This window comes from Bos indicus, chromosome 14 (assembly GCF_029378745.1).
Source record: "Bos indicus isolate NIAB-ARS_2022 breed Sahiwal x Tharparkar chromosome 14, NIAB-ARS_B.indTharparkar_mat_pri_1.0, whole genome shotgun sequence".
Lineage (NCBI taxonomy): Eukaryota > Metazoa > Chordata > Mammalia > Artiodactyla > Bovidae > Bos > Bos indicus.
The window spans coordinates 77,829,958-77,902,046 of NC_091773.1; the positions used below are offsets into that span (position 1 = coordinate 77,829,958).

The 72,089-nt window shown below is 40.1% G+C and overlaps 2 protein-coding genes across 2 annotated transcripts; both read right to left on the minus strand.

Annotated features, from left to right (window-relative positions):
* Nucleotides 1-8,691: 8,691 nt before the first annotated feature.
* SLC7A13 (solute carrier family 7 member 13) lies at nt 8,692-23,850 on the minus strand. The gene is made up of 4 exons (XM_070802182.1): nt 23,184-23,850; nt 16,048-16,179; nt 12,702-13,063; nt 8,692-8,967 (listed from the first exon to the last, which is right to left on the minus strand). Exons 1-4 carry the CDS (start codon nt 23,848-23,850, stop codon nt 8,692-8,694), a joined length of 1,437 nt encoding a protein of 478 aa, XP_070658283.1.
* A 2,734-nt stretch (nt 23,851-26,584) lies between these two features.
* Nucleotides 26,585-42,003, minus strand: LOC109568306 (solute carrier family 7 member 13-like). The gene is made up of 4 exons (XM_070802183.1): nt 41,319-42,003; nt 39,009-39,140; nt 31,043-31,404; nt 26,585-26,716 (listed from the first exon to the last, which is right to left on the minus strand). The coding sequence occupies exons 1-4, from the start codon at nt 42,001-42,003 to the stop codon at nt 26,585-26,587; spliced, it is 1,311 nt and encodes a 436-aa protein (XP_070658284.1).
* Between the last annotated feature and the right edge of the window lie 30,086 nt (nt 42,004-72,089).

Below are 72,089 nucleotides of genomic sequence, written 5' to 3' on the forward strand. Positions count from 1 at the left end.
TATCCTACATTAGTTGATTAAGAAGAAACCAGTAGGGCCTGTGAATAACACTCACTGCTGGTGTTTTATTTGCAGTAGTGATTGAGTGAAGGACTATAATCATATGCTCACTACTTGCTTTTGTTTTAATATTCAACTATAGTAGTGTTTAAAAGTTAAATGAAGAATAAACTCAAATATAAAAGCTCTGACTTTGCCCTGTATGTATGATGACTTCAGTGTGCAAGATAAGTTTAGTACTTGTAAAAATGACTTTAAAAAATTTCCCCTAGCATTTGTTAGGCCATACTTTGTAATTGATTTCAGCTATGTACATGGAATAGCTTAGATTGAAATGCCAGGTATATGTATTGACTTCAGTGTATGACCCTTAATTGTTAAGCTATGAAATTAAAACTGTGTTTAACTGGCAGTCAGACAAAGAAATTAATGTAGAGAAGTGTTGGTCTGTATGTAGTAAGTGGGATTCATTGTGATGCTTCTGCATTTATTCTATTGCCTCAACTGTACTTGAAGATGGCATGCTGTATAATTTAATTTAGCCTGTGGTATCAGTGATAGAAATGATACCTTTGTAAAAGAAGGGGTTTATCATAATATGCTGCTTATTGAGGGCTTGCACTTGTAGAATTGCATTCCCTTCTTTTGCTGTGCCATCTTTTTTTAATATAGCTATTGGTCCTGGTTACTTTTTTTGCCCCCCGCCCCCCCACCTTTGGACCACAGTAAGCCTTAGAGTAGTGACTTCTGGAGCAGGGAAACTTAGAGGTTAGAGTGATGAGACCTTTACATGGAGAAGCAATTTGCATGTATGAGATAGGAAGGTGTTTCTGTAGGTATGTTATAGGCTTACTTTAAACCATTTAACTTATGCTCCAGAGTAACTGTAATTTAATGTTGGTAGTATAACAGATTATGATGAATAGCTTTAATTGTATGTTTAAAGTCATATGTTCACAAGCTTAAATCTGGTATCAGAATTTAAGCAATTCTTGAAATGTATGAATGTCTCTTTAATATACTGATTACAAAGCAAAAAAAAAAAAAAAAAAAAAGAAGAAACCATAGTTATCTTAAGGAAGCCAAGGGTTGTTTAGTAGATTCAATATTTTTTTCATAATTAGAATCTTAGCTAGTGAAGAGTAGACAATGGTATAGATAACTAAACAGCATTTTCTAAACACCTATAGCAAATATCATGCTTAATATGAAACAATAGAAATATTTTCATTGAAGTCGTGAGCAAATTCAGGATTCCTGTTTTTCTTTTGAAATGAACTAGAACTTATGCTGTAAGAAAAAAATATGTTTTAAGAATTTAAAAATAAGAGATAAGCTTCTTTTATTTGCATAAGATATAATTTTCTTGAATTTTCTAAATCAACATAGCAACTAAAATTGTAAGCTGTAAAATAAGTAATAGGAAGTATGCAAAGTTTTGTGTAAGAAATTGAAGCTTAAAGAAAAGCTTCCCCCTGCTCCCTCAAAAAGTTTAATCAAGAGAAACCTTTAATTATTACTATAAAGGTGTCAATTTTCCCTAAATACACTTCAAATGAAATTCCATTATGAGAGTCCCAGCTGAATCTTTTATGGAATTTGACAAAATTATTCTAAAATGCATATGGTTTCAACTAAAGAGCCTCTTGATGAAAGTGGAAGAGGGGAGTGAAAAAAACTGGCTTAAAACTCAACATTCAGAAAACTAAGATCGTGGCATCTGGTCCCATCACTTCATGGAAAATAGATGGGGAAACAGTGGAAGCAGTGACAGACTATTTTTTTGGGCTCCAAAATCACTGAAGATGGTGACTGCAGCCATGAAATTAAAAGACACTTGCTCCTTAGAAGAAACACTATGACCAACCTAGCTGCTAAGCTGCTGCTGCTAAGTCACTTCAGTCATGTCCGACTCTGTGCGACCCCATAGATGGCAGCCCACCAGGCTCCCCCATCCCTGGGATTATCTAGGCAAGAACACTGGAGTGGGTTGCCATTTCCTTCTCCAATGCCTGAAAGTGAAAAGGGAAAGTGAAGTCGCTCAGTCGTGTCTGACTCTTCGAGACCCCATGGACTGCAGCCCACCAGACTCCTCCATCCATGGGATTTTCCAGACAAGAGTACTGGAGTGGGGTGCCATTGCCTTCTCCAAACCTAGACAGTATATTAAAAAGCAAAGACATTGCTGACAAAGGTCCGTCTAGTCAAAGTTATGGTTTTTCCAGTAGTCATGAGTTGGACTATGAAGACAGCTGAGCACCGAAGAATTGATGCTTTTGAATTGCAGCATTGGATAAGATTCTTGAGAGTCCCTGGGACTGCAAGGAGATCCAACCAGTCAATCCTGAAGGAAATCAGTCCTGAATGTTCATTGGAAGGACTGATGCTGAAGCTGAAACTCCAATACTTTGGCCACCTTATGAGAAGAACTGACTCATTTGAAACGACCCTGATGCTGGGAAGGATTGAAGGTGGGAGGAGAAGGGGACGACAGAGGATCAGATCGTTGGATGGCATCATCGACTTGATGGACATGAGTTTGAGTAAACTCCGGGAGTTGATGATGGACAGGGAAGCCTAGCATGCTGCAGTCCATGGGGTCACAAAGAGTTGGACACGACTGAGTGACTGAACTGAACTGAACTGACATGGTTTCAAAAATTAATTTTGAAGCTAAAAGAATTTTCATATTGAAAATGAGCAGGCAAAGAATCTGCTTGCAATACAGGAGAACAGGAGATGTGGGTTCGATCCCTGGGTCTGGAAGGTCCCCTGGAAAAGGAAATGGCAACCCACCCCAGTGTTCTTGCCTGGGAAGTCCCATGAGAGGAGCCTGGTGGGCTACAGTCCAAAGGATCTCAAAGAGTTGGACGGAATTGAACAACAAAACACACACACTTAACATTTTAATTCAAAAACGTTTAATGGTAATCTCTTCAAGTTATTAACAGTGACCATCAATGAGAAACCTTGCTCACATGAGGAAACAATAAAATAACTTTACAAAATTATTTTTTTTCCCATCTTCCATTGCTATACATTTCACTGCTTCCCTACCTGTGCTCCATGGACACCTAGAACCTGCCACAGACACTGGAGTACATAGGCAGATAGTAATAAGGTTTGAGCAGCCATTCTTAAGGGCTAAACAAAAGTTTGATCCTATGACCAAGGAAAGTAACAGAGGGTCCAAAAGATCTTTTGAGGGAATAATACTGTGTTCCCCTTCTAGGGCAAGCCATCCCCAGCTCTGCATGGCTGAGAGTGCAGATCAAAGTCACACTACACAAGCAGGGAGATAGCTACCTTCACTAAGTTTTTTTTTTTTTTTTTTTTTCCAATTTGGGAAACCTGGATTTAATGCAGTTTACTTCCCTGGTGACTCATATGGTAAAGCATCTATCTGCCTATAAGGTGGGAGACCCGGGTTCAATCCCTGGGTTGGGAAGATCTCCTGGAGAAGGAAATGGCAACTGAGCGACTTCACTTTCACTTTTCACCTATAACAAAAGGGTATTTTATGTTCCTATAGGAATAGAGGGCTCCCCAGGTGGTTCAGTGGGTAAAGAATCTGCCTGCAGTACAGGAGATTCGAGTTCAATCCTGTATTGGGAAGGTCCCCTGGAGGAGGGTCTGGCAACCCACTCCAGTATTCTTGCCTGAAGAATACCCATGGACAGAGGAGCCTGGTGGGCTACAATCTGAAGCATCGCAAAGAGACACGACTAAAGCGACTGAGCCCACACACAGGCGTAGGAATAGGAGACCTGTACACTAAAGAAAAAAATGGTTTTGCTTCCCTTCCTCTTCCACTTTCCTTTCTTTTTAAAAAATTTAAAAAAATTTTATTTATTTAATTTAAATTTTATTTATTTTTAATTAATTAATTTAACTTTGTGCTGGGTCTTTGTTGCTATTTGGGCTTTTCTCTCGTGGTGAGTGCTGGCTACTTTTTAGTTGTGGTGTGTGGACTTACCACTGCGCTGTGTGGACTCCTCCCCCTGAGGTGTGTGGGCTCCCCGCCACGGTGTGTAGACTTCTCCCCATGGTGTGTGCACGTCTCCCCATGGTGTGTGCACGTCTCCCCATGGTGTGTGGACGTCTCCCCGTGGTGGATGGACTGCTCCCCGAGGTGTGTGGAGTGTGGACTCCTCCCCCCCGTGTGTGGACTCCTTCCTGTGGTGTGTGGACTCCTCCCCCAGGTGTGTGGACTCCTCCCTGCGGTGTGTGGACTCCTCCCCCAGGTGTGTGGACTTCCCCCCCGTGGTGTGTGGACTCCTCCCCACGGTGTGTGGACTCCTCCCCCAGGTGTGTGGACTTCCCCCTGTGGTGTGTGGACTCCTCCCCACGGTGTGTGGACTTCCCCCTGTGGTGTGTGGACTCCTCCCCGTGGTGTGTGGACTCCTCCCTGTGGTGTGTGGACTCCTCCCTGCGGTGTGTGGACTCCTCACCGTGGTGTGTGGACTCCTCCCCGCGGTGTGTGGACTCCTCCCTGTGGTGTGTGGACTCCTCCCTGTGGTGTGTGGACTTCTCCCCGCGGTGTTTGGACTCCTTCCTGTGGTGTGTGGACTCCTCCCCACGGTGTGTGGACTCCTCCCCCAGGTGTGTGGACTTCCCCCTGTGGTGTTTGGACTCCTCCCCACGGTGTGTGGACTTCCCCCTGTGGTGTGTGGACTCCTCCCCGTGGTGTGTGGACTCCTCCCTGTGGTGTGTGGACTCCTCCCTGCGGTGTGTGGACTCCTCACCGTGGTGTGTGGACTCCTCCCCGCGGTGTGTGGACTCCTCCCTGTGGTGTGTGGACTCCTCCCCGCGGTGTGTGGACTCCTCCCTGTGGTGTGTGGACTCCTCCCCGCGGTGTGTGGACTCCTTCCTGTGGTGTGTGGACTCCTCCCCCAGGTGTGTGGACTTCCCCCTGTGGTGTGTGGACTCCTCCCTGTGGTGTGTGGACTCCTCCCCGCGGTGTGTGGACTCCTCCCCGCGGTGTGTGGACTCCTCCCCGTGGTGTGTGGACTCCTCCCCGCGGTGTGTGGACTCCTCCCCGCAGTGTGTGGACTCCTCCCCGCGGTGTGTGGAGTTCTGACTCTGGTGACTTCTCTTGTTGAGGTTTCGGGGCTCCAGAGCACAGGTTCTATCGTTGTGGCGCATGGGCTTCATTACTCCCACATGGCATGTGAGATCTTCCCAGATCAGGGATCAATCTTGTGTCTTCTGCTTTGGCAGGCGGATTCTTTACCACTGAGCCACGAGGGAAGCCCCATTTAAAAATTTTTAAATGGGAGTTAATTGCTTTACAATGCTGTGCTGATTTCTGCTGTGCAACAATGTGAATCAGCTACAAGTATACATATATCCCCTTTCTTTAAGTCTCCCTCCCATTCACACCTCCAACCCACCCCTCTATAACTTGGCATAGAGCATGGAGCTGAGTCAGAGAGGCATATGCATGTTTGGAAGGTACAAAGATTCCTGCTCCTGTTGTTGCACTCAACACTAGAATGCTTCCAAGGAGGAATCCTATTGCCTTCAGGAGTTGCATGCTTTTACCTTTTGCAACACCCTCCTTTTTTAAATCCTGAAAAATAATTTAAAATTTTTGTGTGAATTACTGTGCTTTTACATTTTCCTTTCATATTCCTGGAAGGCACCCCAAACAGCAACATTCCCTTAATTTCATCATCTCATCCTTCCGTAAGCATTTTATTACTAAACCTTACTTCATGGCAAATAATGGGAAAACAGTGACAACAGTGGCTGACTTTATTTTTCTGGGCTCCAAAATCACTGCAGATGGTGACTGAAGCCATGAAATTAAAAGACGCTTGCTCCTTGGAAGGAAAGTTATTACCAACCTAGATAGCATATTAAAAAGCAGAGACATTACCAACAAAGGTCCGTCTAGTCAAGGCTATGGTTTTTCCAGTGGTCATGTATGGACATGAGAGTTGGACTATAAAGAAAGCTGAGCACCGAAGAATTGATACTTTTGAACTGTGATGTTGGAGAAGACGCTTGAGAGTCCCCACTGCAAGGGGGTCTAACCAGTCCATCCTAAAGGAGATCAGTCCTGGGTGTTCATTGGAAGGACTGATGTTGAAGCTGAAACTCCAATACTTTGGCCACCTGATGCGAAGAGCTGACTCATTGGAAAAGACCCTGATGCTGGGAAAGATTGAGGGCAGGAGGAGAAGGGGATGACAGAGGATGAGATGGTTGGATGGCATCGCCGACTCGATGGACATGAGTTTGGGTGAACTCCGGGAATTGGTGATGGACAGGGAGGCCTGGCCTGCTGCGGTTCATGGGGTTGCAAATAGTCGGACACGACTGAGTGACTGAACTGAATGTCTGAGTTTGTTTAAAAAATGATTGACTTGCGAATTATTACAGGATGTGTGACCTCTTTGAAGGTCAGAGTTAAAATGTTTCTCATGTTAATTATTATTATTTTTTAAAAGACTTAGGCCACTGAAAAAGTTAGTCACGGCTAATTAAGAAAGGAAGTTTCAAAAGTTCTGAGTGGAGACGTCTGCTCCGGAGGTATAGCAATGATATTACTTAACTCTGAAATAGTCCTTTGTAGATGAGTATCTAGGGAAGAAGTTGTAGTTTAAAGGAAAGAATGTAAGCTTTGCGTTCAAGTCAGCAGAGGTTTGAATTCCACTCTGCCACTTACCTGCAGCATGGTTTTCAGCAATTTGTGTTTTTTTTTTAAGAATCCACATTTCATCATCCATGAAATGAGGATAACACTTTAATATTGTAGGATCAGCTCCACAGTATTGAATGAGATAATATATGTGACATACCCACTGATTTCCTCACATATTAGAGATAATTACTCAACAGTTAGGAATAATTAGCATATCTTTATTGGCCCTAAAGATATATGCAAACCAGTCTAGTATAAAATTTATGTAGGGCTACTACTCTTCCCCTAATACATATGTGTTAATTTAGCCAATGTGTATTTATTCATTAATTCAAACATTTATTCCTGCCCTTGTTCGGTGGCAGGATCAGCCATAGAGAAATAAAGGTGTGCTGGCGTTTGGTCCGTTTCACCCATGTTCTGTGAAGGAGCCAAAGAGCCAAAGGTGACCCCTGCGTGCTGGACTCCAGGTTGTTTGGTTCCTCACAGCAGGCTGAGACCCATGAGCCCCAAAGCCAGCAAGCACCAAACTTTAAAAACTTAACATTCTAATGCTTAACGCAAAGCCCAAGAAAGGACGTGTTTAACCATTTAGGACTTGTCTCCTTTGCATGCCCCTTGAAACTGCACAGCTCCTCTGTTAGCCACAAGTAAGATAAGTTCAGGGCAATAAAGACCCCCCATCACTGCTGCCCCTGGGGGCTCTTTGACCCAGAGACTGCCTGCTGTGCTGCTGAGTGATGCCTTCTAGACTGGCAAGCCCCCTGTTGGATTCTCCTTCCTCCCAGGAATTTTCTTGCTTTCCCGTCTGCCTGGATGGTGACTTGCTGTGGCCTCTGGAAAGTGTCTTGCAAAGCAGAGTATTGCCCCAGTAAGGCTTGTGTGTGCTAGCACAGGCTGCAGGCACTGGCAGGAGGACTCTACCACTTGCCATCCAGGACTCCCATTCTACAACTTAACAATGTTTAAAAATAGCTCAAAGACAATAAAAGGTGCAAGCAACTCAGAAAGGTGCACTTTACCGGATATCCAGTAATCCTCCCCTCATCCCAATTTCAAAGTCTTTGACAAGTTTTCATGTCACTGTCCCCATTTAAAAAAAATAATGTTTTATTTTTGTTTACACTAGAAATAGAATAAGATAAAGTCAATTCAGTATTATTGGACTTGAGAAGCTTTAGTGTTGTTATGGTCTTTTCTTCCCCTTTCAATGCCACTTAATACATTGATTTTAGGATCCCACAGAATTTGGGAAACATTTTGGCAAACTTCTCTTACTAGTTATGAACTTAATTGACACAGACATATTTTTGAGGGCCACGATTCAGCATTTCCTGCTTTACAAAGGCTAAACACAGAGGCCTAAATTTAAAATATTTTCCTTTAATTGGTATCACTGTGAAGAGTTTAGACCAGTGAGTAGGAAGCAATAATATTTATTAATATAAGTTTCAGATTTACAATATTTTCTGTTAGTTTTGCAGATACACCTTACATTCATTCAACAGATATTAACTGGCTGCTATATACTAAGCACTGTTCACCAACAAACTTCTCTTTCTGGCAATGATTCTTTGTTTTGTTTTTATTTTGCTTGCTTATTTATTTATTTTATTGATATATAATTGACACACAACACTTTATTAGTTTCAGGTATATAATATGATAATATTTCAGGCATACAGCATTATAATATTTTCTACACACGGAAATAGGCAGTAATTAAGTGATTAAGTCATAGTATGCCCCCTTTTAACTTTGTGTGTGTTTGTGTGTGCATGCATTCATTTAAAATTTCTGACCAGGAAAAAAGTGGTGAGAAACATATTGGACACTAGGGAACTAAAGCTTCAATTACAAGGAAAATCATTTGAACTGTAAAGAATCTGAGTATATAACTGAGTGGGAGGTAATCTGATATGTGTAGCTGGGAACTGGGCAGGAGGTAGAAGGCCTGTGTTTATGACTGCATAGTTTAAAACAGAGTTTACCTTTAAAAATGTATTCATTCACTAAAAATTTTACACTGCCAAATTTCTTATTTACAAAAAGATTTCTTTAAGATCACTTTTTTCTGTTGAAATGCCTTCATTGTGGTCTTCAGGTGGTGAAACATTAAACAGTAATTGTAAATAACAGGTGACTTTGACAAAACTCACAGAATGTTGATTAAGATGAACGTGAATCCAGTAACACAAGAGTCCACTGAATATAAAGATAAGCCCGTAGACATGCTCCATTTTAGGGGTTTTAATCAATGGCGTCAAAATCAGAAACAAAGATATAGCTATGGATCCAAATATAAATGGCAAAGGCACCTGGAAGTTAAAAAAAAAAAAAGATTAAGATTAGTGATGACATTGTCTAAAAGTTTCTAAGATTAGTGCTTTTTTTTAATTTTCAAGCATAGAAAAAATACATTTAAGCATCATCATCATAGATAAAAAGTATCAGTGTCATCCTAGTATTAGTCACTGAAGCACTTCTACTTTTGGGAATATGGAAACCCAGTCATGTCACAACTGTAATATTTGTTTATAATACTTATTTAATGGGGTATGTGCCAGTCTTTCTTAGCGGAGCATCAAGTAATAGAAATAGCAGGAACACTGGAATCAGAAAAGTCTGGTTAGAAATGTAACCTCTGGTATTTTAATTGCTCATTCTTTTGAGAAGTAGTCACTGAAATTCTAAACTGGCATGTGTTGTGCTATGGATTATTGTTATTGTTGTTTAGTTGCTAAGTTGTGTTTGACTTTTTATAACTTCATGGGGCTATAGCCTGCCAGGCGCCTCTGTCCTTTATGGCATATCTGACGCAAGAATACTGGAGTCGATTGCCATTTCCTTCTCCAGAGATATTTAAAACAGATAAAAAATATTCTTTTCCATGGAGTTCAGTGCCAGAATCTAGCAGTGTAACTGGTCTACCTACTTAATCTGATCTTCAGGCCCATTTGCAGAGAACAGCCAGCAGGTGGCTCCCCAAGTCTCTTTGGTGGTCTCCCCAAGGAGACCCCAAACACTGCATAGTGAAATCCTCAGGGCCCCATGCTCCCCCAACCCCTGAAAGAAGGACATGGTGGGTCAGCTGGTGCTAAGGGATAAATACGTTCAGGGGTTTTCAATCAAATATTTGTGAAATATGTGTGTTTTGTGTGGAGAAGGAAATGGCAACTCACTCCAGTAGTCTTGCCTCAAACATCCCATGGACAGAGGAGGCTGGTGGGATACAGTCCATGAGGTTGTAGAATCAGACACGACTGAGTGACTAAACACACACCATTTAAAGTCTGAGTTTCAAAAAAAAAAGGTTGCTCTTAGACCCATTTGCAAAATGAGTTTTTTCTGGTCTTCTAAAGTCTTTGTCAGAACTGCATACAGTGTACTTCAGTAGGATGTGCTCAACAAAATAGCATTTCTTAATTAACCTTATAAAATAATTTATATACACTTCTTACTCTTCTATGGGACTAAGAAGATTCTTAATTGAAAAGATTCATCTTTATTTTTCTGAACTGCCTAGTAAAGTAACTGAAACACAGCAGGTAGTCACTGCATATTTGTTGAATAAATGGATGACTGAAATCCAAGATATTGTTCACTCTTTTCCACATGAAGCATGGCCAAGAGGGATCCATTTTGGGGCAGAAGAAAGTCAAGATTGTCTAAACTAGTGTTTCTTAAAATAGGATCAGTCGACCTCTCTGCATAAGAATCCCCAAGGTAATTGATAAATACACAGATTCTTAAGGCCTGACTAAGATCTAGTAAATTAGAACCCCTGGGGTGAGTCTGGGAATTCGGATTTCAGTAAACATACTCAAGTGGTTTTACGGTCAGTGGCATGACTTAAGGGACTATCATTTTATTTTCCACACAATCTCTACAACCAGGAAGTATCTTAACTATATTGACCAATGGATTATAATTAGAACACAAGTAAAGAGTAAGACAGAGACTACTTGGGGACCTCCTTGGCAGTCCAGTGGTTAAGAATCCACTTTCCAATGCAGGGCATGTGGGTTTGGTTACTGGTCAGGGAATTAAGATCCCACATGCCAGGGGATGTAAGCCCGCATGTGGCAACTGGAGAAAGCCCATGCACGGCAATGAAGACCCAGCACAGTCAAGAAACAAAACAAAACAAAATATTACAAAGACTGTTTGGTGCCTTTTAGGATTTGCATTATAGCAAGGTATGGCTTATTTTATACCAAGGCAAAATAACTGAAAATAAGAAAGAGAAATGAGGGAAATAAATATGGGTAAAGAAGGAATTTGGCTCACGAAATGCATGCCATGTAGCCCCATAGAGATTCTGGAAGCAGGCCACCAAAAGGCATAGGCTAAACTGTTGTTTAGAAGAGGCCCAAGTGTTTCTGATGCTAAAATCAGAGAAAATTTCCTCAGTGGATCTTTTATAGAATAAAGATTTCATCACTATCTTTTCAGTAAATATAACAAAATTTTGGTTTCTGCAATTACAATGTGTGGTTTAAACCCCATCCCTGATCCTTTCCACTAGGGTAATTTTACCTGGTCTCTGAGTTCCATGATTTTCCTGAAGTTAAGTGGAGGAAAACTAAGAAAATCTATGCCAGTTGTTTGACCTGAATAGGTCATGTTCATGCCTCCTTCTAATACACTTCCTACACTATTGTCAGAATGGTCTTTTTTTTTTTTCAAATGAGAGTTTGATTTTGTTTCTCTTGCATATGGTTGCTTGCATGCATGCTCAGTCGCTCAGTCATGTCCAGCTCTTTGTGACCAGCCAGGCTTCTCTGTCCGTGGAATTCTCCAGCCAAGAATACTGGAGTGAGTAGCCATTCCTACTCTAGGGGAGCTCCCTGACCCAGGGGTCTAACCCGCGTCTGCTGCATTGGCGGGCGGGCTCTTTACCACTGTGCCAACTGGGAAGCACGTGGTTGCTTGGGCAGTTCACTACTCATCCAGGCATACCCCTCTGAGGGGGCAACAGGGAGCTGATTCTAGCTCACGCTCTGCTCACCAGGCTCTGTGTCTGGACACGCAGCTGTGTCTGCCTAGAAGCAGGGGTGCTTTATTACTTTTTGCACAAAGACACTTTAGGAACCTACAGTAGCCCTGCCGACATTACCTAGAGGATGGTGGTTCCATTTTGTTAGTTAAGTTCAGGTCCTAAATTTTTAGAATCAACTAAACTGAGGCTTAGATTATCATCTTCTTGGATAAAATGAGGACCTTTCAAGGACATACTCAAGAAGAGAATGCCACGTCATGGGTCGACAAGGGCTGACATTGGGTCATGGACTGAGGGGATGCTTTTGAACAGGGCCAGGATTCTTCCCCCAAAAGTGTTATTGCCTAACTCCAGAAAGATGATGAAAAGGATAACATTTATCTTCCTCATAGAGAATCAGTTTTGACATTATACTTTAAAAAAATCAAACCAATTGCACCCCATACGGCCAATTACACATTCAGTTCAGCTCAGTCCCTCAGTCGTGTCTGACTCTTTGTGACCCCATGAACCGCAGCACGCCAGGCCTCCCTGTCCATCACCAACTCCCGGAGTTTACTCAAACTCATGTCCATTGAGTTGGTGATGCCATCCAACCATCTTATCCTTTCTCGTCCCCTTCTCCTCCCGTCTTCAATTTTTCCCAGCATCAGGGTCTTTTCCAATGAGTCAGTTAATTATACATTAGTAAGCTGGGAAATGGAGGTTTGGTTCAGATGTTTCAAAGTTTGACTCATGATTGGTTAGAAGCATCCCATATAGAATAAAAAAAGGCTTCTCTGCTCCCTCAGATGGTAAAGAATCCACATGCACTGCTGGAGACCTGGGTTCAATTCCTTGGGTTACGAAGATCCCCTGGAGAAGGAAATGGCAACCCACTCCAGTATTCTTGCCTGGGAAATCCCACGGACAGAAGAGCCTGGCAGACTGCAGTCCATGTGGTTGCAAAGAGTCGGACAGGACTGAGTGACTAACACTTAACATAGAATAAAAATTATATTCTTAAAAAGAGAATAGAAGTTTAATATTACGTTTTTAGACTTGATTTACCTTGTAAGGTCTAGGTAGATTGGGTTCCTGGTACCTTAGTTTAAGTAAACCTATCATATGTAGCCCTCTTAAAAACCATAATGCTAATCCTGAATATCTTATTAAATTGATTAAATCTGAGGTTATAATAACAATGGAAGTTAAGATGATTAACTGGCTAACAGCCATGGTTGGACAGGAGTGCTTATTGAGCATTGAGAAGATGAAAGGCAGTTGTCCTTCTTGGCTTGCCCTGTAGATCATCCTTGATGCTGACAGCACTGTACAGCACATGGTGCTAAACACTGAAGTTGAAATTCCAAAAGAAATGACCCATTGCATAGAAGGGATTATTTTGTCCGTCCAGGTGAGAGCAACAGCATCTACAAAAATTTTAGAAAAATTTCAAAATAGTCAATTTTGACTTTGATTGAAATTATAGCAACAATTCTTCACTTCCTCCTGCATCCATGCCCTTTGTAATAAATCTTGTAGCTTATTCTAAGAAAGGGAGTCTCTTTACTTATTCTTGAATACAGTTTGACCCTGTGGTCTGTTTTGGCCAGTAGAATGCACATTGGAAGGGGTAGTTTGCCCCTGCATTTCAAACTTTCTAAGACTAGCTTGTGCATAAGATTTGGGAGGCACTTTTCAGGACTTTTCAGGGCTCAAAATGTGTTGAAGTGAAAGTAAAGTGAGTGTTAGTCGCTCAGTTGTGTCTGACTCTGTGACCCAATGGATGGTAGCTGGCCAGGCTCCTCTGTCCATGAGATTCTCTAGGCAAGAATACTGGAGTGGGTAGCCATTCCCTTCTCCAGGGGATCTTCCCAACCCAGGGATTGAATCCAGGTCTCCTACACTGCAGGCAGCTTCTTTACCATTTGAGACACCAGGGAAGCCCAAGTGTATTGAACTTAGAAACAGTCTTATCAGTGGGACATCAGGCAGGAGATAGGCATCTCAATCAGGCTGAAGGGGGTGAGATGACATTGTGGGGGAGGCAGAGAGTATCTGTTCTGGAAACAGTAAGCTGTTTAGAAAGGCTGTTGTGTGGCGAGGGTGTATGTCTGCACAGAGACAGGAGGTGAGGATGGAAAGTTAGGCTTAAGTTAGATCCTGGAGAACCTGCCACGGTCAGCTGAGGAGCTGACACTTGGTCTGAAGGAAGGTGATGATGGAGTGAGAGTGTGCTTAGGAGGAGATGTAAGAAAACAGATGGCGGAACACTTGGGCAGGGAGGTGACAGGATTATATTTGTGTTTTATAGAGCCCCACTCTTTGCGACCCCATGGACTGTAGCCCTCCAGGCTCCACTCTCCATGGGATTCTCCAGGCAAGAGTACCGGAGTGGGTAGCCATTCCCTTCTCTGGGGGATCTTCCCAACCCAGGATTGAACCCAGGTCTGCACTGCAAGCAGATTCTTCACTGTCTGAGCCACGAGGGAAGCCCCTCATAGAATTATTTCTTGAGATTGAGTGGAGGCTGGATAGAAGAAGAAAATTAGAGGTGAGGGTGGAAATTTGGAGGTTGTTGCTGTGAATGAAGTGAGGAAAATAGGGGCCTGGGAAGGAAGAGGAAAGAACACCCGAAGGGATATGAGTGAGGTGGGTCTTCACAGAACTGGCAGCCTGGCTTGGAAGTGGGGTGAAAGGCAAATTATAGCTCTCCCCTTCAGTTTAATAGTAAAAAAATTCTTCTTCAGCCTGTTACTGTATTTCTGTGAGACCAAATTGTGGCAAGGAGCACGTTTTTGTTTACTTTTAAAAATTTGTATTTCTCTTTTTCTTTTAGAATCAACGCACCATTTTTAGACTAGTCTCAAAGAAGATGCAGAAATACATCTTTTGGTGTTTTTGAGCCATGTAGAGCTTTTTGTTTGTTTGTTTGTTTGTTTTTTTAAAAATGAATTTCAAAGCTTCTGGTTTCGGAGAAGGCTTTGAGCGCAGATGACAGCAGACTGAGCCTTTGTGACCTCTGCCTCGAGGGCACACCCAGGGCAGGGGTTCAGGTCACCGGAGTGCCGTCGTCAGCCCTCCACGACCACACACACCACACGTGGTCATGAGCCCCTATGCCTGTCTGTATGTACAGCATTTTTGTAGTCTACGTTTTTTGTGGATGTGTTATTTGGCCTTTATCCAGAATACTTGAAGAGCTAGTCACTCTCAATGAGTGAATTTTCTAGATAACCAAACTTCTTTCAGGAGTAACTATTTTTTAAAAATTAAAAGTTGGGGGAATTTTTCCAATATATTTCAAACACTACTCTGCCTTTTTAAAGTAAAATGAACATAATTTAACATTTTTTGGGGAAAAAGACCCAATGTTGTCATTAAAAATCATCAGTTAATTCTGTGGAAATATAATTATCTAGTATTAGAAAAATGATTTTTTTCCGATCATAAGTATAAGATGCTAATTGTGGAAAATATGAACAGTATAAAAAAAGAAATAAAAATTTCTTATAATCTTACCATTCAGATGGCACCATTTACTATTAACTTTTTATTATATTTCCATTTAGTCATGTCTATATGTGTATGTTATAAAATAATATGTATTAATAAAATTTATCACCTGATGTATATTAATATGTATTCATACGATTGCTTGCTTTGCTTTGATTTCATTTGCTTATACTGACATACTTTAGTATGGTGATTGAGAACATAGGTTTTGGAGTTAACATGGATTTGAGTCTGTCTGTTTCAATTACGAGCTGGGCAGCTTTGAGCACCATACTTGGTAGAACTGGGAAGAATGTATTTTTTGAAGGTCCAATCTTATAAACTGCTGTCCAGATTTACAACCCATTGCTAGCAATAACCTGGACAAGAAGCAATCTTTTATCATGAGAAGAGTATGACTGAAACCTACTTTTGAATCTTATTAAGTTTGCTTATTGCTTAACTCCCAGGCACTGCAGTTTCCTCATCTGAAAAAAGAAGACGATACTGCTTCTTCCAAATGACTGTTCTGAGGGTAGTTATCTGGGTGCACCCTACAGAGTGCAGCGTCTCCGAACAGAGTGTTGCTTCTTTGCCCTCTCGCCTTGCCGGCTTCTGTTTCTCTTTCCCCTCTCTCCTCTGTGTCCCACTCCTCTTCTTCCACCTCCTTCTCCTCTTTCTCTTTCCAGTTCTTACTGTTTCACAGTTTTCTAGCCTTTGATTTTGGTCTTTTAGCATGTACTCATCTTTTATAGATTTTTAGATGATTATTTTTCCTTTCCTCATAAAAACCAAAGCAGGAACCCATTGCATTTGTACTCTTACGGGACTACTGAACAGATCAGTAGTATATGGGAGTCCTTGTTTATTCAGAATAGACAGTAGTGACTATTTCTTCTTTGTCTAGATACGTTCATACCTGCAGAGACGATTTCCTTGGGAGTCAAAACTGCCAGGTAGGATACGTTAGCCAGTAAGTAAACCACAGCCACCATGGGAATGCCAGTGATCAGAGATTTGGGGATGTTCTTACCAGGATTTTTTATCTCTCCTAAGAAACACAAATAAACTCATCAGAAAAGGACATATTGTGAGACTTTTGAAGACTTTGTGATAAAATGTATGAAAAAGTATTACTCATATATCTGTTGTTTCCTCATCTGCTTGACTGTTTGTACGTTGGTCCTGTGCAAGTTTTGCCTGAAAGCTTGGATTTCTCACCATCTTATACTGAAAATCCAATTACCCCAGTCATTTCACGATTATGGGTTTACAGTGATGGAAAAGACTATATAGTACAAGGTACTGTGTACAAAATGATGAGCTATTAGGATATGCTGTACAGCACACGGAATGTAGCCAATATTTTATAACTATAAATAGAGTATAACCTTTAAAACCCGTGAATCATTCTGTTGTACACCTGAAACTTCTACAATATTGTAAATCAACTATGCCTCAATAAAAGAGAGAAAGAAATGAAACAGAGGTGAGAGCAGAGCAGGGGAGAAAGTTTGCATTAAATGAGACGTGAGAAATGACATTTGGGGGAAGACCAAAGAGAAGGGAGGAAGGGAGATACTTGAAGATCTCAGTAGGGAGCCTTCTATGCAAAGGGAACAGTAGGTGCAGAAGGAAAACAACTCCCTCCCCCACCTCACCCCAGCAGCTTTTTGTGAGCACTTTTATGTCTCTGCCTGTCACAGAGGCTTCCACAGTGTGGTACTGAATACCCGCCATGGCGCTAAGGACATACTGGGCTGTGTCTGCATTTCAAACACAGAGGAAACTGCAGGGTCTCAGAGACGTTAGGAGTCTCACCCAAGGTCACACAGCAGCTAAGTGGTGAGGGAAGGATTTGAAATCATTTAGTTTGACACCAGACAGTAACCACAGCGCCCTTCAGCCTGGGTGTAGCTAGATCTCTTGGAACTTGGGGTGATGGGTTTCTTGGACAGAAGGTGCAGAGTCCATTTTGACACTTAATCCCAACTTCCTGGATAGAAGTCCTCAGTTGGGAAAATCTTTGAGCTTTGATACATAATAATGTTTTCAAACCAATAGCAGGGATGAGCTCAAATCACCTAAGGATGTCAGTTTTTGTCAATTGCAGGGGCCTTATCTCAGGGGAGGAGACACCACATCAACAGTGAATTCTGGAAATTGGCATATTATCTCAAAATTCCTAGACTTCATACTGTTTTTCTTAAAAAGGCAGTTGAGGAAAGTAGTTAAGAACGTAGGCTCTGGAGCTAGAGGGCTCGGGGCTTGAACCTGGCCCTAGCCCTCACTAGTCGTTGGATCTTGGGAAACAGGCTTTGCGGTTGGCAACAAAGATTGCCGGTTCAGAGATCTGTGCAAATAAAAAATGTACAGTTGTTAAAGACTGTTTAGTATGTAGCCTGTCTCTTCATCCCACCTGAGATATGTTCCCCCCTTTTTCAGAAGTAGTGGTTCTCTCGTCATCTCTTTCCTTCAAGCAAACGGACCTCTGAGGAATTTCCTTTCTCTCCCTTACTCTCCCAAGCAAGCTTTTCTTTACCTAGGCTTAAGTGTGAATGGAATTCATCTTATGGAATATGAATGAAATAATAAGAGGAAAACAATTCAGAGCCCATTAGGTAATCAAGAGATTGCTTGAATCGACTCAAGTGGTGAAGGAAATTTGTTGTAAGCCATGTAGAAGAGTCTGTCCACCCAAATTCAGATTGGGAAGAAATCAGGAAACGGTGATATGAAGTCAGTGTTAGGTGACTTGTGAGTTCTCGGGGTCCCCTACTACCATGGCAGTGGGGTGATGGAACCAGTCTGTGCACATGCGACCTGAGGTGCTCGGATCCCAGTTCTGTCTGGAGTCTGGGCAGTGTAAGTGACCGTGTGCACTGGCATCTCCCCCCGGCAGCTTCAGTCACCAGAGAGTGACCCTGAGCCCCGGTGTGAGCAATGACTCTGTAACAAGGCAGGCAGATGCTCCCCTCCTCCAGCTCTGGGGAACAACGGCTGCTGGCTCCCCAGAGCTGACCCCTTCTCCTGAGATTTGCCCTTGGCCTTGGGTGGCTCGGCAGGGATGCGGACGCTGGCTTGCTTAGAAAAACCTACAAGTTTACTTTCTCCCCTCAGAGGCAGCCCCCAGTCGCTGATTAACTGATAAAAGGAACAAAAGTCCATCCTTAAGGCCACTGCTTGGGAACGTTTTGTATTTTTCCTACGCTAGCAGTACTTTCTAATCAAAATATACTGAGAGCCATTTACGTACTTTAAAATTTCTAGTGGCTACATAAGAGAAAACCAGGTGAAATGGAATTAATAATATATATTTATCCCAAAATATTCAAAATGTCATCATTGCAGTATGTAACATTTGTAAAAAATTAATGAGCTCTGGACAATGGACGATGTTTTGTTCATTCAAGATTTTGATTTCTGGTGTGTATTTTACATCTGTGGAGCACGTCAGTTTGACTGACTACATTTCAGACGCTCACTGTCTCCATAAGGCTGGTGGCTACCAGGCTGCGCAGTGTGGCTCTGTAGGATCTGGCTGAGGCCAGGCTTCAGCTGAAACCACGTCTGCTCAGCAACTCTCCCTTCCCTGTCCTGCTTCCTTCATGCCTCACGGCTGTCTCTGGGAAACAGGTCCTCAACAAAGTGCTGCCACAAGGATCCCCATCTCAGGCTTTGCTTCGCATTAACCCAATATAAGATGGGAATGTTTCAAATTAAATACAATAATAATCAGCCCCTGACACCATTTATTTTCTGCTAAATTATACGAATTGTGCCAGTGTCTAATTTTTATGAGAATCTGGCATGTCAGATCATCTGAAAGAACAGCCTTGTTACTTAGATTTGAAACGTAAATGAATTTTCAGATGTGTGATTTAATGTTGCAAGTATAGGAGACATTAAGTTTATAAACCATATTTAAATGTTTAAGGAAATGAAATTCATCTTATATGAGGCAATATTTTAGCATTACGGAATATGATATTAGAAAGATTTTTCAAGTCAGACATTTAAAATGCTTAAAAATTAAATACATTTTAACACACAACTGAAAGATTTTAAAAGAATGAGGTTATATTCTTTAGTGAAATTTAATATGTTCAATATATTAGTCAACCACTTAATAAAGAACAAGAAAAAGTGAATTTTATGTAAAATATTTAGTTTTATATATGTATATCATTATTTATAAGTTAATGGTTTGTGAAAACTTATGATTTTGAATTTATACTGTAAGAAAATTGACTAATAATTTTAACTCCAACTTTGGGAAGTTCTAAAACTCACATTAACACCTAACATGGAATTTTTTTTTCTTTAAGAAGGAAAGAGTCAAAGATAAGAAAAATTTAACCTGTGCCAACGTAACAGGTCTTTCTTCTTCATCCTGCCGTTTCCCCACCATAGTTCAGATAAACAGCATCCTTTATAGAGTCCTTTGCGAATACCGTCTCTTGGTTCAGCCTGGCTGTTTTTCATATGGAAAATTCCTTGTCCTCCCAAACAGATCCCAACTTTGCTCAGATCCTTAGGACCTGGGAGTATTATCAAAGTTTAAGTATGTCCAGGGAAGTAGTAGACTCTTTAGGCTGTGTTTCCTGCCTTATTCCTGTCTTCAGCGTGAGCTGAGACCAGGACCTCTGGTTTCCAATCATAGGAGAGGGGGTCTGCCTGCTTAGACTTCCTGCTTGGTGTCCCATAAAGCAAAGGAAGATTAGGCCTCATGAGCCTTTTTTTTCTTCCATATGTGTACAACATCAGTTTCTGGAGGACTAGCATGGATTCTTGAGGGTGAATGAAGTCTGTCATTGACTTCCATCTTGCAGCAACTTAAGCAAGAGAATGGGTGCTTCAGGCTCACCAGTCCTCAAGAAGTCCCCCTTTCCCCCTGAAACTGACATACAGCACCCCACCCCTCACATCCACAGTTTCATGATCCGTGGTTTCATTTACATGCACTTAGCCATGATCTGAAAATATTAAATGGAACATTCCAGAAATAAACAATTCAGAAATTTTAAATCTCATGCCATTCTGAGTATAATGGTGAAATCGCATGTCATCCTGCTTGTCCTTCCCAGGATGAGAATCACCCCTTTTTCTAGGGTCCACGCTGTGTATGTGTTGACCTGATCCCTTTAGTATAGGAAAAAGCATAGTATATGTAGGATTCAGTATTATCCATGGTTTCAGGCAGCTACTGGGGATCTTAGAACAAATCCGCCATGCATAAGGGGAAATTACTGTATATTGCAACATGTTCAATGTCAGGAGGAGGGTTTCTAAGTATGTATGTGAATTCTGTCTCTGAAGAGTTCCTCTAATAGGCAGCCAATCAGGGTGTTGCTCTGGCCAAAAGTGAATTTGTTTGGGGCAACCTTGTGTGCAGCACTGGGGAACTAGACTTTTCAAGTCCACTTTCAGGGCTTTGGAAGAGGATTGGATGCAAATCTAAGCTCGTGGGGTCATTATTACTGCAGCTTTCTCTAAGGGTCAACTGAAACTGCAGCTATCTATTTCTCCTCCTAAATTCCGTTCACTAACAATGGGAATGCTGGACAGATAATGAAATCTGAGGCTCTCTTAAATTTCTCCCAATATTAATGTGTTTTATGTGATCCTGATTTTCTAAACAGCATACCATGGTTCCCTGCAAAAGGATCATTCCTTGCAAAAGTCACACAAGTCTTGTTACAGAAGCAGAGACCTTTTGTCCTTGCGTGGATAGAACTCAAGTCCAACAATTCTCTACATCACTAGAGACTTCTTTGAATATTGTCAGACCTGCTACTGAGATGGCTGCACTGATGGCTTTGAGACTTAATGAAAGTGAAAGTGAAAGTCACTCAGTTGTGTCCAACTCTGCAACCCCATGGACTATAGACTCCATGGAATTCTCCAGGCCAGAATACTGGAGTGGGTAGCCTTTTCCTCCTCCAGGGGATCTTCTCATCCCAGGGATCGAACCCAGGTCTCCTGCACTGCAGGCAGATTCTTTACCAGCTGAGCCACTGCTGCTGCTGCTGAGTCACTTCAGTCGTGTCCAACTCTGCGCCATCCCATGGACAGCAGCCCACCAGACTCCTCTGCCCACGGGATTCTTTATGCAAGAGTACTGGAGTGTGTTGCCATTTCCTTCTCCAAGCTGAGCCACAGGGAGACCTAATAAAATTCCTTATTTCAGAATTAAATATAAAAGGATGTCTAGTGATGCTTGGGATTCAGTGTTATTCCTTCAGGAGGCCCTGGGACAAGAATCTAGATGCAAGCTGTCTATTCTGTTTATACTTAGTCAGGAATACGACAGCTCAGAAACTCTGAGAACCAAACCCGAGGGAGTTAGTTCTTTATAGCCAGGATCACCCTATGTTAACACAGAAGAAGCCAGATCTCTAAATTTGGCAAGTTAATGAAGTGCTGGTTCTGATAGCCAGCCCCGTTCAATTAGCCCCACGCTCTGACCCTATTACTGCACTCTCGGCATTCAACCTTCGGCTCTGAGAGTCAGGCCTGACTGAGTGACTGAGCGCACACTACTACTCTGCAGATCTGGAAAACTTCACTGGACCTTTCAAACACAGCCATTGTCACCTGAAGTTGCTCACGTTTCTCTGACCAGCTCCAGTTATGAGATTCTTGTCCTTAATTCAAGGTTTCACTAGTTTGATGACAAATCAGACAGGGGAGCAGGAGGAGAATGAGATGAGTATTCCAAACAGAACTGAGTCTCAAGCTGCACTGTGCTGTGTCTTTAGGTAATGATCACTATCAGGAACACCTCTGCTTGCTCCCGTGCGATGCTTTTCTTTAGAAGGGGTGCTCCAACATCTGGGTATTTAATTTTGCAGAACCGACCACCCCTCCCCACTGACCAGGTGACCTCTGGAGAATGCAGTTGCACAAGCAGTGACCTCTGAAACTCTGCCTCCATGTATATCCAGGATTTCCACTTCGCACTCAGGTACCTTTTAATGGCCAAGCTAGCAGCAAGGTGATTATGTCATAATTTGTGCTAGATAAATTCAGGTCTCATCATTATTTGAAAAGCCTTGATATTTAAAAATCCATTAATTTTATAGTGAGAAATTTCAACATTACATCTGCCAATTAAGAAAATGTTAAAGTACTTAATCATATCAACTATTAAATTTTAGTAATCTATATGAGTGAGCAAAGCATCTCATTGACCAACATAAAAAACATAAAAAATAACATGAAAAATAACATAAAAGTTTCAGTAATTCAAAGATTTTGTTTGAAATTTTATACAACTTTGGTATTTAATATATCCTTAATATTTTATATTCCTAAATTTTATAACCAAAAAGTAATATAAAGAATTATTTTCTGTTTAGTTCTTTTGTTTACTCTAGAGAGCTGTGCAAGTATTACCAAAATCTTTTGGTGCCATGACATCAGAGGGAGCAGTGCCACCCTGCAGAAACAACAGCACATATAAACAGGGAAGCATTGATATTATGCCAGTCCTCGTAATTGTGAATAATGGGAAACATTTCAAGTATCCACTGTTGTGAAAGTGCAGCAAAGCCATTCTAAGGAATATTATGCAGCAGTTGAAAGAATGTGTAGGTGACTAAGAACTACTATGGAAAGTTCTCTAAGACATGCTGTGGAATCAAAATTAGGATGCAGCATTTCACCAGTGCAGTAGGGGATGTGTAAAATCTGATGGTTTCATTTAAAAAAAATTAACATTAACATATTTCTAATATAATTGATATTTAACTCAAAATGCCTTGAAAAATTGCTGGAATAAATTACAGTAGAATCTAAGAGTGATCTTTTCTCCAGCAAACTTTTCCCAAGTTTGTTTAAACGGGATGACCAGAAACGCACTAAATTCTAAGTATTTTACATAGATAATTATCTACCAAGGCTTAACGATGATTAAACTGTGCTACTTGCATGGAGTGCAGAGCAGAGTCAATTCACTTTCTCCCAAAGAAACAGATTGGATATTGTCTTTCTCCAGAGGGTTGCAGACAAAGCTTTATGCCTACAGCAGAAGTATTTCAGAAAGAGATTTACCTGCCATGCTGTTCAGGATTGACGTGCCAGAGTACGCAAACAATCCTTGTAGGAAGGCTTCTGCAATCTGTGAGACGTCAGGAAGCTCAGCGTCCAAAGCGTTCTCGAACCTGGCCACATTCTCCCTTTCCCCCATCCCTAACAGCACAATCCCAGTGAAGCAAATGAAGCAGAGGACAGTCATCTTCGCCAAAGTACTGACAGTTTGAAGCCAAGCCACCGTTTGCACCCCTTGAGCATTTAGGAGTCCCAAAGACCACAAAACAGCCAATGCTAGACACCTCTTTGGTAGCTCTGGAGCTGGGCACCCGGCGTAGAAAGGCTGAATTGTATAGGTAGATAATAACAAGCTTTCAGTAGCTAGCCTTAAGGGATGAGTAAATAGTTTGATCCAAAGATTGAGGAAAGCAACGGAGGATCCAAGAGATCTTTTGAGGAAATAATACTGTGCTCCACTTATAGGGAAGGTCGTCCCCAGCTCTGCGTGGCTGAGAGCGGAGATCAAAGTCAGCACCGCACAAGCTGCCCAGATACTCAGGGAGACAGCCACATTCAGTGAGGAATATTTTAATACCCCTTTTGGAGACACAAAGATTCCTGCCCCTATTGTGGCGCTTAAAATTAAAATGTTTCCTCGGAAGAATCCTATTGCCCTTAGGAGCTGCATGCTTTTGCCTTTCCCCTGTTTTCTTAATCCTGGAAGTGATTCTGAAATCTCGCGTGGATTGCTAACTCTTATACATTCCTCTCACGGTGCTTCTGCACCATGTTTTCGTGACTTACCCATGGCCCTTACATAAGCCTTTTATTACTGCGCTTAACTTGGTTTTAAAAATGATTAACTTGTGAAGAGTTCTAAAATCGTGTGGCCTCTCTGAAGGCCCAAGTTAAAATGTCCCACGTGTTAATTATTTAAAAATTCAGTTACGCCTGTTGAGGTTGCACGATACTCTGAATGTGATTACTGCCACTGAATTGCACACTTCAGAGTGGTCAAAATGGCACACGTTGTGTTCTCTGCATTTTGCCACAAGTTTTAAAGAGTCATAATTTTAAAAAAAACCATATAACTGTACACTCTAAATGGGTGAGTCATATGGTATATGAATTATATCTCTACCACAGGCATCCTTGAGGGAAGTTTTGCCCTGAATTGAACTTCTTGCAACTGGAGATAAGTGAGGTTTCTATCACTGGTTCCTGATGCAAGGATGTTCCTAAGCATGCAATAACTGGCTGTCTGGATTATCTATCGTGCAACTTGTAGTTTTGGAATTAGAGCTTCACATTAGAAAAGGAACTGAGGATGACCACTCCAAGTACATGGAACTAGCAAGTATTTAAGCTTAGGGAAAAGAATGTTGGCACTAGAGGTTTGAAGTATTTGGACTCTTGATATATTTTTGAATTAGATGTGGGGGTGTGAGAGATTGACAAGAATAAGATTCAGCAAACTATGTGGGCCTTGCAACTGGAAAAATGAAGATGACTTTACAGTTTTCTATTTGCATTTATGTAAATAGAATATAATTGCAAATGTAATTATAGATATTACAGTTACCTTCTATGTCTATAGAATGTATAGTTTTATATTTATATTTATGTAAATAGAATGGAATTACAAATGTAATTTCAAGTGTCATTACAAATATTACATTTACTTCTATATCTATAGAATGTATCTATTTGCCTTTTGATAAACTTCTTTTCACTATTAAATTCAGTGTGGCAGGAACAGTCTTTCTTCTGGCAGGAGCATAGTTTCTTCTTTAATATATGTTTGAGTTTATCTATGATAATCATCGGAGAAGGCAGTGGCACCCCACTCTAGTACTCTTGCCTGGAAAATCCCATGGACGGAGGAGCCTGGTAGGCTGCAGTCCATGAGGTCTCGAAGAGTCAGACACGACTGAGCGACTTCACTTCCACTTTTCACTTTCATGCACTGGAGAAGGAAATGGCAACCCACTCCAGTGTTCTTGCCTGGAGAATCCCAGGGACGGTGAGCCTGGTGGGTTGCCGTCTATGGGGTCGCACAGAGTTGGACACGACTGAAGCGACTTAGCAGCAGCAGCAGCAGCAGCAGCAGGAACTAGTTAAACTCTTCTTTGGTACCATCTCTATATAGTGTTCCAGCCTCAGTCAGGCTGAAATGTAGAGCTATAGTCATTAATGGAACACTTCTGAGGGGCTGCTGAGAACCCAAACTGAGACAGGCTATCAACGGAGATGCCCTCTACAGGGATGTGTACTGACAGCCCACTCACTTACTCACTCACTTGCCTGTGCATTCAGATATTTATTTTATAGGTTGTCTATTTTTATGCACACACTGCCTTAGGGAGAGACTATACAAATTTAAATAAATGAAATGTAATTTAAAAAAAATTAAATAGCTAAGGAATAATCCTTACCTTTGGGGAGCTCACTGTCTTTAGGGAAAAAGTAAGTAGACAATTAAAAAAGAGTGTGGACTCTGACATATTAATAATAAACTCAGAATCATTAATGCACAAAGAGGGACATCTACTACAGTCTTGGGAAATTGGGCCTCAGCATGCTTTATTGGAGAAGTAAGGTTTCTGTTACAAACAGCAAGAGCTAAAGTGTTAACGTTCTGGACACCAAGTATTTTGCGCTGGTTGTGTGTTACATGTGCGGCATGCGTACAAATACACATACGGAATAGTATATGTATTAGGAATATTCTAGTTGAAAGAGAAAGATGCTCTTAATGTCAATCATTTGCCAAATATGCATACTGTATTTATTCTTTTTTGGTCGCAGTTGCAGGTGGATTTTTCTGTACATTTCCTCCTGTTGAAATATATTCATCAGTGTCATCAGTAGGTGAAACATTTAGTAGTAACTGTAAAAAGCAGGTTATCTTGTTGAAATATGTAGACCCCAAATTAAAATGCACAAAAGGCAAATAAAACAGAAGTCCACTGAGGATAAAAAGAATAACGTAGATATGGTACATCTGAGGAGCCTTGATGATGGGCGTCAAAACCAAGAACAAAGACATGGCCATGGTTCCAAACACAAACGGCAAACGTGCCTGAGAACAAACATAGGCTTGTATTAGAGTGGCCTTGGAGTGGGATCGCAAAGGGTCGGACACGACTGAGCGACTGAGCTGAACTGGAAGTCACTACAAATAATAGCGTAAAATATTTTATATACAGACATTTGTTTAATATGGAGGAAGTTGGTTTCATTGATAAAAAAATATTTACCTACCAGGTCTTCCTTAGTTTTATATAAGAGAAAACAGTCTGCTGGGAATCTCCTCAGAGTGTGAAACAGCAGAAGTGAAAGCCTTTTCCTAATAATGTCAACACTTTGCTCTCCCTTTGATCTTTTTCATAAGTCCATGCCACTTGTCCATTCAGCTCTCTTTATCTCTTTTGGCTGTGTGGGTCTTCCTCGCTGCGTGCAAGGTTTTTCTGGTTCTGGCGAATAGGGTCTGCTCTCTCGTTGCAGTGTGTGGGCTTCTTATTGTGGAGACTTCTCTGCTTGCAGGGCACTGGCTCTAAGACACACAGGTTTCAGGCAGTTTGGCACACAGGCTCAGTGGCACAGCTCGTGGGCTCCAGCACACAGGCTTAGTGGCCTTGTGGCATATAGAATCTTCCTGGACCAGGTATCAAACCTGTGTCCTCTGCATTGGCAGACAGATTCTTAACTACTGGACCACCAGGGAAGTCCCACTCAGGTCTCTTGAATAACGACCCTCGGAAACATTCCATACTACTACCATAGAGCATTTTTTTCATCATAAATTTTTTCTTTTTCTTTTCAAGCAATATCAAAATTAATATTTTTGTACCTCAATTTAATATTATTCATAATGATGTAATACACAACCTATATATAACATAATACCCACTCGAGTGTTCTTGCCTGGAGAATCCCAGGGACGGGGGAGCCTGGTGGGCTGCCGTCTATGGGGTTGCACAGAGTCGGACATGACTGAAGCGACTTAGCAGCAGCAGCAGCATATAACCTAATATGACAGACATTATTTTTTGGGGCTCCAAAATCACTGCAGATGGTGACTTCAGCCACGAAATTAAAAGACGCTTGCTCCCTAGAAGGAAAGTTATGACCAACCTAGATCAGATCAGACCAGATCAGTCGCTCAGTCGTGTCCGACTCTTTGTGACCCCATGAATTGCAGCATGCCAGGCCTCCCTGTCCATCACCAACTCCCGGAGTTCACTCAGACTCACGTCCACCGAGTCAGTGATGCCATCCAGCCATCTCATCCTCTGTCGTCCCCTTCTCCTCCTGCCCCCAATCCCCCCCCAGCATCAGAGTCTTTTCCAATGAATCAACTCTTCGCATGAGGTGGCCAAAGTACTGGAGTTTCAGCTTTAGCAGCATTCCTTCCAAAGAAATCCCAGGGCTGATCTCCTTCAGCATGGACTGGTTGGATCTCCTTGCAGTCCAAGGGACTCTCAAGAGTCTTCTCCAACACCACAGTTCAAAAGCATCAATTCTTCAGCGCTCAGCCTTCTTCACAGTCCAACTCTCACATCCATACATGACCACAGGAAAAACCATAGCCTTGACTAGACAAACCTTTGTTGGCAAAGTAATGTCTCTGCTTTTGAATATGCTATCTAGGTTGATCATAACTTTCCTTCCAAGGAGTAAGCGTCTTTTAATTTCATGGCTGCAGTCACCATCTGTAGTGATTTTGGAGCCCAGAAAAATAAAGACAGCATATTAAAAAGTAGAGACATCACTTTGCCAACAAAGGTCCGTCTAGTCAAAGCAATGGTTTTTCCAGTAGTCATGTATGGATGTGAGAGTTGGACTATAAAGAAAACTGAGCACCGAAGAACTGATGCTTTTAAACTGTGGTGTTGGAGAAGACTCTTGAGAGTTCCTTGGACTGCAAGGAGATCCAACCAGTCCATCCTAAAGGAAATCATTCTGAATATTCATTGGAAGGACTGATGCTGAAGCTGAAACTCCAATACTTTGGTCACCTGATGAGAAGAACTGACTCACTGGAAAAGACCCTGATGCTGGGAAAGATCAGAAGGAGAAGGGGATGACAGAGGATAAGATGGTTGGAATGCATCACCAACTCAATGAGTTTGAGTAACTCATGACATGAGTTTGAGTAAACTCCGGGAGTTGGTGATGGACAGGGAGACCTGGCGGGCTGCAGTCCATGGGGTTGCAAAGAGCTGGACAAGACTGAGCTACTGAACTGAACTGAACCTATATATAATTCCTTTGGGGAACGTTTTATCGTAAAAGGACCACAGGGTTGGATTCATTTTCTCTGATCTTCACTTTTCCCTTAATATCGATCTTAGCAATGTATATTTTTCAGATTTTTTGTGTATCTTAATTTAGATAATTAAAGAATACACAAACATGGAAATTTATATATAATTAAAGAGTAGTAATTGCAAAAGTAAAATGCTTAGTTAAATGCTGTTGATCCTTGCCTATAACTGTATTTTGTGTAACTCCTCTCTCTCCTATTAGACCAAGAAGTTATTGATGCATTATTAATGGGCATTTTATCCGTCTATCTTTAAAGTGTTTAGACTAGTGTTTTTTACATAGTAGTTCCTTAGTAGTTGCTTCAGTAGTTATTGGATCATTAAGTGACTCAGATGCAAGATTATCATTATCTTTCCTTTTTTTCAATTTTGAAATGTGGATTTCTGGTCCTCATCCTAAGCATTAGAATCCACAGGGGTGATGTCTAGGAAACTGAGTTTATACAGAAACTCGAAAGGAATTCTTTTTTTCACAGTAGACTTTAAAAATCTTAGTTATTAAACTCTGTTGGTTTTCCTTTTTCACCTTCTAGTCGACCCTGCACCTTTGTGTACTGCTGAGGTATTTCTGTGGGTATTCTGGTGCATCCTTTTACCTTATACAAGGTCCGTAATAAAAGAGGCCCCTTGATTTATTTAGAATATTATGCACTGATAAAACAATGATCATTTGAAACATACCCCCCTTAAAAATGACTTATAGGCCTAACAATAAAAGGTGATATAGCAAGTTATGCATGCTGTAAGCCTTTTAACTGACTAAGTGACTAACCACTAACTTAGCTTCTAGCAGCCTACATGAAAAGGGAAGCATGATCTTACAGTCTAAGTACTGAAGCTAAGCAGGACCCTGTGGAACTCCTTGGTACAAAAGCCTTTCTGTGTCCCCCATTTCTTATTTGTAGGAAACAGGCTTCATTTGGTCTCCAATACCTTCCCTGAGTTCCAAAGCACAGTTCAAACAGTCAGTTCAAACACTGGAGTGGGTTGCCATTTCCTTCTCCAATGCATGGAAGTGAAAAGTGAAAGCGAAGTCGCTCAGTTGTGTCCTACTCTTCATGACCCCATGGACTGTAGCCTACAGGCTCCTCCAGCCATGGGATTTTCCAGGCAAGAGTACTGGAGTGGGGTGCCATTGCCTTCTCCAAGGGATATGCCTAGCAATATCTTTGAACTCTTCTGCAGAACTAAGAGTCGGACACGATTGAGCGACTTCAGTTTCACTTTTCACTCCCATGCATTGGAGAAGGAAATGGCAACCCACTCCAGTGTTCTTGCCTGGAGAATCCCAGGGACGGGGGAGCCTGGTGGGCTGCCATCTATGGGATCGCACAGAGTCGGACATGAGTGAAGCGACTTAGCAGCAGCAGCAGCAGCGGAACTAAAACCACCACCAGATGGAAGACTTTTAACTGCTTGATGAAGCATTCTTCATTCCAGAGAGAGAGTGCCTCAGAGAGAAAGTCATCACGAAACCCCCAGATGTCAGAGGATATTTGGACTGAAGGAAGGCAGGCCCTGCAGGCCCCCTGACCCTTATCAGCAACCCTGTCCCTCCACTATAAGATTCCTCACAGCTCTCTTGACTTCAGGTTGGGGCACAGTCTTGAGGGCATTAGCCCACTGTGGCCCCCGTTGCCTGGCAAAGCAATATAGCTGTTCTTTTCTACTTCATCCAAACTCTGTCTCCAAGATTCTGTTTGATACCAGTGTGTACAGGCTGATTTTTGGTATCAGGATCTGTAAAGAAAATTAAATACTCTGCCTAGAAACACAAGTATTTTTGATATAAATATTAGAACTAATTTTCTTTGGTGGGTCTAACACAGTAGCATAATGTAAAAATAAACCATTTAATCTCTTTGCAGTAAGTATAGGAATGAGTTGCTGGAGGTTGTTTGGTTAAACAGAATATTGGGTACATCCACAATATTGATGGATGGGTTATAGTAGACAATTAGAAGAAAAAAATTTTCCATAAGCTTATATGAAACATTTCAAATGCAGTTAAGGTAGACAGAGGTTTTGGTGGTTTGAGGAATTAACAGAGTACTTATACCTCAGTCAATCTTTCATAGATACTCTGTCTCTGAGGTGAGATTTTAAAAGATGAATGAGTTTGCAACTATACTACATCACAAATACCTAGAGTGTAGCTCTTCCGTATTGGCCATTAAAGCTGGAGACTTATACATTGATAGACATTTAAATTGATAAGCCTGAAAAGCCCTAGGCAAGCCTACAAGGTAATCTAAGGTAGTACCATTTAGAGGACACTCAAATAATCATTGGCCCTGGACGCTGGTCAGTCTCATACACCGAGACTGAGTACAGACTCATTATGCATCCCACATATGGTCCCTCTTGACTCAAGTTCACTAGTTGTAATATAATAGAATATCCTAAATATAAAATCTATTCTCAAATGTTCCTAAAATGGGGTCACAGTGGGTTAAAAAGATTTTTTACGTAGATATAAGAAAAAAGTATTAAAAGTACAAAATGCTCTTTAAAAAGATATAGGATTTTTTTTTTCTTGGTTTGACTTACCTTGTAAGGTCTGGATAGGTTGGGCTCCTGGAATCTCAGTTTAAGCAAGCCCATCATCATTAGCCCAAGTTGAATCCAGTCTGTGAATCCCACATAATTTATTAAAAGGATTAAGTCTGAGGGAATAATTAAGATGGAGGCAAAGATGAGCATCTGAATCACAGCTGCAACTGGACAAGAGTGAATATTCAAAGTTGAGAGGATCAAAGGTAGCTGACCCTCCTGGCTTGCCATACACCATAACCTTGATGTTGAAAATACAGTACAGTTGAGGGAGCTAACTATTGCGGAAGAAACACCAAGGGAAATGGCCCATTGCAAGGAAGGGATTACTCTATCCATCCAAGTGACTGCAACAGCATCTGTAAAAGAGTAGAGAAGCCATTAATTACGCAACTGATGTAATATGTATACTGCATGGTATTTTTAATTAGCTTAGAAAGTATTAAATTATAATTGTAGCAAAGACAAAGGACTGGTGTAAGTAGCAGGTTGAACTGACAAAGTTTTCTAAGAATCACAAATGAGTCTTGGATTTTGTCAAATGCATTTTACGACTCTCTTAATATAATCTGATTTTTGTCTGTTATATTAATATAGTAAAATATTAATTGCTTTTGGGATGCTGAACCAACCAATGATAAAGCTCACTTGTTCATCATGTATGCTCCTTTTTATGTGTTGCTGGACTCAGTTTACCAGTGTTTTTGAGAACTGTGTTACACTGTAGTTCACGGAACAATACATGTTGTATGCAACATGTGTATGTAATTTCTTTCTTTGTGTAAAGAATTTTTCTGGCTTTGGTACCATAGAAATACTGGCTTCATAAAATAAGTTTGGATGTGTCCCCTCTTCCAATTTCTGGAAGAGTTTGTTTAGGAGTGGTATTATTTCTTTCTTAAATGTTTGATGCAATTCATCAGTGAAGCTACTAGGGCCTGGGATTTGACTTGTGGGAAGATTTTAGATTTTTAACTCATTTTTTTTTAAATATAGATTTATTCAGATATTTTTATGTCTTCTGGAGGCAGTTCTGTTAACTCAAGAGTAATAAAAAGTACTCGGTGGCACACAGCACTCTCTTTTCCATGGGCTCTCCCCTTCTCCTCAGCCTCTGGTTGAGGAGAAAGATGACTAGGGGTTGACTGAGGTCTCCCTACCCCGAAGGCTATACCCATCCAAGTAGGCTGGGGAACTTCATGACGGTTCTTAGATATGGGTTCCCAAGTCATCAACAAGCCCGGGACTGTGGAATGAAAGGTCGATTCAGCTAAGGGGATCTGGGTTGAACTCACAGTGCAGAAGGGAAGCCCTCTACCCACAAAAGTTCCTTTGTGAACAAAGCCCTTTGGGTCCACTCAAAGTGTTATAGTTTCATGGCTTCCACTGTTGGCTATTTGTTGGTATTGATATTTTAGGTAGAGGTGTGTGTAGAGAGTATAATGGGACACGTGAGTTCCTTCGAAACCCCTTTCCTTTCTCCCTCCTTGTGCCGTTCAGAAAATAATGTTGAATCTCAGTGGGAGAAAGAGCACAGACCTGATGGAAAACTTTAAGGCAGTGATGGTGGTGGTAAAAGATGCAATATCTCAATCTAACTATGATGTGACCAGAGACAAAAGCCACTGGGAGCTGGAGGTTTACAGGGGATTGTTACTAAGTGACCATGTGTCCTCTAGCCCCAGCTGTGGTTGTTCCAGACACTGGGACTGTAATGGAGACACTGTATACATTGATGCCAGTTGATATCCTGTCTCAAACATTGCCAGCACCTCTTTTCTGTTCACTTGCCCCTGAAGACCAAGACTAATTCACATTCATGTGGCAAGGCCTTCAATAGGCTTTCACAGTACCCCACTAGGATTCCTAAACTCCCCTGCTCTTTGCCCCCAGCTGGACTTCAGGATTTTTCAAGAGTGTCTCTGCCATCCAAGATCCAAAATTTATACTATATTGTTCATGATCAGTTAGTTGACAAGTTAAAAGCCTCAGTCTAGAAACATCTGAATTTGTATTATTACACTTTACCAACAGGCTGATCAACCCCGATAAAATTTAGGGTACTGCTTGCCAAGTAAGTTTTCTTGGAAACATGTGGCTAAATTTGCAACACGTAGTCCCTCTGGTAGTAAAAAAAAAACTGTCTATGGACCCCTACTACTAAAAGAAGACTCAGCACCGTATGAATTCTTCGTGTGTTATAGTTAGCATGTGTCTCACTTGGGATTCTACTTAGTCTTCCATATCAGCTAATTCACAGATCAATGTCCTTTAACTGGAGGATCAGATCAGTGGACTGTACTGAAAGCTGTCCAGCGAGCACACTTTCTACCAGTGGGGATCCACAACCATAATTACTGCTTTGACTTAGAAGTTTCTGTGACTGATGATGGTCTTCTGCATTGCAGGCAGATTCTTTACCGTCTGAGCCACGAGGGAAGCCCCTTTTCTATTGCATTTCCTGGCAAAGAGAGGTACCTTATAGCTGGAGGTGGCCTCCTTGATAACAACTATCAGTTAAATTCCTCTTGAAAAAATAATACTAGCTTAGCAAGTAGCACTGGGATATTGTAAAACTGAACACCTGACTTATGGAGGCCTTATGACTTTCCAGCCTGATAATCTCATTTTGGGATGAATCAAATTGAATTCAACTATTGAAAAGGTATGAAGAGCCCCCAAAATCTTATCAGGTGGAAATGGTGTATTCAAGAACACAGCTAGCCTGGCCCAGTGGCTTCTTGGTTTTGCATGAACAAGTGCAAATTACATCCCAGTTTGCTGACTGAAGCAGGGTTGCTGGTTCAGCAGGGCCCTCTGTTCACAAGGGTCCCTGTAAATATCTGGCCATGGGCCACTGACGGTTTAGCTAAGCTGAAGCCCTGTGGTGCCCGCCAGGCTGCTACAGCTGTGAGCCTCAGCACCAGCTATGCAGAATGGAAAATAGACAGGATATTCTACTCAGGAACTGGAGATCAAAATCAGATTATTCAGTCAGCAGCCTTGATTGCTTTCTGTAGTTTATGGCCCCGGAGAGGGGTGTCTTTAGTCTGCCAGCCTGTGGTTTTCCAAGTGACAGACCAAACACCCAGGCCATCAACAATAGTTCATGTCATTAGAAATACAAGCGTGGTTCATCAAGAGGGGAATTGGCCAGAGCTATGAGAATGGGCTTAAGTTCTGTCCATGGAGCCCATTCTCTGATGAGAATAATTAGAATAAAACTGTTGATCGATACTGAACTATTCAGATTGCCGTGACAATGTCTGAATCCATCATCTTTCTAGACATGGAAACACACTGACTATCATATACTGGACAGAAGAAAAAGGACTCCATATTTTTGCTACAGAGGCTAACACGAAATGTTACACTGTGACTTCTGCCAAGATTTGACCATTCGTTCACAGTGAAGGAGGCCACTTGCACAAGATATTGTCCCTGCTCACTTCTGGCAAATTGACTACATTGACTTTTGACCCTCTCTTGGGACGACAGCTAATAGTTGTTGGAACTTTTCCAGGTTGCAGCATTGCTGTTCCAATTTGGTCAGCCCTCTGCGGCCACACCACTGTGGCCCTTGAAACTCATCTGTGTTATGTGTTTGGCCATTCACAATGTGACAGCTGTACATCACAAAAGCACATCAATGTGCTGAAGGCAAAGGTATTCAGTGTATCTTTCATACACACCATTTGAATGCGTCTGATTCTGTTTAATGTTGGATGGCTTCCTCAAAAATCAACCCAGAAATATTTCTGACTCTACCTCTCTCACATCCTTCTGGTCCACACACCTTGGTCAGGTAGTTTGGTCACTGAATAAACCCTAGGGAGTGATCTTCCCTGGTGGCTCAGACAGTAAAGAATCTACCTGCGATGCAAGAGACCCGGGTTCCATCCCTGAGTTGGGAAGATCCCTGGAGAAGGAAATGGCAACCCACTCCAGTATTCTTGCCTGGTGAATCCTGTGGACAGAGGAGCCTGGTGGGCTACAGTTTGTGGGGTCGCAAAGAGTCGGACATGACCAAGTGACTAACACTTTCGCTCTCAGAGAGTGATCACCTACTCTTGGCTGCTTCCTGAGTGATGGTCAGGGAGAATAGCATAGGTAGTTATATATTCCTATTTTGAAAACTCAGGAGGCTTTCCTGATTATTGCTGGATTTTATGCTTCTTCTTTTCCTCACACAGCAACCCCAACCTACCTGGTTGGTTTAGCCTCTGGGCAGCAATATGACCATAAAGAAGCCAAGAGGATTCAAAATCCATTTGGTTCACACGCCTGGGTTCTGTTTTTGGACTGGTGTGGTCATAGATTATAAAGATAATAACCACTTGACTGAGTTCACTCTGTGCTAAGTGCTCTTACAGTGGGAATTGTGGCTTTCTAGAAGGGAATATTTAGACTGAAAAATATGGGGATGGAAGGACAACAGTGATCTTCTGTCTTTTAGAGCCATTCCTGGGACCTGTCTTCTGAAGGAAGACTTATAAAAGATTTGGATTCCCTAAGCTTGAGGATCTTCTCCTGTTATGTGGAGATATCACTTGGCCTTCCTTGCTTTGTCTTTTGGGAATCACGGTTTGGGGAACAGCATAAATGACATTCTAGCTACTGCTATTATATGAAAAATAAATTGCCTTTGTCTCCATCGCCAGCATCCATGAAACTGTGCCCAACTACCTTATGAGGGGGTTAAATCTCAAGCTTTTCATAGTTGTTGAGAGTCTTGTGATTTCTTCCTTGACCCATTGGTTATTTAGAAGTCTGTTGTTTAATTTTCAAATATGTGAGGTTTCTCAAGTTACATTCTGTTTTTGGTTTCTATTGTGCATCTATTGCTGTTGAAGGAAGTGTTTTGTATAATAGAAATATTAAATTTTTTGAGACTTGTTTTATATCCTGAAATTATGTCTATCCTAGGGAAAGTCCCATAGTGCTTGAATAAATATATATTCTGCTTCTGTTTGGTGGAGCATTCTATAAATGTCAATTAGATCAGTTTGATTGATAGTGGTGTGCAGATCTTCTATATCCTTATTGATTTTCTATCTAGTTATTGAGTGATATACTGACATCTGCAACTATAGTTGCTGAATTGTCTATTTCTCCTTTTAGTTACATTAGTATGGCTTCATGTATTCTGGGGCTGTGTTTTTAGAGGTGTATGCATTTATAATTGTTATATCTTCTTCATGCATTGATCATTTTATTAATATCATTACAAAATACCTTTCTTTGTCTCTAGTAATCTTTTAGTCTTTAAGTTATTTTGTCTTAATAATATTACTATTCTAGTTTTCTTACAGTTAATGTTTGCATGATAAACTTTTCCATTCTTTTACTTTGTACTTGATTGTGTTTTGAATCTAAAGTGTGTCTCATATAGACAGCATATAGTTGGATTGATAATTTTATTCAGTATGACAACCTCTGCCTTTTATTGTTGTGTTTGTATATTCTCATTTAACATTACTGATATTGTCATATTTACTATGTCACTTTGCTATTTGTTTTTTATGTCTTATGTATTTTTGTTCTTTTGTTCTTCTATTTTATTGTTTATTTTTATTTTATTTATTATTATATTTTATCATTTATTTCTTGTTTATTTTATCTATTTATTGTTAAGTAGATTTTTTTTTTTTTCTATACCATATGGCCTTTGGGATCTTAGTCCCTTAACCAGGAATCTAACCTGGGTCCTGGCAGGGAAAGTGCCTAACCACTGGACTGCTAGGGAATTCCCTAAAGAGATATTCTTAATGTGCCATTTAATTCCTCTGTTGATTTGTTCAGTTATTTTCTTAGTAGTTGTTCTGGTAATTACAGAATCCACCTTTAATCCAAATCAATTTCCAGTTACTTTCAGTTAAAATATGACAACTTTGCTACTATGGCTCATTTCCTTCTCTTTTCTTTGTGCTATTACTGTCATATATGTTATATTTATATGTTTAATAAACCCTACATTTAAGTTTCAGAGTTATTATCTAAAATAATCTAAGATATTTTTAAAGAATTCAAAAAATGTGTGTATACACCTATGGAGTCTTTTATATTTATCCATATATTTAATATTTCTGGTTCTTTTTCTTCCTTCCCTTTGATCCAAGTTACTTTCTTTCAGTCTGAAGAATTTCCTTCAGTAAGTCTTCTAGCAATGAATTCTTTCAGTTTTTGTTAGAGTACCTTCACATACATTTTCACATTCATTATTACTACTAATATGTGAAATGAATCAATAATATACACTCATTTTACTTTTTACATTTTTTAAAAATTGCAGTATTAGTTGACTCGGAATATTGTGTTACTTTTTTGATGTACAGCAAAGCAATTCAATTATATATATATATATTTTCCAGATTCTTTTCCATTATAGGTTATTATAAGATATTGAATATTGTTCCCTAAGCTATATAGTAAATCCTTGTTGTTTATCTATTTTATGTGTAGTGGTATTTGTTAACACCATACTCCTAATTTATTCCTTCCCCCTTTCTCCTTTGGTAACCATAATTTTGTTTTCTATGCCCATGAGTTTGTTATCTGTTTTGTAAAATAAATTCATTTGTGTGGTTTTTTAGATTCCACAAATAAGTGATATCATATAATATTTGTCTTTCTGTGTCTGACTAACGTTACTCAGTATGATAATCTCACATCCATTCATGTTACTGCAAATGGCAATATTTCATTCTACTTTATGGCTGTGAGTGTCTATCTGGGGCTTCTCAGGTGGCACAGTGGTAAAAAATCTGCCTGCCAGTGCAGGAGACACAGGAGACACGAGTTAGATCCCTGGATTGAGAAGATCCCCTGGTGTAAAAAATGGCTGTATCCTTGCCTAGAAAATTCCATGGACAGAGGAACCTGGGGGGCTACAGTCCATGGATTCACAGAGTCAGACTTGACTGAGCACACACACACAGTATTTATCTATCTATTTACTGCATCTTCTCTATCCATTCATCTGTTGATGGACACCTAGGTTGCATGCATGATACTCTAAGTAGTGTCATTTTGGAGTTGAGATAATTGGGGAGCATCAAGCTTGGATGTAGGATAAACCTTATTTTTCTTTTCAATGAAAGCCTATTACTGATTTTCTTTTATTTTTCTGATAACTGAAAGTGTGAAGTTTAACAAATATTTATTTCATTAATATATTTATATAGATATTTAAGTTCAATTGAAAATTGAGCTTCTTTCAATTTGTCTATTTTTAGAGCAAAAAATCAGTTTCTGCACTATAAGTAATTTTTTAAAATCTGAAAAAAATCTGAATAGTTTTTATGATAAACTGAAATTCTGTCTCTTATATATATATATATATGGAGAAGGCAGTGGCAACCCACTCCAGTACTCTTGCCTGGAAAATCCCATGGACAGAGGAGCCTGGTGGGCTGCCGTCTATGGGGTCGCACAGAGTCGGACACGACTGAAGCACCTTAGCAGCAGCATATATATATATATATATATATATGGAAGGATTCATGTCCACTTCACTAATAGGAAAATTTAGGTACTCAAGCTCTGTATAGATTTGGGGGATATGTCTGAAGACAAAGTGTATGAGTTATATTTCCTGGAGGCAAATGCTGACCCAGAGCACCCACCTGCTCCTTATGAAGTATATCTCAAGAGGCTTTGATAAGTAGTCTCATATTTTGTATTCTACTCTGTCCATTGTGTTCTGCCTTTTTTTCCTTTTATATTTCTTAGTGTTTTCCATATTTTTGGCTGCTAGACCTTACCCTTTACTATATGCTCTAAAGAAATTGCTTGACCTTTTGAACGTCTACCTTTAAATAAATAGGTAAGTAAATAACCCAGACGTGAACCAGATTAGCCTAATTCTCTTGAAATGTGCAAAAAGACCCACTGTATACTCAAAACTCCCTTTATTCAGGACAATGAAACAGAGTGTCTTCCTTCTGGCTCCGTGCAACCATACCTGAGGACATGATTTCCTTTGGGGTCAGGACGGCTAGGTAGGAAACATTAACCAGTAAGTAGATCAGGGCCACGAGGGTAAGTGCAGTGACCACACATTTGGGGATATTCTCACTAGGGCTTTTCAACTCTCCTGCAAAAAAAAAAAGTGCCACTCAGAAAAAATGACTAATCAGATCATCTTTGGAAGTAGCTTCATTATAACATACAATAACTAAAAGAAACAGACATGACTACACACAGCAAGAGTTGAATGCTTACTTACCAAGTTTAGACAAAGTATTAACTTTAGCAGCAATGGAATTTTGCTGAACTCTGGGTTTTACTCTTGTATCTTTGATGTGCCCAACATAAGCTTTTTGGATAAGAGAACAACTCAGAAAACCTGGATTCTAGGCCAGGAGGACTGGAGCAAATATTCCCTTACCATATGGCCAACACTATAGAAGTACACGTTTGTGTTAATGAAGTGTTGGAATAGCTCCTCTGTTAATCTGGTCACCACAGTCTAGGACATTAGGGTAGATTCTCCTGCTCTTTTCACTCCTTGGGTTAAGTTTCTAGACTAGCTAAATCTTAGATTAAACTTGACTGTATATTGCCAACACCAGTTTGACACAGATGTTTAACTACTTGGAAAATTTTTAACTTACAGTATGCAACTCCCTCAAAATAATTCACATGTATTAAAAAGAAAAATTTAAAGAACATAAAGATTTAGAGAAAAAAAGCTCAGGTACATATTTATCTAAACCTTGAGATGGAGAAAGACTTTTCAAGTATGGAGATAATGAAAAGTTAAAAGATAGTTTAATACTTGTAGGTATTAAACTTCTAGTGTTTAAGACTGAAATTTTTAAAACTTATGAACAAAATGAAAAAAAAAAAAAAGCCAAACAACAGGGACTTCACTGGTGGTCCAATGGTTAAGAATCCACCCGGAAATGCAGGAGACAGGGGTTTGATCCTTGCCAGGGAGCTAAGATCCCACATGCTGCAGGGCAACTAGTCCACACGCTTTAGCTACTGAGCCCGCATGCCCAGCTAGAGCGCCCATACACCACAAAAGACCCTGCAGGCCGCAACTAACACTTGACAGACAGGTTAATGATAGCAAACTAAGAAAGCCATTTACCTGTCTTACAAGGAGGAAATTGGTCATTAACATTTGCAAAACTCTGCCCTCTCACTGGAGAAGGCAATCGCACCCCACTCCAGTACTCTTGCCTGGAAAATCCCACGGATAGAGGAGCCTGGTAGGCTGCAGTCCATGGGGTCGCTGGGAGTCGAACACGACTGAGCGACTTCACTTTCACTTTTCACTTTCATGCATTGGAGAAGGAAGTGGCACCCCACTCCAGTGTTCTTGCCTGGAGAATCCCAGGGATGGGGGAGCCTGGTGGGCTGCCAACTATGGGGTCCCACAGAGTCGGACACGATTGAAGCGACTTAGCAGCAGCAGCAGCCCTCTCACTAGACATTGAAGAAAAAATGAGTTCTGAAGTTTTATTTTCACAACTTTAAGTGACTAAAGAATGAAAAAGGTTTGATGACTTCAGGTGCCATCATTTTAATTCACACTAATAGACATTTGTAAAGCTTTTCTGGGCTGCAATTTGACAATATTTCTTAAGACATTTCTAAATATTTATATGGTTCACTTAGTAATTTTACTAAGATTTTTCAAGACTTTTTTCCTAACAAAACAATGAGAGATCCACAAAGGTTTATATAAAAGGATGCTGATTGGAACAATAACTATACAATTTCAAAGTGAAAAACTAGAAAAAATTCTGGTATCCAACAATGGGAGATGCTTGAAAAATGGTCAAATTGCATATGATAAAATGTTGTGTATTCATTTAAAAGCATTTATATTTAATAATATTTATGAATTCTCACTATGTGCTTTAAGTAGAACAAATGATGGGTATATGTACAAGTGTGACCTGTATGTGTGTACATACGAGATAATTGGTAATCTTCATTTTAGTTTATATTTTCTAAATTTTAATTTTTCTCTGATGAGCTTCTGCTATTAAAATATTTGTTCAGTAAAAAAAGTTGTTGTTGAGTCCTTAAGCTGTATTAGTTCTACACTTACTTGTTTTAATTTGTAAACACCCAGAAAATATTTTGCTTTCCAAAGCTAGAAAACCACATTTGTAGAGAGTTTAGTGCATTTCCACCCACCTGATAGAAGAGAGACACACATTATAGAGAAATAATGTGTTTCTTAGAATTAAGCTGATTAACCCTTGTATGTTTATAGCCTGGTGGAGCTCTTTATAATTTAAAAAAGTAATTTTACCTGCTATTCGGACAAGGACTCCCCAACCAGAATATGCAAACAATCCTTGTAAGAAGGCTTCTGCAATCTGTGAAGCATCCGGAACGTCAGCATCGAAAGCTTTCTCAAACCTGGCCAGGTTCTCTCTTCTTCCTCTCACCAACAGCACGATTCCAGTTACAGAGACGAAGCCGAGAACTGTCATTTTGACAGCCGTACTGACAGTCTGAAACCACGTCACCTCCTTCACTCCCCGAGCATTCAGGATTCCCAAGCACCACAAGATAGCCAATGCCAAACATTTCTTTGGCATCTCAGGAACAAAACACCCAGGATAGAAAGGCTGCGTAATGTAGCCCTCCAGCATCAAGCTGCGGGCAGCAATTCCTGCGGGAGTACTGAATAGATTGATCCAGAGGTAGGAGAAAGCAACAAAGGGCCCAAGAGACCTTTTGAGGAAATAATACTGTGCTCCGCTTCTAGGGAAGGTGGTCCCCAGCTCCGCGTGACTCAGGGCAGCCAGCATAGACACCACGGCACAAGCAGCCCAAATGCTTAGGGACACCCCCACGTTGAGTGAAGAGTATTTTAACACCCCTTTAGGAGTGATAAATATTCCCGCACCTATGATGATACTGAATAAAAAAATTGTCCCATGGAAATATCCTATTACCCGCCGTAGCTGAGTGCTTTCTCCCACCTTCATTTTCTCAAGTCTGACACTTAATGTCCAAAGCTAACATAAATTCACTGTTTCCTCTGTGACACTTGTGATCTTACAGTTAAATGCTTTGGTTCCCTCCTCTTCTCTTCCTCAAATAGACTTCCTCACAGCCCTTAGCATAATAGTAAAAAAAAAAAAGTTAACTTGTAAAGTTAATTAAACTAAAGTTTATGAGATCTTAAAATTAGGGTTAAAACGTTTTACTGTTAAACATTTAAAAAGTTAAACACAATTGAACAAGTTAGACACAGCTAATTGGGAATAAGAGATAAAAACTTCCCAGTCAGGTTTTTTCTATGGATATGTAACCACATTCATTTTGATCCTTAAACAAGTAATTCTTTAAAACTTTGTACTGTAAGGAAGATTGCAAAGAATGACAAAAATACAAGGTCTGAATCATAAGTTTGCCCCTTGTTAGCAGATCTTGGTTTGAATCACACACACACACCTGCCACTTACTAGAAAATCCACATCACTTGTTTTTTTTTGAAAAATGAGACTGATAATCCTTATCTTATTTTTTCTTTAATAGAATTAAATAGGGTAATTTACTTATGAAGCAAATTCTAGCACAGAGCTCCTAGTACTATACCTAACATAGTTTGCATGTGTGCGCACGTGCGTATCACCCTTGGACTGCTGCCCACAAGCTCCTCCATCCACGGGATTGTCCAGGAAAGAGTACTGGAGTGGGTTGCCATTTCCTCCTTCAGGGGATCTTCCTGACCCAGGGATCGAACCCACATCTTCTGCATCTCCTCCATGGGCAGGCTTATTTTTTTTTACCACTGAGCCAGCTGGGAAGCCCCACCTAACATAATTTAGGGATCCATAAAGTTAGTTTTATCATTTGGTTATTTTCAGTTCAGTTCAGTTCAGTTCAGTCCCTCAGTCATTTCCAACCAACTCTTTGTGACCCCATGGACAGCAGCACGCCAGGCGTCCCTGTCCATCACCAACTCCCAGAGTTTACCCAAACTCACATCCGTTGAGTCAGTGATGCCATCCAACCATCTCATCCTCTGTCGTCCCCTTCTCTTCCTGCCCTCAATCTTTCCCAGCATCAGGGTCTTTTCAAATGAGTCAGCTCTTTGCATCAGGTGGCCAAAGTATTGGAGTTTCAGCTTAAATATCCTTCCTTCCAAATAATATTCAAGACTGATTTTCCTTAGGATGGACTGGCTGGATCTCCTTGCAGTCCAAGGGACTCTCAAGAGTCTTCTCCAACACCACAGTTCAAAAGCATCCATTCTTCAATGCTCAGCTTTCTTTATAGACTCTCACATCCATACATAACCACTGGAATAACCATAGCCTTGACTAGACGGACCTTTGTTGGCAAAGTAATGCCTCTGCTTTTTAATATGCTATCTAGGTTGGTCATGACTTTCCTTCCAAGGAGTAAAGTGACTTGTAATTTCATGGCGGCAGTCACCATCTGCAGTGATTTCGGAGCCCCCCAAAATAAAGTCTGTCACTGTTTCCACTGTCTCCCCATCTATTTGCCATGAAATGATGGGACCAGATGCCATGATCTTAGTTTTCTGAATGTTGAGCTTTAAGCCAAAATTTTTCACTCTCCTCCTTCACTTTCATCAAGAGGCTCTTTAGTTCTTCTTCACTTTTTGCATAAGGGTGGTGTCATCTGCATATCTGAGGTTATTGATATTTCTCCCGGCAATCTTGATTCCAGCTTGTGTTTCATCTAGCCCAACTTTCTCATGATGTACTCTGTATATAAGTTAGATAAGCAGGGTGACCATATACAGCCTTGACGAACTCCTTTTCCTATTTGGAACCAGTCTGTTGTTCCACGTCCAGTTCTAACTGTTGCTTCCTGACCTGCATACAGATTTCTCAAGAGGCAGATCAGGTGGTCTGGTATTCCCATCTCCCTAAGAATTTTCCAGAGTTTATTGTGATCCACACAGTCAAAGGCTTTGGCATAGTCAATAAAACAGAAATAGATGGTTTTCTGGAACTCTCCTGGTTTTTCAATGATCTAGTGGATGTTAGCAATTTGATCTCTGGTTCCTCTGCCTTTTCTAAAACTAGCTTGAACATCAGGAAGTTCACGGTTCACGTATTGCTGAAGCCTGGCTTGGAGAATTTTGAGCATTCTTTTACTAGCGTGTGAGATGAGTGCAGTTGTGTGGTAGTTTGAGCATTTTTTGGCATTGCCTTTCTTTGGGATTGGAATGAAAACTGACCTTTTCCAGTCCTTTGACAACTGCTGTGTTTTCCAAATTTGCTGGCATATTGAGTGCAGCACTTTCACAGCATCATCTTTTAGGATTTGAAATAGCTCAGCTGGAATTCCATTACTTCCACTAGCTTTGTTCATAGTGAACAAGGTCCACTTGACTTCACATTCCACGATGTCTGGCTCTAGGTGAGTGATCACACCATCGTGATTATCTGGGTCGTGAAGATCTTTTTTTGTACAGTTCTTCTGTGTATTCTTGCCACCTCTTCTTAATATCTTCTGCTTCTGTTAGGTCCATACCATTTCTGTCCTTTATCGACCCCGTCTTTGCATGAAATGTTCCCTTGGTATTTCTAATTTTCTTGAAGAGATCTCTAGTCTTTCCCATTCTGTTGTTTTCCTCTATTTCTTTGCATTGATCACTGAGGAAGGCTTTCTTATCTCTCCTTGCTATTCTTTGGAACTCTGCATTCAGATGCTTATATCTTTCCTTTTCTCCTTTGCTTTTCGTTTCTCTTCTTTTCACAGCTATTTGTAAGGCCTCCCCAGACAGCCATTTTGCTTTTTTGCATTTCTTTTCCATGGGGATGGTCTTGATCCCTGTCTCCTGTACAATGTCATGAACCTCCGTCCATAGTTCATCAGGCACTCTATCAGATCTAGTCCCTTAAATATGTTTCTCACTTCCATGTATAATTATAAGGGATTTGATTTAGGTCATAGCTGAATGGACTAGTGGTTTTCCCCACTTTCTTCAAGGTAAGACTGAATTTGGAAATAAGGAGTTCATGATCTGAGCCACAGTCAGCTCCCACTCTTGCTTTTGCTGACTGTATAGAGTTTCTCCATCTTTAGCTGCAAACAATATAATCAATCTGATTTTGGTGTTGACCATCTAGGGATGTCCATGTGTAGAGTCTTCTCTTGTGTTGTTGGAAGAGGGTGTTTGCTATAACCAGAGCACTCTCTTGACAAAACTCTATTAGCCTTTGTCCTGCTTCATTCTGTACTCCAAGGTCAAATTTGCCTGTTACTCCAGGTGTTTCTTGACTTCCTACTTTTGCATTCCAGTCCCCTATGATGAAAAGGACATCTTTTTTGGGTGCTAGTTCTAAAAGGTCTTGTAGGTCTTCATAGAACCCTTCAGCTTCAGCTTCTTCAGTTTTAGTAGTCAGGGCATACATAGACTTGGATTATGGTGATATTGAATGGTTTGCCTTGGAAATGAACAGAGATCATTCTGTCATTTTTGAGATTGCATCCAAGTACTGCATTTCAGATTCTTTCATTGACTATGATGGCTATTCCATTTCTTCTAAGGGATTCTTACCCACAGTAGTGGATATAATGGCCGTCTAAGTTAAATTCTCCCATTCCAGTCCACTTTAGTTCGCTGATTCCTAAAATGTCGACATTCACTCTTGCCATCTCCGGTTTGACCACTTCCAACTTGCCTTGATTCATGGACCTAACATTTCAGGTTCCTATGCAATATTGCTCTTTGCAGCATCAGACTTTGTGTCCATCACCAGTCACATCCACAACTGGGTGTTGTTTTTATTTTGGCTACACCTCTTCATTCTTTCTGGAGTTATTTCTCCACTGATATCCAGAAGCATATTGGGCACCCACTGACCTGGGGAGTTCATTTTTCAGTGTGCTATCTTTTTGCCTTTTCATATGGCATTCTCAAGGGAAGAATGCTGAAGTGGTTTGCCATTCCCTTCTCCAGTGGACCACGTTTTGTCAGAACTCTCCACCATGATCCGTCCGTCTTGGTGGCCCTACACAGCATGGCTCATAGTTTCATTGAGTTAGACAAGGCTGTGCTCCCTGTGAATGGAATGGTTAGTTTCCTGTAATGATGGTTTTCAGTCTATCTGCAAGAGTCTAATGGAGAAAAATTAGAGGATTATGGAAGCTTCCTGATGGGAGAGACTGAAGGGGAAACTGGGTCTTGTTCTGATGGGCGGGGCCATGCTCAGTAAATCTTTAATCCAATTTTCTGTTGATGGATGGGGCTGTGTTCCCTCCCTGCTATTTACCTGGGGCCAAACTATGGTGGTGGTAATGAAGATAATGGTGAGCTCCTTCAAAAGATCCCATGAATGTACTGCTATTCTCAGTGCCCCCAACCCTGCAGCAGGCCACCACCGACCCACGCCTCTGCTGGAGACCCCTGGACACTCACAGCAAGTCCGGGACAGTCTCCTGTGGGGTCACTACTTCTTTCTCCAGGTTCTGGTGCACAAAGTTCTGTTGTGCCCTCCAAGAGTCTATTTCCCAGTCCTGTGTAAGTTCTGTCAGCCTCTATGGTGGGGTTAGTAGCGACCTCCTCCAAGAGGGCTTATGCCACACCCAGGTCTGCTGCACCCAGAGCCCCTGTCCCTGCAGCAGTCCACCGCCAACCCGCACCTCCTCAGGAGACACTCAGATACAGTTCTGGCTCAGTCTCTGTGGGGTCCATGGGTCCTAGTGAGCACAAGGTATGTTTGAGCCCTCTGAGTGTCTCTGGTGGGAATGAGGTTTGATTCTAAATGCGATCTTGCCCCTCCTACCATCTTGCCAAGGCTTCTCCTTTGCCCTTGGACGTGGGGTAGCTCCTCACAGCCACTCCAGTGCCTACCATCTTACTGGGGTTTCTCTGACCTTGGACGTGGGGCATCTCTCATGGCTGCTCGCTGCTCCAGCACCATGTAGCCACCAAAATAATTGGTTATTTTAATTATCACTATCTGCATTATATACAGAGTTCTTCAGCTTCTTTAAGGTCTTTTATTTTTAATTTTACTTTTTATTATTTTTATGTAAGGTCTTAAAAAATTTTTTGTAGTTACTTGCAAATTAGACTTCACTTTTGACAAACAGCTCACTTTGTACACATATTTAGGGTTTTACATTTTCCTGGTCAACACTGTAATGGGGGCATGATTACTCTTTTAGCATTATTAATTTTTCTATGTTTTCAGCTAGTCTGACTTAGGGCACACTCTACTGAGCATCTGCTTTTTGCCCGGTCCTGCATGAATCAGTGCATGTACAGGAGTGACTGAGACATGGTCTGGATCCTGTTCACCAGTTTACTCTGGCACCTGGCCCAGCTCAGGTTACATGGTATGTCTCAGTAAATCTCTTTTGACAATTCTTATCCTCCAGAAGCTACTGTTTAGAGAAGATGTGTATAAATTCAGTTCAGTTCAGTTCAGTTGCTCAGTCGTGTCCGACTCTTTGCGACCCCATAAAATGCCCCTCCTACCATCTTACCAAGGCTTTTCCTTTGCCCTTGGATGTGGGGTAGCTCCTCAAAGCTGCTCCAGTGCCTACTATCTTACTGGGGTCGCTCTGACCTTGGATGTGGGGCACGCCAGGCCTCCCTGTCCATCACCAACTCCCGGAGTTCACTCAAACTCACGTCCATCGAGTCGGTGATGCAGACTTTTTAATACTGTTTATGAGCTTCAGTGTGATAATATTAATAGCTAACATTTGTCTGGCACCTGCTGTGTGTCCAGAACTTATATTAAAAACTTATATTAATTCTTTAAGTCAAATCGACAACCTGTGATATAGTACAGATAGATAAGGAAATTAAGGAATAATAAGTAATTTGCCAAGATTACCTAACTATTCACTTTAATTAATTAATTTAATGTACTTTACACGTTTTAAATATATATTTATGATTTTACTGAAAAAGAAATCCATAAAGCCACAAGGAACCAAGAAACAACTTGCAGTATCGAGTCAGACTCACAGCTCTGAGCACACTATCAGCCTCCCTCTCCTTCTCTCACAAGTGGCACAATTACAATGGCTTGTCAGCGTAGGTTATTGCAACTGGATAAATAGACTTTAATTCAAGTCTTGGCTGTAGAACAGTATTCTGAAGCTCACTAGGCATATTATGACATCCTGTCCTATCACTTCATGGTAAATAGATGGGGAAAAAGTGGAAACAGTGACAGATTTTACTTTCTCAGGTTTTAAATTCACTGCAGATGGTGACTGCAGCCAGAGAATTAAAAGATGCTTGATATGAGAGGGTTGGACCATAAGAAGGCTGAGCATCGAAGAATTGATGCTTTTGAATTGTAGTGCTGGAGAAGATTCTTGAGACTCCCTTGGACAGCAAGGAGATCAAACCAGTCAATCCTAAAGAAAATCAACTCTGAATATTCATTGGAAGGACTAATACTGAAGCTGAAGTGCCAATACTTTGGCCCACTGATGTGAAGAGCTGACTCATGGGAAAAGATCTGATGCTGGAAAAGACTGAAGGCAGGAGGAGAAGGGGGCCACAAAGGATGAGATGGTTGGATGGAATCATTGACTCAATGGACATGAGTTTAAGCAAACTCCAGGAGATAGTGAAGGGCAGGGAAGCCTGGCGTGCTGCAGTCCACGAGGTTGCAAAGGGTTGGACGTGACTTGGTGACTGAACAGCAAAAGACATATTTCTACAGTTACAAGCAAAACTCATTGGGAATAGTCTATAATTTTTGTAGCTTAAAAACAGTCACAGACCAATGGAACAGAATAGAGAAATAAATGCATGCGTCTATAGTCAACTAGTATTTGACACAGAAGTCAAGAATACTCAGTGAGGTAGGGATAGTCTCTTCAATCAATGGTGTTGGAAAAATAGGATATTTACATGCAAAATTAGATACCTATCTTATACCGTGAGGCATGCATGCTCACAATAATTAAACTCAAAACGAGATCAAAGATCAAAACATAACAGTTTGTAGTGTTAAACTCCTGAAAGAAAAGAGAAAATAAGATGCTCAAATTGGTCTTATCAAAGATTTTTTTGGATATCACACCAAAAGTGTGAGCAACAAATGCAAAAATAAACAAGTAGGACTACATCAAACGAAAAAGATTCTGCACAGCAAGAGAAGCAGCAAGCAAAATGAAACAGCATGGGATATCTGCAAACCATTTATCTGATAAGGGTTCATATCTAATATATAAGGAACTCATTTATATAGCTCAATAGCAAAAAAAGAGTCTAATTAAAAGCTGGCAGAGGACTTAAAAGTAGCTAACAGGTACATGAAAAGATGCTGATTGCTTTTTTTTGTAGCTGTTTACTTGTAACTCTCAGAGAAGGCGATGGCACCCCACTCTAGCACTCTTGCCTGGAAAATCCCATGGATGGAGGAGCCTGGTGGGCTGCAGTCCATAGGTCGGTAAGAGTCGGACACGACTGAGCGACTTCCCTTTCACTTTTCACTTTCCTGCATCAGAGAAGGAAATGGCAACCCACTCCAGCGTTCTTGCCTGGAGAATCCCAGGGATGGGGGAGCCTGGTGGGAGGCTGTCTATGGGGTCGCACAGAGTCAGACACGACTGAGGCGACTTAGCAGCAGCAGCAGCAGCACTTGTAACTCTGGGCTTCCCAGGCGGCACAGTGGTAATAAATCCACTTATCAATGCAGGTGATGCGGGAGATGTGAATTTGATCCCTGGATTAGGAAGATCTCCTGGAGGAGGAAATGGTAACCTGCTCCAGTATTTTTGCCTGAAAAGTCCCATGGGCAGAGGAGCCTGGTGGGTTGTGGTCCACCGGGTGTGCAAAGAGTTGGACACGACTGAGCACACACACACGCACTTGTAACTCTCCCCTTGTCTCTGTGCTTTTAATTCCTAAGATAGTTATTTGATTTTGGTGTTTATGTTTGACTGTGCTTGTGAATAACTTTTACAAACATCCTGATTGCACTAGCTTTTCCGTGTTAACAATAAACCAGGTTTTTGGAATATTTGTCATATTGAAAACACAGGATCTTTGTTCTGGCTGACTGTGTAACCTTAGAAATTTCCTTTGATTTCAATGGATTTGTTTCTGTCATTTATAAGTTAATGAAGCAGGACTTCATCTATAACTCTCAAACTGAAATACTCATTGCTCAAATAACTATGTGACAGAGAGTAGATGAAGCCATGGGACCAATGTCATTCAAATTCCACAAAGTACATTTTTTTCAGAAAATTTTTGAAGCATTTATTTAAGCATTCTAAATTTATTTTGCAACACTTACTTCAAGCATGCATATATTATGGTGCAGAAAGTGAAATTAACATGATTTTGAAGATAAAAATATCTTCAAAAGTATCATAGTCATCCCACTGAGATGGAATGGACCCCATACTCTGCCATCCAAAATTTGGTTCAGATATCAAAACCTATGATATTTCTTCTTTTTAACTGACACGTAATTGAAACATAACAGATGTTAGTTTTAGGTGTACAGCAGTATTGTGGTGAAATGATCACCACAGTCAGTTTGGTTCACATCCATCGCCACATACAGTTACAAATTTTTCTTGTGACAAGAACTTTTTAGGACCTGTTCTCTTAGCAACGTTCAAATAGGCTGTCCCCATGGCTTACTTAGAGGTGGAAGCTTGTAATGCATTTTGACCACCTTCATCTATTTCACCCAGCTCCCGTCAGTCTGTTCTCTGGCAAACACCAATCTGTCCTCTATACTTAAGAGTCTTTCTATTTGTTTAAGTGACATCATACGGTATTTGTCTTTCTCTGTCTGATTTATTTCACTTAGCGTAATGTCCTCAAGGTCCATCCATATCATGGCAACTGGCAAGATTTCTTGCTTTTTCATGGGTGAATGATGTCTTAATATATAAATTTAATCTCCATATATGGTGAGTAGGACACGACTGAGAGACTTTCAAAAAAAAAAAATATGTGGGTTTACTTCTGAGCACTTGACTCTGTTCCATTGATCTGTCTGTCTGTTTTTATGCCAATACCTTATTGGTCATTATAGTAATAACTTTGTAATATAGTTTGAAATTAGGAACCATGATGCCTCCAGCTTTGTTCTTCTTTTTGTCAAGATTGCCTTGGCTCCTTGGGGTCTTCTGTGGTTCCATGCAAATTTTAGACTTGTTTGTAAATTATATGGACATTTTAACAATATTGATTTTTCCAGGCCATGAGTATGGAATCTCTTTCCATCAATCTGTTGTCTGGCAAACCCCTATCTGTCCTCTGCATTTATGAGTTTGTTTCTTTGCTTCCAGCTTTCCACTTAACTTATGCCTTTTTCAGTTGTCTTCGCCAGTGTCTTCAGGAGACTGTCGCTGAGAGTGCTCACAAGTCTTCTCCAGACTCCTTTCTTCCTGCACCTGAGCACATGAGCCCTTAAAGAAATGAAGTGGACACTGCTATTCCCATATACACTGAAATCACGTACTGAAGCTTCAGAAAATCAAAACTTCTCAGGACTGCAAAACCACCAAACAAAATCCCTTCTGAGGAAATCCACCGTGGAACATAAGGGGTGGAAAGGCCAGGTTATACGCTCTTCTGGCTCTGACGTTCTGCAGGCACCTCATGCTGCTGAGACAGCAGGCGGGTCGGAAGGTAGAGAGCAGAGCCCTGTGCTCCACTTCCAGAAGGCTGTCCTGTCTCCGCATGACTAAGAGCAGACGCGCCTGACCACACAGCCCGAACAGCTGCGACGATTCTCTCCCTGAGGGAGAAGTATTTCAGTGCCTCTGGGAGACAGAAAGGTTCCCACATCTGAAATCCTTGATTCCTGAAACAAAAAATCCATTCCCTTTAGAAGCTTGGTGGTTTCTGTTTTGCACTTTTAACAGTTTTCAAAAAGTCATTGGTCATGATCATTTTTCCCCCTATTTGTCTCTCAAAAGATCTCACATAACTATTTGAAGAGAAATAAGCAAGCTTGTTTTTTTAACCATTTTGTCATAAAATTTTATTTTGGTTAATTATCATGCCTTTTAGATAATTTAACATATAAAAAAACAGGCGATCTTGGCTCTGGAACTATTTTTTAAAAATTAATTATTGATGAGATCTTGTATAAATTACTTGTCTGTGTGGGGACTTTGTTTCCTCACCTGTAAAATGTGAGAATTAGACAACTGTAAATCTGTCTGGGCTTTAGCAACATTAATCTTACAAAACATGTACTTTTACTTAGGTTTTTCTGTTTTTCAGAAATACTGTGGTTAATGTGTTTTTAAAATTGTAGGTCATGTTAAATGGTGAACACAAGAAATACAACCGAGGTGAAAAGGACAGTGCTGGTGTTTAATGTTTAACATGAAACAAATATTGGATTTAAACTTTTACCAACATTATGCTTGGTAGACTTTAACAACTTTTTATACTTAAAAAAATATTGTAAAATCAGATTTTAGGCTAAGTAATGCTAATTTTTTTTTCTTCCACGTTTCAGAGACGGACTGATTACAAGGATCCAGTCCTGTGTGAGAGATTTAAAAAATCTGTGCACAGAATATCAATTAGTAAAATTAGAAGAAATAATGAAGTTAAAAATCATTTTGCTGCAATCATCATAATAATTGATTCAAACAAGAATGCTCAATGGCTGTTAAAATTTGAGTGAAAACTTGATAAAAATCTTTAAACAGTTCCAAAGACTTTCCCCAGAAATTATTTACTAATATTAATGGAAAAACTAGTAGCTGCATTGGAGAAAATGGAGGAATTCTATCTTAGACAAGTTTTCAAAAGTAACTAACCTAAGCAGTAATGGAACAATGTACAGCCAGTGGTTATTCCTGCTAAAGTGTATAAACTGAATCTATCCACAGAGGAACTTCAGAGAAATCTAAATTAAGGAACACTAAAAAATGTTAATGTCATAAAATAATGTACAGCCAGTGGTTATTCCTGCTAAAAGGTATGAACTAAATCTATCCACAGAGAAACTTCAGAGAAATCCAAATTAAGGAACACTAAAAAAATGTTATTGTCATGAAATAATAAAAATATTAGCAAACTGAATTCAACAATATATTAAAAAGGTCATACACCATGATCAAATGGTATGCAAAGATGTTTCAATATCTGCAAAGCAATCAATGTGACATATCATATTGACAAAACATAAGATAAAAATCACATGACCATTTCAACAGGTGCAAAAACCATCAACATTCATTCATGATTAAAATCTCATCAGAGTTGGTAGAGGGAACAGATTTTTTGCATCTATATGTGATACAAATATTGACCTATAATTTTCTTCTCTTTGTAGCATCTTTGTCTGGCTTTAGTATTAGAGTACTGTGGCCTTGTATAGTGAATTTGGGAGTTTCTCTCCTTTTCAATTTTTTTTTGGGAAAAGTTTGAGAAGGATAGCTATTCAGTCTTCCTTATATGTTGGGTAGAATTCCCCTGTGAAGCCTTCCAGTATTGGACTTTTGTTTACTGGGAGTTTTTTGATTACTAATTCAACTTCATAACTGGCCTGCTCAGATTGTCCATTTCTACTTGATTCAGTCTTGAAAGATCGTGTGTTTCTAGAAATTTATCCATTTCTTCTAGGTTGTTCAATTTGTTGGCATTTAGCTATAAATAGTGTTCTTGGAGAAGGCAATGGCAACCCACTCCAGTGTTCTTGCCTGGAGAATCCCAGGCAGGGGGGAGTCTGGTGGGCTGCCGTCTCTGGGGTCGCACAGAGTCGGACATGACTGAAGCGACTTAGCAGCAGCAGCAGCAGCGTTCTTTTGTGATTTTTAGTATCTCTGTGATAGCAGCTATAATTTCTCCTCTTCATTTCTTACTTTATTTTTGTCCTCTTTTATATTAATGAACCTGACTAAAGGCTTATCAGTTTTTAAAATTAAAAAATTTGTCCTTGTCATTGATCTTTTCTATTCTTTTTAAATCTTTATTTATTTCCTCTTTAGTCTTTATTATGTCCTTCTTTCTTTTGACTTCGGGCTTTGCTTGTATTTTTTCTAGTTCTATTAGATGGTATGTTAGGTTGTTTATTTGAAGGGTTTCTTTTTGTTTATTGTAAAAGGCTTATATCTCTATAATATTCCTTCCGGTAACTTCCTTTGCTGTGTTCCTGAAAGCTTTATCTGTCTCAAGTTATTTTCTGATTTCTTCTTTAATTTTTTTCATCAACCAACTGGTTTGTTAGTAGAATGTTTAGTCTCCACATGTTTTTTTTTCCTGTAAATAATTTCTAGTTTCACAGCACTGTGGTGGAGAAAGTGCCTGGTATAATCTCTAACCTCTTAAATTTGATGATACTTGTTCTGTGGACGACCACATGATCTGTGCTGGAGAATGTTACATGTGCACTGAAAAGAATGTGTACTGTACTCTTTTAAGTGGAATGTACTGCAATCACTTATCAACTTCAGTTGGTTTAATACATCACTTAAGAGTACTGTTTCCTTATTGAATTTCTGCCTGGATGATTTGTCGGTTGACAAGTGGGGTGTTAAGTTCTCGAACTATTATTGGATTATTGCCAATTTCTTTCCTTATGTTTGTTTATATTTGCTTCATATTTTTAGGTGCTCATATTTTAGGTGCTTTGATCACTGGGTTGGGACAATCCCTTGGAGAAGGAAATGGCAACCCACTCCAGTATTCTTGCTTGGAAAATCTCATGGACAGAGGGACCTGGTGGGCTACTGCCATGGGGTCACAAAGAGCTGGGCGTGACTTAGTGACCAAACAACAATAGCAACAATTTTATGTGCATATATGTTAACAAATGTTATATCCTCTTCTTGTGTTGACTCTTTCATCTTTATGCAGTGCCTTCCTTTGTTTTTTGTTGTAGTCTTTGTCTTGTATGATACCGCTGCCTCAACTTTCTTTTCGTTTCCGTTTGTCTGGCATATGTTTTCCCATCTCCTCACTTTCAATCTGTGTGTGTCTAGTTCTGAAATGAGTCTTGTAGGCAACAAATAAATAGGTCTTATTTTTTAAATCTAATCTGTCACCCTGTGACTTTTGCTTGAAACATGCAGTCCATGGGCACTTCTGGTGATTATTGATAATTTGTACTTACTGTCATTTTGTTACTTGTTTTATGGCTGTGTTCACTGTGTTCATAGTTCTTCTTTGTTCTTTTCTTCTTTTAGCTTCTTCCCTTGTGATCTGATGATTTGCCCTAGTGATATGCTTGTGTTCTCTCCTCCCTAGTTTATATGGCTGTCATAGGCTTTTGATGTGGTTACCATGAGGTTTATATACTTTATATACTTATAGGTTGGCGGCTTTAAACTGGTAGTCATTTAAGTTCAAACACATTCTAAAGATCTACCTTTTTACTCCTGTGTCCTCTCCACATTTTGTATTTTTGTTTTTATATTTTACATCTCCATGTCTATCCCTTAACTATTTATTGTGGTTATAGTTGATTTTACAACCCCAGTTTTAAGTCTTTGTGCCAGCTTATTTTAGTGGTTGCCCCATAGACTTTTCTATATATTTGCCTGACTAGTGGGATTTTTCCTTTCCTATAAATCTATCCTTTTTGTAGCCTTATCTTTTACACTTAATGAGAAACTTCTAACACTTTTTGTAATTTTGGTGTAGTATCGATGAGCTCCTTTAGTTTTTGCTTGTCTGAGAAGCTCTCTTTATCTCTTTTCTAATTCTGAATGATAACCTTTGTGGCTAGAGTGTCCTAGGTTTTAGGGTTTTTTTCCCTTTCAGCTCTTTAAATATATTATGCCGCTCCTTTCTGTCCTGCAAAATATCTGCAGAAAAATCAGCTGATAGCCTTACGGGGGCTCCTTTGTATGTAACCCTTTGTTCTCTTTTGAAGCCTTAAAAATTCTCTAACTTTTGCCATTTTAATTGTGGTATGTCTTCTTGTGGATATCTTTGAATTTATCTTGTTTGGGACTCTCTTTGATTTCCCTACTTGGAAATCTGTTTCCTTCTTCCACTTTGGGAAGTTTTCAGTCATAATTTCATCAAATATATTTTTGACCCTTTCCTCTTCTCCTTTTGGGACTCTTACCATGCAAATGTTAGTATACTTGATGTTGCACCATACGACTTTCAAACTATTCACAGTAAAAAATGTTTTTGCTGGTCTGACTGGGTGATTTTCATTATTCTGTATTCCAGATTGCTTTTGCCTTCTTGACCACCTAGTCTGTTTTTAATTTTTTATTTTAATTCAGTCATTGTCTTTTTCAGTTCTGGTTCTTTTTATGTTTTCTAGTTCCTTGTTAACATTATCACCGTGTTCATCTATTCTTTCCCAGCTGTTAGCTGTATTATCACTATAGCTTTGAACTGTTTATCTGGCAAATGATTTATGTTTCTTTAGAGTTATTTTAGGACTTCGCTGTAGCTCAAATGGTAAAGAATCTGCCTGCGATGCAGGAGACCAGGGTTCAATCCCTGGGTTGGGAAATTCCTCTGGAGAAGGGAATGGCTAACCACTCCAGTATTCTTGCCTAGAGAATTCCATGGACAGAGGAATTCTGTCCTAGTGGGCTACAGTCTGTGGGGTTGCAAAGAGTCAGACATGACTGAGCGACTCACACACATAACAGGGTTATTTTCTAGGATTCTCTTCTTTTTCTCTTCTGAAATTATTCTTCTGTCTTTTTATTTTGTTTATCTCTCGCTGTCTCTGTGCAATGAGATGAAATGGTTACCTCCCCCTGTCATGGGGGAGGTTGTGTCATTGTGTGGGAGCATCCCCAGGCAGTCTTTATGTGCCCAGTGGCTTTGACGGAATAGCTGGATCTAAAGTGGGAATGCATTTCTTCTTTCCCTGGGGTGTGCTGGCATCTACCACCTTGCTGGGAGGTGGGCTAGGGATGGAGGGACTCGAGCCGGAGTCAGGTGTGAGTTGGGGCTTCTCTGCTGAGTGACCATCACTGCTCCATATTGGGAGTGGGGGTGGGCACGTGGTCCTGACCGTACACCCTGAGGGTAAGGTCCTGAGCTGGTTACTTTCCTTCTCATTTGCCCACTGTCCTCAGCACTGGCACTTCTGTCTGGTGGAAAACAGTGCTGGAGCAAGAGGGCCGGGCAGGCGCCATGCAGGCTGTGGGAGGTGCTCCAGGAGTCACGGAAGGTCTGGCCAGAGCCCCAGCTCGCCTTCAGTCCGCGTCCGCAGCGCTCTCCCTGGGGTACACAAGCCCGCACGTGTGTTCTCTCCACTGGAGGAGTCTTGCTTTCCTGCTGTTGCTCAGTCGCTCGGTCGTGTCTTTGCGACCCCATGAACCGCAGCACGCCAGGTTTCCCTCTCCTTCACCATCTCCTGGAGATTACCCGAACTCGTGTCAGTGATGCCATCCAGCCATCTCATCCTCTGTTGCCCACTTCTCCTCCCGCCCTCAATCTTCCCCAGCATTAGGGGCTTTTCTAATAGTTGAGCTATATTTTATATTCACAACAAGAACTAATTAATACAGGTTGCTATTGCTACGCTAGACATAAACCAATATTCATGTAAAACCGTAAACTGTATTCTTACTGGTGGTTCAATGCTTTCTTTTCCAATTGTGAGTTTTGGTGCTGGAAACAGGCAAAAGGGAGGTAAAAAATTATTTTTACAGACTCTTAGGACATTTTAAACACATTTTAAATTATATTAGCAATTGCTAATATAATTTTCTGAGATGTCTGACAATACTTTAAAAAGTTAAATTTCCTTTATTAAGATTGGGGTTACTCCTATGCTGCTCCTGCTTAGATTTGAGTGTGATAATGTTTTCAGTTCACAAGTGTAGGGGTCAGGGAGGGGAAGAGAGAGACTGAGATTGATTTGGGGTGCTCTGTATTCTGTCCTGATGATTTTCAGGTCAGCTAAGGTAACTTCATTTTCCTGATGTCAGACCCCGATATGCAGCTTGACTCCTCACGTTGCAGAGAAGGTCCTCAAGCCCGTGATACCCCCTTCTTCTCTGTCCTCTGGGAGGGGCGTGGGTCCTGATTTTGCCTCCCTTCCCACCCGACTCTATTGAGATCTTTCTTCACAGCTTTGGCTGTGAAAGATTCTGCCGGTCTCCAGTTTGCCTTCAGTGAGAGTTGTTCCACGTGGATAGGTATTTCTGATGAGTTCCTAAGATGATGTGACCTTGATGCCCTCCTATTTGGCCGTCTTAATCATCTAAAAGTTACTTCCTGAGCTCATCTCCATGTATCTAAATGATGTAATTGATTGTTATTTTTTTCAATTCAGATATTCAAATATTTAGCTAAAGAAATTTAGCTCTCTTCTATGCCCCTACCACACCCACTGTTTTCCCTCTTCCTATCTTCTCAATGCAGTTATATCACAATTGATTAAGTCAATATTTAGCTTTTACATTATTATTGCTTTTTATATATAATTGCCAGCTGGGCACTTATTATTTTAGTATTTTTTCTTGTATTTAAATTTTTTTCTCTACCTATGACTAATTCATTCCCGAATATTCTGGAAGAACTATAATATCCTTTCTACATATTCAAACAGCAGATTTTACATATATATATACTTCTTGGAGTTCTGAGACTTCCCTTCCTGACCATCCTGGAAATTTGCTTTATTTCTTTCCTTTCTTGGATATTCTGCATGCTGGATACCATACTTTCACTTTTCTTTTTCTTTTTTTGGTTTATACTCTGCTGGAGTATACATCCTATAGGACTTTCTTGAGAAGGGTTTACTATATCTTTAATTTTTGAGATGTTCTTAGGTTTTTCTTCTTACTGGCCTCACCTACTATTTTCCATAGCTTTTGTTGTTGTTTGGTTGCTAAGTCAGGTCTGACCCTTTGCAATGCCATGAATAGCATGCCAGGGTTCCTTGTCCTTCACTGTCTCCTGGAGTTTGCTCAAACTCATGTCCATTGAGTTGGTGATGCCATCCAACCATCTCATCCTCTGTCGTCCCCTTCTCCTCCTGCCTTCAATCTTTCCCAGCATCAGGGTCTTTTCCAAAGAGTTGGCTCTTCACAATAGGTGGCCAAAATGTTGGAGTTTTAGCTTCAGCGCCAGTACTTCCAGTGAATATTCAGAGTTGGTTTCCTTTAGGATTGACTGGTTTGGTCTCCTTGCAATCCAACGGACTCTCAAGAGTCTTCTCCAGCACCACAATTTGAAAGCATCAATTCTTCGGCACTCAGCCTTCTTTGTGGTCCAGCTCTCACATCCATACATGACTACTGGAAGAACCACAGCTTTGACGATACAGATTTTTGTTGGCAAAGTGATGTCTCTGCTTTTTAATACACTGTCTAAGTTTGTCATAGCTTTTCTTCCAAGGAACAAGCATCTTTTAATTTCATAGTTGCAATTACCATCCACAGTGGTTTTGGAGCCCAAGAAAATAAAGTCTTTCACTGTTTCCACTTTTCCCCCATCTTTTTGCCATGAGCTGATGGGACTGGATGCCATGAGCTTAATTTTTTGAATGTTGAGTTTTAAGCCAGCTTTTTCACTCTTTCTTTTTCACCCTCATCAAGAGTCTCTTTAGTTCCTTTTCTCCTTCTGCCATTAGAGTGTATCATCTACATATCTGAGGTTGTTTATATTTCTCTGGGAAATCTTGATTTCAGCTTGTGATTCATCCAGGATGGCACTTTTGCGAATAAGTTGGCTTTCTCTAGTGGTGGTGTAAAATACCATCCATTCTTTTTTTCTAAGTTCCAAAATATTATTACATCTATCTGATGATTCCTAACTTCTTCTCTTTATCTATATAAATTATGCATATTTTATTCATTTCCTAATGTTTTAATTTTCAGGAAGGAGCAGATAATAGCATATTTGTTCTAATATATCACATTAGCCAAAGATCTTTCATCAAATTTTTAGTTACCAGAATTCTAGAATGACTGATACCATGTCTATATTGAAGGGCAGAGGAAACTCAGGAGGAAAAAAAAAATTATTCAAGCGGCCAGTTGATGTGTTAAATTGCTATTGCCAAATGGATATTATGTATTCCTCACTACTAAGAATATATATATATTTTTTGCCTTATTTTACTTTTAGCTTCACTAAACAAAATGGACACTAGATGGCTCTATAAAAGCACAAATATTCAGAGATTTCATTTAGTTCAAGAATTTGAAGACATCGTAAAATCTTTTATAACAAAAGAAAAATTAAAAAATAAAACAATTTTTTTTTTAGTTATAAGAAAGTGAGTTAAAAACCACTGTGAGCCATTAAGGAATGAATTCAGAAATTTGTGAATTTTCCAAGTGCACTTTGTTATCAATAAATTATTAAGTATCTACCAAATGCCAGTTACTATGAGAAATGCTGTGGCTGTGTGGATAAGCTAAATAGATGTGGTCTCTTCTACATGGAATTTCCTGGCAACAAGAATTCAGAAGCAAAATGAATAACTGAAAATGATATATTGAACAGTTTCAAATAAGTAAAGCTTTGTGAAAAGATATAAGGTGCTATTGGAATACATAGGGGATACCTAGTGTAGCCTGGGTCAAGGAAGTCTCTCTGAGGAAGAGAGGCCCAAGCTGAAGTCTGCAGGATGAGCAGACTGCTGTAGCAGCTGGCTGGAAAGACTCGGTCTCCAGGCTGAGCAATGGCATAACCAAGGCCTCAGTGACATGAGAGAGAATGTGGAACTGAGAGAAGGCCAAGCTGCCACCTCAGGAACAGAAGTTGGGGGGCAGGGTAGTGGGACGAGATGAGGCTGGTGAATTCCACGGGGGTCAAGTCAGGGAGGGTCTTGGGTTTTAATCCTGAGGCAGGAAGCTATGCAGTATTTGAAGCATAGCACTTCAGTTCAGTTCAGTGCAGTTCAGTAGCTCAGTCGTGCAGACTCTTTGAGACCTCATGGACTGCAGCACGCCAGGCCTCCCTGTCCATCACCAACTCCCGGTGTTTACTCAGACCCATGTCCATCGAGTCGGTGATGCCATCCAATCATCTCATCCTCTGTTGTTCCCTTCTCCTCCTGCCCTCAATCTTTCCCATTACCAGGGTCTTTTCAAATGAGTCAGCTCTTCGCATCAGGTGGCCAAAGTATTGGAGTTTCAGCTTCAGCATCCGTCCTTCCAATGAATATTCAGGGACTGATCTCCTTTAGGATGGACTGGTTGGATCTCCTTGCAGTCCAAGGGACTCTCAAGAGTCTTCCCCAACACCACAGTTCAAAAGCATCAGTTCTTTGATGCTCAGCTTTCTTTATAATCCAACTCTCACATCCATACATGACTATTTGGAAAACCATAGCCTCAACTAGACGGACCTATGTTGACAAAGGAATGTCTCTGCTTTGTAATATGTTGTCTAGGTTGGTCATAACTTTCCTTCCAAGGAGTAAAGCGTCTTTTAATTTCATGGCTGCAGTCACCATCTGCAGTGATTTTGGAGCCCCCCAAATAGTCTGCCACTGTTTCCACTGTTACCCATCTATTTGCCATGAAGTGATGGAACTGGATGCCATGAGCTTAGCTTTCTGAATGCTGAGCTTTAAGTCAACTTTTTCACTTTCCTCTTTCACTTTCATCAAGAGGCTCTTTAGTTCTTCTTCGTTTTCTGCCGTAAGAGTGGTGTCATCTGCATATCTGAGGTAATTGATATTTCTCCTGGCTGTCTTAATTAGATTTTGTAGTTTTCAGCTTTTCTTAAGTTTTTCAAACCATTTAATAATTATCACCAAAGGATACTTGGAATTAGGGTATAGGAGCAGTGGCTTTGAGGGTCTAACTTAGAATCTGGCTAGAGACATAGAAGTTCCCAAAATGAAATAATCAAAGGAAACTTTGGAAGAGGAATATGTATAAATGTACGAATATATATAGTAGGTACAAATAACTATGAATGTATAAATACATAATGTATGGATACGTGTGATATATATATATGTGTGTGTGTATATACATATATATATATATATCACCAAATCTAAATGCTCATAGTCAGTGTGACCTATATTATGATTATTTTATTTTTTCTGATAGTATTTTATCTTAAATTGACATTTGGTTTTGATTACATCATGAAATGTGAAGGGATTGAGAAAGAGTTAAAATGGCATCTCTTATATTATGGAAATTTATCTCTTATATTATGGAAATACATCTCTTATATCATGGAAATATATCTCTTATATTATGGAAAACAGGATAGTATTCTCTGCTGTGTGTCTGCACTCATGTAGCCATTACCTTTTGAGCCTTTATTTGGTCTAATTGAACAACCAAACCAGTAGGAACACATTATAGAATTTATAGAACATATTATAGAAGTTTTGGAGTTAGAAATGATCTTAGTGATCATATTTTCTTTTGTGGGTTTCACACTGTTTTATGGAATCTTGAATACTTCCTTTCGGTTATCTCAGAGTTCCCTGGGAAGCAGATGACGGTTCAAGCTGGCAATTCTCTGCTTCCTTTTCTTCCTTTTACCCGGAGAAACACTGCTTATCTGGTGAGCTTTGGTGAAATGTTGTCTCTGAAGAGAGTTTTCTGCTGTTGCAAAGATGGAAAAACACTGATTTTGTCCACATGTGAATTTTCGTGGGTGGTCACTGAGAACAATGGTTGTTAAAGGCTTTTTCCAGGTCCTAGTGGAATAAATAGATGTCTTGCCCCCAGACATATAGTCTAAGCCACTCACTAATTCCATCCACTACACAGCTATGCTGGTTTCTAAATGAATTTGTGTGAATTGTTTTAATGACAAAGCCCAGCCATTTCAATAAGAAACAGAGTTCCCAGAGAAAACTGGAATTAAGAGTTACACAAAGGGTCCATGAGAGAAAAAGAAAATATTGTACTAGCCTGTGATAAAATAGTTTCTTGTTTAAATCGTACTGCTTTGTTCAGGTCCATGTTTAAATATAATGATGGTCACCACAGTCCCTTAGAAGTAAATAAATATCTAATGTTTTTTCTGACTCTTTTTAAAGAAGAATTTAGAAAGACACTACACGGAAAGTGGGAGAAAAGGCCTAGCAAAATATTTTTCAGTTAAGAAGTGGCAAAATAATTACTTACATTAATTATGACAGAAAATTTGATATTTAAATAGGGCCATAATTTTTCTTTGGAGTAGAATATTTAATCTTTTGTTACAAAAGTAGTACATAAACACCTTCTAGCTGTAAAAACGTCAAACATTGAAGCAAGGTCTTTAATAATTAATTGGAATTAATTTGAATAATGAATTTAATAATTAATTTGGTTGAAGACCAATCCATGAATAAGAGGTAGGCCCAGAGGTGGGAGGACATCCCAGGGAGTGGAAATACACATGTAAAACAGAGACGTAGATGGCATCGGGTACTTGGGAAACACGAGTCAGTCGTTGGATGCCCGTGGTACACAGGATATTATGGGAAGCGATGGGGGATGAGATTGCAAAGAAGCTGACTCAAGGTTTGTCTGCTACGTTTAGAAGCTTATCTTTCTCTCTCTTGGGCAGAGTAATAACTTGATTGGATTTGTACTAGAAAGATCATTTTGGGAATGGTCTTAAGTAGGAGGGGACTTAAGGCCAGGAATCTCAAAGGGATTTATCGGCATAGTCTATCTTAAGTCTCACAAATGTGAAGTCTTGTTATTTCCACTTTCTTAAAAACATTTTTTGAGGTAAAATTGGCTTAAAGCATTCAGATAAGCTCCATGTGCACAGCATCGTACTTTCCGTCCGTACTCCGCTGGGCTTACCACGTGTTTAATTTCCGTCTGTCACCATGTAATCACCCCTCTTTAGCCATTTATGTTCCCCTCTGGTAACTGCTTTTCTGTCCTCTGTATCTACGTGTTTCTTTTTTCTTTGGTTTCTTGTTTGTTTTGACATTCCACATATGAACAAAGTCATATGGCATTTGCCTTTCTCCATCTGACTGAATTCACTTAGCATAATACTGTCAAGCTTCATCCATGTTATTGCAAAGGACAAGGTTTCATCATTTTTTATAGCTGAGTAGTATATGTTTTGTTTGTTTGTTTGTTTTTATGCTGCAAAAGCTTTATTGTTTCCATTTGCTCCAAGGCTTGAGAGAGGGCTCCAGGGTGTTAAGAAGCTGCCTAGTGGCTGCAGAGAGGGGCTTCAGGCAGCCCTGATGTGAGGTGGGCTCTTCAACGGCCACTGGTCTCCAGTTTTTTACATATATGTGTGCGTATGTATCTATGTATAGATATGTAGATTTCTATCTATATATTTATATCTATCTATAGATATACAGATGGGCACTTCGGTTGTCTCCGTATTTGGCTATCGTAACTAATGGTTCAATGAACATCAGGTGCATATATATATATCTGAATTAGTGTTTTTCTATTTTTCAGATAAATACTCAAAAGTGGAATAGCTGGATCATATGGTAATTCTAGTTTTAATTTGTTGAAGAATCTTCATACTGCTTTCTGTAGTGGTTACATCAATTTGCCTTCCCACCAACAGTGCACAAGTATTCCCTTTCATCTCATCTTTTTTAACACTATTTCTTGACTTTTAGATAATAGTCGTTTTGAAGATTGTGAGGTGATCTCTCATTGTGGTTTTGCTTTTATTTTCCCTGATAATTAGTGATGTTGAACTTTAATTTTCATGTGCTTACTGTCCATCTGTATGTCTTTGGGAAAATGCCTATTCAGAATATCTGCCCATTTTTTAAATCAAATTGTTTGGGGTTTCTTGTTGTTGCTGTCGAGTTGTATGAGTTCTTTATATATTTTGGATATTAACCCTTTATTAGATATGACTTGCAAATATTTTCTACCATTTGGTAGGTTGTCTTTTTATTTTGTTCATGGTTTTCTTTGCTTTGCAGGAACTTTTTAGTTAGTTGAAGGGCCATATGTTTGTTTTTGCCTTTGTCTCCCTTACCTAAGGAGACAGATCCAGAAAGATATTACTAAGACTGATGTCAAAGCCTACTTCCTGAGTTTCCTTCTAGAGGTTTTATGATTTCAGGCCTTACAGTCAAGGCTTCAATTCATTTTTAGTTGATTTTTGTTTATGGTATAAGATAGGAGTTTAGTTTCTTTCTTTCTTTCATTTTTTTCTTCCTTCTTTTTTGCATGTGGTTATCCAGTTTTCCCAGCATCATTTATTGAAGAACTGTCCTTTCTCCAATGTATGTTCTTCACTACTTTGTCATAAATTAATTGTCCATGTATGTGTGGATTTGTTTCAGTCTTGTTCCATTGATCTGTATGTCTGTTTATCTGTCCGTACACTGCTGTCTTGAATACCATAGCTTTGCAGTATAGTTTGAGATCAGGGACTATGATACTTCAGCTTTGTTCTTTTTCCTCAGAATTACTTTGGCTATTTGGGTTATTTTTTGGTTCCATACAAATTTTTTTAAAAAACTTTTTTCTGCCTCTGTGAACACTGTCTTTGGGATTTTGATAAAGATTACACTGAATCTGTAGGTTTCTTTAGGTAATAAGGACATTTTAACAATACTAGGTCTTCCAATTCATGAACTCAGGATATTTCTCCATTTGTTTGCATCATCTTCAGTTTCTCTCAACAATGTCTTATAGTTTTCAGTGTACAGATCTTTTATTGCCTTGGTTAAATTTGTTCCTAGATATTTTTTCTTGTTGCAATTGTAAATGAGATTATTTTTCTTAATTTCTCTTGCAGTTAGTTCGTTATTAGCACATAGAAAGGGAGCAGATTTTGTATACTGATTTTGTACCCTGAAACTTTACTGTATTCATTTATTATCTCTAATAATTTTTTTGTGGAGTCTTTAGGGTTATATACATGCATACATATATATGCATAGATAAAAAATCATGTCATCTGCGAATGACACTTAATCTGTTTCCAGTATGAATGCTTTTCTATTTCTTTCTATTGCTTAATTGCTCTGGCTAGGATTTTCAATATTGCATTGACTAAGAGTGGTAAAAGTGAGCACCCTTGTCTTTTCTTGCTCTTAGAGGGATAGCTTTCAGCACTTCACCATTGAGTGTGCTGTTAGCTCTGGGTTTGTTCTGTACGTCTTTTATTATGATAATGTAAGTTCCATCTCTATCATTTTATTGAGAGTTTTTATCATACATTTGTTTATCGTTTTTTTGTGTCAAATGCTATTTCTGCATCTATTGAGATGATCACATGATTTGTACTCTTTGTTTTGTTAATGTGGAGTATCACATTAATTGATTTATGGATACTGACCCATCCTTGTATCCCTGGAATAAATTCCACTTGATCATGCTGTGTCAACCTTTTAATGCATAGTTGTATTTATGCATTATGTATGTATGTACATGCATTATGTATGTATGTATGTACATACATTATGTATGTATTTATTTGCTTTGCTAATATTTTTTGGAGATTTTTGCATTTATGTTCATCAGATATGTTGTCATGTAATTTTCATTTTTTGTGTGTTGTCTTTGGTTTTGTTATTGGGTTTTGGTACTATTGGCCTCATGAAATGAGTTAGGAAGTGTTCCCACCTTGTCCATTGTTTTGGGAGAATTTGGGATGGATGGGTATTAAATCTTTGAAAGTTTGTTAGAATGCACCTGTGAAGCCATCTGGTAGTGGACTTTTGTGTTTTTGATAGCCTTTGCTGTCTTAATCTCCTTATGAACAACTGTTCTACTTAGATTTTCTATTTCTTCAGGTTTTAGTCTTGGAAGTTTGCGTGATTCTAAGAATTTATCTCTTTTCTCCTAGGTTGTCCAATTTGTTGACATACAGCTTTTCATAGTAATTTCTTTTAATCCTTTGTGTTTCTGTGGTATTGGTAGTAATTTCTTCTCTTTCATGTTAGGTTTTACTTATCTGAGTCTTACCTCTTATTCTTAGGGAGTCTAGCTAAAGGTTTGCAATTTTGTATACCTATGCAAAGAATCAGCTCTTAGTTTCATTGATCTTTTGTTCTAGTCTCTATTTCATTGATTTCTGCTCTGATCTTTATTATTTCCTTTTTCCTACTGACTTTGGGCTTCCTTTATTCATCTTTTTCTAGTTCCCTTAATAGCTCAACTGGTAAAGAATCTGCCTGCAGTGCAGGAGACTCTAGTTTGATTCCTGGGTTGGAAAGATCCCCTGGAGAAGGGATAGGCTACCCACTCCAGTATTCTTGGGCTTCCCTGGTGGCTCAGATGGTAAAGAATCCACCTGCAATGTGGGAGACCTGGTTTCAATTCCTGAGTTGGGGAGATCCCCTGGAGGAGGGCATGGCAACCCACTCCAGTGCTCTTGCCTGGAGAATCCCATGGACAGAGGAGGCTGGCAGGCTATGGTCCATGGGGTCACAAAGAATTGGACATGACTAAGAAGGCAATGGCACCCCACTCCAGTACTCTTGCCGGGAAAAATCCCACGGGCGGAGGAGCCTGGTAGGCTGCAGTCCATGGGGTTGCTGAGGGTCAGACATGACTGAGCAACTTCACTTTCCCTTTTCACTTTCATACATTGGAGAAGGAAATGGCAACCCACTCCAGTGTTCTTGCCTGGAGAACTGCAGGGACAGGGGAGCCTGGTGGGCTGCCGTCTATGGGGTCGCACAGAGTTGGACACGACTGAAGCGACTTAGCAGCAGCAGCAGCAAGCACAACACAGCACAGGTATAAGTTTAAATTATTTATTTGGGATTTTTCTTGTGTTTCTTGTCTGCTTCCCTTTTAGTACTACTTTTGCTGCATGTCATAGGTTTTGGTATGTAATATTTTCATTTATATTGTGTTCAGATTTTTTTGTTGTTGTTTTCTTCTTTGATTTCTTCATGGAACCAATAGTTGTTCAATACCATGCTGTTTAGTTTTAGATGTCTGTGATATTTCCAGCTTTTTTTTTTTTTTTTTTGGTAGTTGATTTCTAAGTTAATACCCTCATGGTCAGAAAAGATGCTTATGTGATTTCAGTCTTCTTAAGCTTCTTGAGACCTTTTTTTTGGTGCCCAGCACACAGTGTGTTCTTGAGAATGTTTCACATGCCCTTGAAAAGAATGTGTGTTCTGCTGCATTTTGATGAGTTGTCCTGTATAAATTTATTAAGTGCATCTGATATAATGTTTCCTTTAAGGCTGAGGTTATTATGTTGTCGTTCTGTCTGGATGATTTATTCACTGATGGAAGGCAGGTTGTTAAAGACTTCTACTACTACTATGTTGCTGTCAGTTTCTCCCTTTAGGTTTGCTAATAATTTCTTAATATATTTTGATTCTCCTATATTCATTTATATTAATAGTTGATGACCTGTCCCTTTATCATTAGTACTGTCCATATTTGTCTCTTGTTCCTTTTTGGCTTGTTGTCTATTTTGTCTGAAATAAGTATGGCTATACTAGCTTTCTTTGAGAGCCATTTGTTTGGAGTATTATTTTCCATCTCTTTGCTTTAAAGCTCACGTTTACCTTTAGGGCTGAGATGAATCTCCTGTAGGCAGCATGTAGTTGGGTTTTGTTTTTAAATCCATCTGGAAACTCTGTGTCTTTTGATTGGTAATTCAGTCCCTTTGCACTTACGGTGTGTGTGTGTGTGCTCAGTTGCTTCAGTCCTGTCTGACTCTTCGTGACCGCGTGGACTGTAGCCCCCCAGCCTCCTTGTCCATGGGATTCTCCAGGCAAGAATACTGGAGAGGGTTGCCATGCCCTCCTCCAGGGGATCTTCCTGATTCAGGGATTGAACCCACATCCCCTGCCTCTCCTCCACTGCAGGTGGGCTCTTTACCCACTGAGCCACCTGGGAGCCCTTACACTTAGGTGATTATTGACAAGTGAGAGCTCAGTACTGCCGTTTTATGTTTTGTTTTCTGGTTGCTCTATATCTCAGTTGTTTCTTTTTTCCTGTGTTTCTATTACTTAATTTGATGGTTTTCTATGAAGTTTTCTGTTTCCTTTAAAAAGAAGTTTGTGTCTTATCTATATGTATATTTTGTTGTTACCATGAAGTTTATATCAAACATCTCATAGATAAGATAGTACTTTTTCTGCTGAAAGCATCTTACCTTCACTTGCCTCTCTCTTCCTCTTTTATGATTTTGTTGACTCAAATGACCCTTTTCTATATTGCTAATTGTTCCTTCAACCTTTATGCTATGGTTGTTTAACAACCTATTCTGATGCAGAGTTGCAACTTGATGATTTTTGCCTGTTTGCTATCCTACTCAAAATTCTGTGTACTCTTGTCTTTTGTTTCAGGTAGAAAAGTTCCTTTTAACATTTCTTGTAAAGCAGATCTGGTGGTGATAAACTCCCTCAGCTTCTGTCTGGGAAAGCCTTTATTTCTCTTGCATACCTGAATGATAACTCTGCTGAGTACAACATTCTTGGCTGAGAGTTTTTCATCTGTCAACACTTTGAGAATGTCACTCCACTCTCTCCCGGCCTGTAGAGTCTCTTCTGAGAATTCTGCTTCTAGCCTAATGGAGGTTCTTTTGTAGGTTACTGTTCTTTTTTTTTCCTGGCTACTTTTCATTTTTTTGTTGTTGACTCTTTACAGTTTTAATATAACATGTCTTGGAGAAGATCTTTTTGTGTTGAGATAATTGTGTTCTCAGCTTCATGGAGTTGTATATCCAGTTCCTTCCCCGGGCTTGGGAAGTTCTCAGCTATTATTTCTTTAAAGAAACTCCCTGCTCCCTTCTCTCTCCTCTCTTTCTGGGATACCCATTGTCTTATGCTGCTCTTCCTAACTGAGTCAAATATTTCTAGTGGAATTTCTTTATTTTTTAAAGCTCTCAATTCTCTCACCTTTTCTACATGTATTATTTGTAGATTTCTATCTTACAACTTTCTAATTCTCTCTTGTATATTCTGCTCTATCTCCAGTGCTTTCTAATGCATTCTATATCTTGATTATCAAGTTCTTCAGCTCCAGAATTTCTGTTTGGTTCCTTTTTTGCATTCTAATCTCTCCGGTAGAATATTTATTTAACTCAGTAATTTTATTTCTGAGCTCATTGAACTGCCTTTCTGAGTGTTCTTATCGCTCCTGAGTTTCTTCATGATAGTGTTTTGTATTCTTTATCAGTCATAGTCACAATATTCCGTAACTTTAAGTTTGGTTTCTAGAAAAACATATTTTTTTTTTCATGGTGCTTGATGAATTCTTCCAATGCCAGTGCATCTGAAGTATTAACAGCAGATACCTCTCTTCTTTAGGTAAATTTTAAAAAATTTGATTCTAACAATTTTACAGGTTAGTAAGTAGAAGTCTTTCTTTGTTTTTCAGTAGATGGCATCACACAGCAGAGGTTTTGTCTTACCTGAGCTGCTTCCGGCTGTATTTGGGGATTAACAGAGGGGCTGCTGGTGTCCTTGTTCCTGCAGTGCCTCCGGGGTCACTGTGCTCTCCTGCTGCTTGGCTGTGCCAGGTCTCACCCTCTGGGATACTGCGAGGGCAGGTGTTTCTGTTGCATTTAAGGCTGCCTGGGTCAAGCCCTCCACTGCCGTCTTGGGGGAAGGAGAGAGTAACACCAAAGCTGCAGTTGCCTCGGCGGTGTGTAGGGCCATGGGCTGTGTAGGTGTGTCCGCTGCAGCCGTGGGGACCGGGTCTGTGACCGTCTCTGTGGCTGGAGGGATAGGGTCATACTCTCCTTCTGCTGCCTGGCTCCCCTTGACCGTGGGACCTGCTGTGGCTGGAGACCAGAGCCGTGCGCACAGCCTCCTGGGCTGGGGCAGAACAGGGGTCGGACTCCAAACTGTTAAGCCCAGGGCTTTGCTCCAGTCTAACTGGCATCCCAGTGGGGAAACTGTTAGCCATTAGGGAAGAAACGTGGAAGGCGCTGAAGGCAGGGCAGTGAGCATAAAACAACCAAGGATCAGTTAAGGACGCATAGTTACTGACTTACATGGGAGAGCAGTTCAGAGAGTTTGGGGACCAGAAATGAGAAGACTTGGTTCTCATTCCATCTCTGATCTGAACTGGGTGGGGGACTGTGGGAGGTCGCTGGAGCATTCTGTCCTTTCATCTTTTTCGCCGCAGAGTGAAGAGGTTGGTCTAGCTAGTGTCTAAGGTCATTCCTGACCTTAGAAATCGTCATCCATACTGCTGTGGGAAGGTATGTTTGGGGAGTGTCATGGAGCACGTGAAGCTACTCATTATTTCCATTTCAATTTAAGATGTGATGAATGTCTTTTCTCTGTTTCTTTGGCATCAAATATGTGATTTTAATATAGGACATAACCATAATTGTAGTTGCTCACGGGGGTGATGTTATAAGTGTTTAATAACCACTTTGGCATAGGCACTAGCATCGTATAAGCACCAGAAGTGTAAACAGGTAGAAAGGTCATCTGGTGCACGCCAGCCAAGTGCCAGTTCTGATTGCTTGCAGGTTTAACTCTCCTTTAGACTGTGAGTCAAGGTTAGGAACTGTGTCTCTCTAACTTTGGATCCCAAGTTCTAATGCTCACCTCAGAGTAGGTGCTCAACCTGTATTTGTTAGGTGAACAAATAGTTTTCAATGTCTCCTTAGTGTCTCACAGGTTCACGTGCTCAGTGAATGTAGCCATGTCGCATGAGCTTGTAATGAAAGAAAAGGATGCCCCCAAAGTCCTGCTTTCAGAGGACAGCTGACAACCCTGGGGGCAAGAGTCTCAGAAATATTCAAGATACTGGGCACTCATTAATTTCCAAAGATATTTTATTTCTTCCTTATAGAGTCAATTATATCATAAAACTTGAACTACATACATTTCGTTTTTTTTTTTTTTAACAAAAAAGTATTTCAAGGGCAAAAAACTCATTACTTCTTCAAACTTACTTTATAAGCTGTGACATTTTTCAGTTACAAAAAAAAAAAAAAGCCAATATAGGTTTAAGTCTTATCAGCATCTCAGGGCTGTCCTTTCTTAATCTCTTCCTGACAGTTTGTCCTTTCCCTTATTATCTAATCATGTTACCATGTGATTGTGAGCTTTCCATGGGACCAGGATGGCTGAGTCATCATTTTGAATTTATCTTGGAAGCAGCTACTGGAAGAAATAAAAACCTTGGCCAACAATTGTTGGTTAAAATTTTTCTTCCTGTATCATGAATTATACAATCTCCAGTCCCCTTGTCTCCAGACTACCATAACCGCAGCAACAGTGCCTGGATCAGAACTGGTAGAACAATTATATTAAAAGCACGGAGCTCCAAAAAGATGTTTAGAAAATGT

Coding starts and splice junctions, on each gene's coding strand:
- SLC7A13 (XM_070802182.1), bottom strand. CDS start 23,850: ATGCAGCTCCTAAGGGCAATAGGATTCTTCCGAGGAAACATTTTAATT. Junction 16,180..23,183: donor AATCCTGAACAGCATGGCAG/GTAAATCTCTTT, acceptor TGTGTTTCTTAG/GAGAGATAAAAAATCCTGGT. Junction 8,968..12,701: donor ATCTACCTAGACCTTACAAG/GTAAATCAAGTC, acceptor TTTAACTTCCAG/GTGCCTTTGCCATTTATATT.
- LOC109568306 (XM_070802183.1), bottom strand. CDS start 42,003: ATGAAGGTGGGAGAAAGCACTCAGCTACGGCGGGTAATAGGATATTTC. Junction 39,141..41,318: donor AGTCCTTGTCCGAATAGCAG/GTAAAATTACTT, acceptor TTTTTTTTGCAG/GAGAGTTGAAAAGCCCTAGT. Junction 26,717..31,042: donor ACCTATCCAGACCTTACAAG/GTAAGTCAAACC, acceptor TGTGTCTTAGAG/CCAGTGCCCTGCAAGCAGAG.